Here is a 69,586-nt window from a genome sequence, read left to right on the forward strand (position 1 = left end):
CCTTACCAGCTCGTCGACTGCTCTCTTCTTCTCCAGGACCTGCACTTCAGTGGGGGGGTAAAAAAAGACCAGAAAAATCGAGAGTTAGTCCGTACGTCCGTCCGTCGACGGATTTCCATCGGAATCCGGCGAGAGACTGCTCGGGGGGAAAGAGGAGCTCGTGTGTGTGCGTGTATACTTGCCTCTTTGCGTTTCAGCTTCTTCTCTTTGCCGCGCGCGCCCTGCCCCTTGGACTCCATTAATGGAAAGCTGCCGAGCTCCTCCTCGTTTCCTTCGTCAGCGACCGTGCAAAGTTGAAGCTGCGTCTGTAGACAGAAAGGGATGGCGAAAGAGGGCTGAATCGGATTTTGCTCCCACCATGCTGCAGACTCTTGCTGGAATTGCAAATTAACCCCCCCAATTTTTGAATTTTTACACTTTGGCCCCTAATTCTCTTGAAATCGATTGTAATGCCCCTGCTCTCCGCGTCGTCGGCTCCGTCCATTTTTCAACTCGAGCTCCGGCCGTGTGCTTGTCACGTGAGTAGCTAGCTAGCTACTCTTGAAAAATCTGTGCGAGAATAAACACGGAATTGCATTTCGCCCCCAAATTTGGGACTTATTACAAGTTGCCCTCAGACTAATTTTGTAATTTGACCCCTCTTGAGTTATGAAATCGGTTGCGATGTCTCCGTTGTGGTGACTCTGGCCGATCTTCATGAAAGATGTACACTTTCAAGAATTTTTCAGGTCTAGCCTATGCTTTGAAAATAATCAATCAAATAACCAATTTTTTATATTTTGTTTCGATTATGGCCTCCGAACTACGTTCTTTTTGAAGTTATGATGTGACCGATCGTGTATTGTTTTAAAAAATACTGACCTCATAGGGTGCAATATGGGGTCAGACATAGAGCAAATTAAGAAATGGAGAGGAAAATTCTGTTGCGCTAATTCACCTCACGTAACTGATACGTACGTTGCACGAAGTGATAAGCAAAACAAGTGAAGCAAAATAAAGAGGAGATCACAAATTTACGTGGTTTGACAGATAAGTCTGTCTACATCCACGGGGCAAGCACACGGAACTCACTTGTATAACAGGAGAAATTACAACGCACACCCCTCAACCCGACAAATACCAAACAGTGGGTTGCACTCTCAACCGTGAATCTTTTCTCAGTACAACTCTCACAATCACAGAGATACTGCACACCCAAGATTCCCTTACAAGAGATAACCCAGACCCCCAAGTTCTATTTTACCCATAACGTAGAGAAAAAACAGAGGAATAACCCAAAGTACGTTAACTCTTAACTGTTCCCTCTCTGTCTCTCTCTCCTTCACACGTTCCCCAAGAAGTAGAGGGGTGGTTGTACGCACTAAAGTAATGAAGGAGTGGCATCGACAGTTACTCCCTATTTTTTAGGTGTCACATTCTCCCACTTGAAGACTATTCTCGAATAGGCTTCACAGCTCCGATTTGCCCAACCATCACCAATCAAGTGATAACTACAAGCCCAAGAGAAGTTCTGCACCATAAAAACTTCTCTCTCGCAATAGGCTTTGTCAGCACATCTGATACGTTGTCGTTGGTGTGAATTTTCTGCAAAGAGATAACTCTATCTTCCACTACATCACGAATAAAATGGTACCTGACATCAATGTGTTTCGTACGAGTGAAACATTGGATTAACGGCCAAATGTAATGCACTCTGACTATCACAATGAATAGTGATGACTTTCTGTTTGATTCTTAGCTCATCAAGCAATCTCTTCAACCAAATGCCTTCTTTACAAGCATCTGTTGCTGCGATGTATTCAGCCTCTGTAGTAGATAATGCCACCACAGATTGTAACTTAGACATCCAACTAATTGCTCCACTAGCTAAAGAGAAACAATACCCAGTGGTAGATCTTCGTCTATCACGATCTCCTGCAAAATCTGCATCCACAAATCCAACCAACTGTAAATTTTGACTACTATAATGAATAGCCATATCAGAGGTACCCTTCAAGTACTGAAGGATCCATTTCACCACAGTCCAATGATCTCGACCCGGGTTTGCCATGTACTTGCTGACTGCTCCCACTGCTTGCGCAATGTCTGGTCTGGTGCAGACCATGGCAAACATAAGACTCCCTACTGCCGACGCATACGGTACTCGAGCCATCTCTGTCTTCTCTCGCTTCGTGCTAGGACTCGTTCGGAAGACAGGTTTACAACCAATAAGAAGTGGGGTATTAACTGGTTTGGCGTTCTGCATATTGAAGCGCCGCAGAACCTTTTCCACATAGCTCTTTTGAGTTATCTAGATCTTCCTATTTTCACGATCTCTGAGTACGGTCATCCCAAGAATTCGGTTTACGGCTCCCAGATCTTTCATATCGAATTCCCTAGCCAAACGATCTTTGAGGTATGCAATACCTTCTTTCGAAGTACCCGCAACTATCATGTCGTCAACATACAACAACAAGATTATAAAGCCACTATTACCATGATTGCGAACATAGGCACAATGGTCTGCTTCACATCTTTTGAACCCCAAACTCATAATGAAAGAATCAAATCGCTTGTACCAGCATCTTGGCGCCTGCTTCAAGCCATAAAGCGATTTGTTCAGTCGACAAACCAAACTCTTCTTGTTCTCTTCAATAAAGCCTTCAGGTTGAGTCATAAAAATTTCTTCATCAAGATTTCCATGCAAAAAGGCTGTTTTTACATCCAACTCGCTCAAGCTCTAAGTCAAGCACACATGCCACACTCAACACAAGATCGAATAGTAGTTAGACGAACAACTCGGAGAAAAATTTCATTAAAATCGATACCTGATTTCTGAGCATAACCTTTCACCACTAAACGAGATTTATATCGTTCAATATTTCCGTTATTGTCTCTTTCAACTTGTAGACCCACTTGGAACCGATAGCCTTTCGTCCTTCAGGTAACTTGACAAGATCCCAGGTTTTGTTTTTGTGTAAAGCCTCCATTTCCTCCTCCATAGATGCTCTCCATTGAGGAGCATTACTGGACTCACAAGCTTCTTGATATGTACAAGGCTCTCCCTCTTCAGTTATGCAAGCGAAAGTTGTCACATAATCATTTAGCCAAACTGGAGGTCTAGTAGTCCTCCTATGAGGTCCTTGGTCACCCCGAGTTTCACCACCGGCCTGTCCGTATGCTCTCTATCGCCTTCATCTCCACTAGCTTCATCAAGTATCAGTCAAATGTTCTTCAAATTGATTTTGAACTTCTTTTGATGATTCAAGTTCAAATATTTGTGACAAGTCAGCATTTGGCGTTTCTTTGTCTTTTTGCAACGAATCTTCATTGAAGACGACATCTCGGCTAATAACGACTTTGTGGATAGTAGGATCCCACAATCTGTACCCCTTTACACCTTCTGCATAGCCAAGAAAAATACACTTTCTGGACCTCGCTTCAAGCTTTGTCCTTTGCTCTTTAGGAACCCACATATAAGTATCACAACCAAAAGTACGGAGGAAAGAATAGTCAACAGTTTTCCAGACCATACCTCTTCTGGAATCTGTCCATTAAGAGCAGTTGTTGGGGAACGATTCACTATGTAACATGCCGTACATACGGCTTCAGCCCAAAAACTCGCTTCATACCAAAGACTGCTCAACATACTTCGAGTACGATCCATTAGCGTACGATTCATACGCTCGGCCACTCCATTTTGTTGTGGAGTTAAGGGACCGTAAAATGTCTTTGAATGCCATGCTCGCTGCAAAAATCTAAGAACTCTTGCAGCATATATTCTCCTCCATTATCGGTTCTAAAACACCTTATTTTTGTTCCTTTCTGATTTTCTACCAACGCTTTAAATTTCTTGAAAGAAGCAAAAGCATCACTTTTCCTTTTAAGGATGTAAACCCAAACTTTTCTGGAAAAATCATCGATAAATGAAATAAAGTACTTGGCACCACCCAAAGACTCATCAGGAGACTCCCAAATGTCATAATGTATCAAGTCTAAAATATTCTGACTTCTTGTTGTGGAATGACGAAAGGGAGTTCTATGAAACTTTCCAAACTGGCAATCTTCACAAAATTCTAAATTAATAGTCTTTAAACCAGGAAGAAGACCGCGATCAAGAAGTACCTTCAGTCCTTGCATGCTCATGTGTCCCAAACGCCTGTGCCAGATAGTTGCCGACTCTGTCACAGCATTTGCAACTATGGCTTCACTGACTATGGTCTCTCCAATTAGCCTGTATAAACCGCCTATTAATTCTCCTTTCGCCACGATAAGTGCTCCTTTGACGATCTTAGCTCGTCCCTTTTCCAGAATAATTTTATAGCCATTTTCATCAAACTTTCCCAACGACAGTAGACTTTTCCGCATATCTGGTACATGCCGTACACCAGATATTGTACGCGTGATGCCATCAAGCATGGTAACACGAACATCTCCAATCCCCACGATTTGACATGAGTTATCATTGCCCATGTATACCGTACCTCCATCACATAACTGATACGTATGGAACCTGTCTCTATGTGGTGTCATATGGAAAGAAGCGCCCGAATCCAAAATCCATTGATGTTGCACGCTCTTTATTGGGCTATGAGTCATCACCTCGCCATCTTCGGGTAAGTCTCGCATTTTCAACGATGTTTCCTTGGGAATTTGCTGATGTTGATGCATTTTGAGAATCAGATTTGCGATTTTGTTGATTCTCCTTGGATTTACAATCTTTACGCATGTGACCCTTTTGTCCACATTTCCAACAAGGACCCAAAGTTCGCCTCTTTGACATGGACCTTGACTTCTTTCTCCCACTGAAACCTTTGTCCATGGATCTTCCTCTGGCCATCATAGCATTACCAGAAGTGCTCTCGAGAGTTTTTCTACGAGACTCTTCCGTCAGCAACGTAGCTATAGTTGAATCCATGTCAAGATCCGCTCCAGTACTGAGACTCATGATCAAGGAATCCCATGTATCAGGCATAGAACATAGAAGAAGTGTTACCTTCTCGTCGTCCTCGATTTTGACGCCGATGGAAATCAATTTGCTCAATAGGGTGTTGAACCTGTTCAGGTGCTCATGGAAAGAGGAGCCTTCCTTCATCTTTAAACTGTATAATTGCCGACGAAGAAAAATTTTGTTTGACATTGTTTTCCCTTCGTAGAGATTCTTCAATTTCTCCCATAAGCCTTTGGCGGTGGTTTCTTCAGAGACATTGAAGAGGACAGAATCATCTAACGCCAGAAGTAGATCCGCCATTGCCATTTGATCTTTCTGTGCAAAATCCTCATCTTTCATTTCTGTCGGCTTTTCGTCTTTACCGGCAAGAGCAACTGCACAACCATCTTTCACCAGCACCGCTTGCATTTTCAGCTTCCACAATGGATAGTTGGATCCGTTGAATTTTGGCACCTCGAACTTTGTAGAAGTTGATGCAGCCATCGCACAAAGCTGAAACACGTACGTTGACGTCGATCATGTGCAGCACAGGCTTCTCGAACCGTCGACTCTGATACCAATTGTTGCGCTAATTCACCTCACGTAACTGGTACGTACGTTGCACGAAGTGATAAGCAAAACAAGTGCAGCAAAATAAAGAGGAGATCACAAATTTACGTGGTTCGACAGATAAGTCTGTCTACATCCACGGGGCAAGCACACGGAACTCACTTGTATAACAGGAGAAATTACAACGCACACCCCTCAACCCGACAAACACCAAACAGTGGGTCGCACTCTCAACCGTGAATCTTTTCTCAGTACAACTCTCACAATCACAGAGATACTGCACACCCAAGATTCCCTTACAAGAGATAACCCAGACCCCCAAGTTCTATTTTACCCAGAACGTAGAGAAAAAATAGAGGAATAACTCTGCAAGTCAATTGCTTGGCTTGTTAAACAAAAGATACAATACTTTAATGCCGACCATTTTATAAGAAACATATAATACAAGTATCAAACACCGATGCGAAGGCAGGACGATTCTTGCTTCGGTAGCCCAAATCGATCTTCGGTGGAGATTAGATAAAAAAAGTTGGTCCAGATCTATGTCAATGTGACTTTGAAATTCTTTACAGTACTCTACGGACAAGATTGAAACAATTTAAAAGTTAAGAGTAAATTGTCCCGTATGCCAAAAACTAGGGTGGCGAAATGTAATTCGCCTTTTTGTTGGTAGACAAATTTACTCTGTATAGGAGAGCAAATTCGTCACGGGATAAACACATAACTGGGCTTCAATTAAAAAAATGATCTGAGCCAACAACAGGGGAGACATTGTAACCGATTTCAAGATTCTGGAGGGTGATTTCAACAATTGAAATGTAGGGATCATTTGCAGTGAATGCCAAAATCTGGGGAGGAAACTGTAGTTTGCCCAGGAAGAGAGTGACCAAGTGAGTGAGACCAAAGTGTAGCTCCATAAGAAGAAAATAGGAAAAAGGAAATGTCATTTAATTATGGGCCGCGCTTTTTCCACTCCTACCATGGCTAAAACACTCCCTATCACAATATTTTGACAATTTTAACCTTTATGGGTCCCATCTTTTTTAAACTTCCTTTTTTGCTTGGTTGTAGTGTCCCATTTGTTTTCTTCTTTATTTTTTCTTGTGGGCCCCATTTTCCTCATTCTTCGTTACTTCTCTCCATTCTTACTTAATTTTGATCATGGTTCAAGCCTTGGTAGTATCTGTCGAAAAAAGAACACTCTCTTTTGTGGTCAATCTGTGTCACTTGTCGTCCACGCCGCGTTGCACTCATCAATTTTTCAATCGTTAATCGGAGTTTGATCCCCACTAACACAATAGACCTAAAGGCTCCCGCATTGAACTCAACGCCTATCAAAACATAGGGATTTGAACAATTGACGGTGGTTCCGCATGAGGGCTCGAACTTGAGAGTTGAGTTCACAATCACCTCTTCAGTCCTCTTAATCACCGGCGACGACAGCTCGGTAATTGAGATGGGCGCGGAAGTTAGAGAGATCGCGAGGGCAAGGAGGGGCAAATCCTTGTCGATCGCATTTTCGGTTTGCGTAAACAACTTAGTGAGATGGGGGGAAATATTCGAGACATATATCTGGAGGTTGGTAGGTGATGGCGAATCGACAATGAAGGTGACAATTATGACCAAGAAGACAAAGACAAAGAAGTAGACATTTCTGTTGAGCTTGATGAGGTTTTGGATAGAGCTTCAACCCCTTGATTTGAATCTTTAATGGGGTTTTTTTTCTTATCTTCATGATCGATCAATCGAAGAGTTTGATGCGAAATGAGATAATGAATGACACAAAGCGAAAGGGATGGAATGGGAGTGTAGAGATGTGAGATGGATTTTTTTACTTACAGTTGAGCTTTGAGTTGAAGAAATGGAGATGGAAGAGGACTAGTAGGGTGAGGAGGAGGTTTTTGCAAATTTGAACTTCAACACAGATTATTGACATAAAAGGGATGTTTTAAAAAGAGAGAGTACAAAAAAAAATGAGAAAAAGGAAAGTGGATCTGCAAAATAAGAGAAAGAAGAAAAGCAAATGAAGAATACATAAAAATGTTGGGATCCATGAAGGCTAATATTGTCAAAATATTATAATAAGGAGTGTTTTAGCTATATTGGGAGTGGAAAAAGCGCTACCCTTAATTATGCTTTTGCATACTAAACTTAATCCAGAATAGCATTTTCTGAGCAAACTATATTTTGCTTGAGCTTACAAGGAACAACTTTTTGATAAAATCATGACTCTCAGTTGATCTCCAAACCAATAATGGAAATGCTAATCGAGTGCATATGTTTAATGGTCCATTTGTTTTAAGGAAAAACTGTTTTTAAAAAATTATTTTCCAACTTTATGGAATGTTAAACTAATTGATATATTGAAAATGTTTTCCGTGAACTAAAAAAAAGAAGTTTAGATTGGAAGAAAATGACTTCTCCTTTTAGCAAGAATGAAATCACTTTCCCCAAACTACAAAATAAATAAAAACTAATCATGATTTTTATAAAAAAATATTTTTTTATCATGAATTTTCAGCGAAAGAAACCACCTTAAAGCTCCGTTCGTTTGGCGGAAAATATTCTTCCGAAAAATATTTTCCGGGTTTTCCGGTGTTCGGGGGCGGAAAACGTTTTCCGTGGGAAAATATTTTCCTTCCCCCCTTACAAAATAGCCTAAGTCTATGGAAAATGACTTCCGCTTCTTCAAAAACGGAAATCATTTTCCGGAGCTTCTTCTTCTTCTTCTTCACTAAGGTCGTCGACCGCCGCCGCCCGCCGCCGCCCGCCGCCGCCGCCGGCCACCGCCGCCGGCGAAAAATATTTTCCGAAACTTTTTCATATTGGTCGCCGAACACCGGAAAATTATGTTCCGGGAAAACATTTTCCAGGAAAATGACTTCCGGGAAAATATTTTCCGCCAAACGAACGGAGCCTAAGATATAGAATCAAGTTATTTCAGCAGCCTGTTTGCTTCATGCACGCTGCCCAGCATCCGAATCAAGTTGAATTTGGGCCAGAGGAAAGAAGGGATCATTTGATTACAAGGAAACAATGTTTAGAAGACCGCAGAACCGATGGCCCGGCGATATATCTAACTCCATAGCAATCTGGTGCTGTGATGGGATCGCAAATTGGACTCTCACAAAGATGCTTGTCAATCAACAACATGTACCAGAACATTACCGGATTCAGTTGGGCGATCGAGGATAAAATACAGCATACCCTTGCAGAGAACTGATCGGAAGACTACATGTCAGAGTGCAAAGCAGCGTAGAACCAACGACCGAATAATTACGTTAAAATGAGCAAATGCATCGTCCATAGAAAGCACGATCGCAATGCAAAAAGCACATAATCTATGTGTTTAGCTAAGCACTATTTAAGACCATCAGTCTTGCTAGCGACCACATGCAATCAAAACAAATCAGAAAACCTCCATCAGAAGCTCTCTCCATATTGTAGAAACGGGGACAGCCTTAGGAGAATGTGTGCGAACCGACTATTGTACTTACTACCAAGGTTACTCTTCCCATGTCCTTCAAAAGAACACAAACCCAATCTAACCTTCAATGACAAGTATTGGTTTGCTATACATTCAGTAATTCAGTTGCAATTAAGAGTGACCGCAGCTTCAGCATCTATGGCACATGTTTCCTGCAAACCATGGATAGCACCCGGTCAGGAGAAGGCAGAACAATAATGAAAGCCAAATTGGGATTTAATTCTCTGGGTCCAGAAGCAGCAATATGCACTTATACATATGCACTTATATCTAACATGAGCAGAAGTAATCCGAACAATAAAGGCAAGATCATTTCGTAGTACTCGTAAATTCAGTCATGCATGAAAGTTTATGGTCAGTTTAGAGTGACAATTAGATTTTTTGCTTTTTCCAAATCTTGTAGGGCACACTTTTGCTTTTTTTCAATCTTAAAACACCTAAAACTTTCACAATTCATAACCGTTGAAACATAGATACACATAAATTTTCATAAATTCGGGAAAATAAAAAAGTTTCTTTTTACTTGTGAGAAATCCAAACAAACAAGCCCGTAACTAATAAACTTCTAGGGAAAGAATAGAGAGCTGAGATCCGCAAAAGGCAATTGACTAACATGATGTCTTTTTCAAAGGTTCCAGACACCGCATTTGGCAACACTAACTCATAAAACACAATGAACAAAGAAAAACTATCAACTTACAAGCAAACAAAGATGGCACCTCCACATGAATGTAATAAACTGGTGATATCAACTCGATATAGATTAAGAAACAAAAAAGACAGATAACTACAAAGTTAGACCACGAAAAAGCCAGAAGAACAGCAGCAAAAACTAGCTGCATTGTCAGTCAAGAAAGCTAGCCTGCTTATGTTACAAATAAAATGCTCTTTAGACAAGATCGGGTTAATGGTGCCACCTTCGCCAGTTTGTCTCACAGAAAAGGTAATTCTCATTATATTCTATCCATATTTCTGTAAAAGGAGAGCGCTGTCATAGTCGGTCATTGGTCATCATGAGTTCCACAATGCAGTCAGATTAACACCACAAGTTAAATCAGGCCATGCACTCCTAACAGCGAGAGATGGGCATCCAACAAATACTACATCCAAAAATAGCACATTGCAGGTGAGGCTGCCCTGCATCGTATAAAAGGAAGGATGGATCCGACTCATTCCTCAGTGCGTTACCTTCTAAGATTCAGATTTCTGCTACTTCAGAGCGGATCATTCACATTATTGACTGAAAAAAGTAAATTTCATCCTTCTCATTCACCATAGAAGACACTATTCTGACCAAGTCAACAACTACTATTTATCGTAGTAAAAACAATGTACTATCTATACACATATTCCATATTTGCACCAAAGTTATAGACATGGTTTTATGAGAGCCTGCGGACTATCAAAGTCTCCTATTGGGAAGAGCACCTTTTTTTTGGTCGTTTTAAGCATTTCTGCTTTTACCGGGGTTTGAACCCCGGTCTGCATCCCTGCCCCACCCCTCCCTTGCCACCAGGCAACGTCACCTATAATTCAATCTAAAGTTAAAAGGGTGACATCTACCATTAACTGCAGCCAAAGCACATCGGTTGAGGAAACAGTCGGTAGGATCCCCAAACAAGAGAGGCAGCAGAGAGCATTACAGACTATAAAGTAGAATTGGAAGTTTGCCAACAGAACACTCACACATGATAAATAGCTGCTTAACTTTACATATCAAGGCTCCCGTCTAAAACCAATCCTATTGCAAAATACTCGCTGTACAAAGAAAGACAAGGATAAACAAGGGATAAGAGATGCTACCAGGCGAAAAAGAAAACAGGCAACAACATGCTGACACTATGTGGACCGCTTAAATAATTCAGACAAACCCTCCCCCCCAAACAAAACACCACCCGAAGCAAGAGGCGCCCGCACATTGATCCAACTCTAAGAACTGTCAGCTCAGACAAAACTCGGGATCAAAAGCACTGGGCAACACCAACTTGATATTCATTTCAATGATATGCACAACTCAAGTCTTCCTCACTGCCCACAATACCGCAGAGTTATGTCACCACGCGCACGGTCATCTCTCCAAGTAAAAGTTACGGCAAGAAAAAGAGAATTCCTATTCTGATTCATCCCGAAAGCGCAAATTCAAAGAGTCGCAGTAGCTCCGGTAGCCAGCAGATAATTCAAGACACAATCCTGAGAATTTTTCTCCACGAAATTCATCCCATAAGAACGAAGCAAAGCAGCAACGTCAGATGTTAAATCACACACTCGTTACTTTCGTCTCTCCAAATTACACACCTGAAGCTGCTGCGAGAAGCGGACAAACAACAAAACAATGGCCGACAGTTCAAAATTCAACACCTATATACCCTTAAATCGCCTAAGAATTACTCAGCGATAGCATTAGCACGCAAAAAACCAGACCTGAATCTCGAAACTCACCCGACGGCGATTCATTTGCAGTACCGATCCGCCTTCTTCTTCACTCGGTCATCGAGCGCGTCCTCGACGGTCTTGGCCTTGAACTTGGGGTCGTAACGAAACTTCTTCGCCTCCACGGGGAACAGCTCCTCGTACTTCATCTTCTTCGCCGCGTCGATGGTGTAAATGTCCTGGCCTCCCCCCGCCGCCGCCGCCGCGGAGGCGGCGTCGCCGTCGCCTCCATCCTCCACCCGCGGCTGCTCGATCTCGCCGTCCTCGGCGGCGGCGGCGGCGGCGGCGTCGTCCTCCTTGAGCTTCTGCTTGCGCTTCTTCTTGTGCTTCTTGTCGATGGACTTGCTGCGGGTCGCTAGGGCTCCGCCCTTGAAGGTCAGCCTCCCACCTTTCGCTCGCTCGTAAGGGTCCGACATTGGACTTGGCGGCTTTCCCTCAAGCCTCTCGTTCTCTTCTTCCCCGCGGCCGAATTGGGAACCAGCGCTAGGGTGAGGCGCTCCTTTTGCCCCTCAGTTTCGCCGGCGTGCGAGCCACGCGCCACCGCCTCTAGGCTCCGTGAGCTAAGTTGGTAATTGGTGGTGGGCTATCAGCTATGGGCTTGAGGTAATTCTGGACCTTCAATATAGAAAAATGACACAAACGATTCATAAATTTTGGCCTAACGTGAAATGTGATCCTTGAACTTTTAATTTGTTCAATGTGGTCCTTAAACTTAACTCAATATAAAATGTGATTCCTAAACTTTTAATTTGTTCAATGTCGTCTCTGGACTTTTGATACATATTCAATTTAGTCCATAAAGTATATAAAAATATTCAATGTAGTCATTGAACTATGGACATTATCCACATATAAATTTACAATAAGCCACTAGCCATGTTCTCCACGGTCCACGTTATTTATTATACTGAGATGCAAATATTAGAATACTTGTGCACAAGTTATGATCAAATTCGTATGATGTGATTTTTTTTATAAATTTGTTGATATATATTTTTTACATTATTCTCAGCATGAAAATATAATAGTTACGATTATTGTTTCTTTTTTTTTCAATTTTTTAAATATAAAAATTAAGAAAATTAATTTGGTCATGCCGAAAAGCTTTCTAAATATATGTTTAACAAATAGTCTTACATTTCCCCAAAGCACTTTTCAGTTATAGTTTACAAAATAGTCTTGTATTTTCCCAAAGCCCTTAGGGTAAAGGCCTTTGCATTTGGCCAAAGATTTGTCCCAAATGCCGAACCAAACGGGTCAATACGAGTGTAGACTATATTTTTGGCTTTGTGCTTAAAAATGGAATAATTACACATGTTATAGGTCGCATACTTCAAAATAGTAAATTTTAGATTTCAAAAGTACATTTAATGAGACTTAAAGAGTAACCTAGCACTCTTTTTATATTTTCAGTTTTTTTTTTGGTCGAATTTTATATTTTCAGTTTGTTAATTAGGAGATGTATTATTTCCGACCAAAAAAAATTAAGAGATGTATTACGTAAAGTATTCAATTTATAGAGTCAAGTATTATATTTGTCCACCTACATTAATTATTAGTGCTTCATCGAAATTTGTCACGTCTACTAGTTAAGCAATTGTTTTTTTTTGGACGGACTAATTAAGCATTTGTTACACGGAATTATTATCTTCATTATGTTCTTTTTTTTAATTTTCTTTCTTCCATATCCTTTTTTAATTAATGGAAAACGCACTTTTGAATTTGTCAGTGTACAATTGGTGATCAATAATTGGAAGGCTTTAAATGATATCTGTTGGACAGAGCCTGCGGTGCACCCAAATACTCCTCCTTTCCAAAGATTTTTGTGGTGGGCCCACCAAATCTGATTTTTGGTGCTTCCACTAACTTCGATTATATTTAAAATTGATAGTTCATTTTTTAAACAATTTAGTTGGTAATAATATTTTTTGTCCACTGATTATATGCCACGTGACATTATTATGGGCATGTTTCGACTATCATATTATATGTTTGGTCAAGTAATTAAGAATAACATCAAAAGTCTTTTTATATATTCCATTCAATACAAAACTTAACATTCTTAATTTACTATTAAATTTTATCTAAAACATTAGTCGTGGGATTAATCTGGTGATTGATATTCCTCGTCATTTTTTTATGTTGTGTTAGTCAGTCTTGTGTGGCTTAGCCACCATTCTTTTTAAAGATGATATGTTATATGTATTATTTGTTTTTACTCAAATTTGATCGAATTTCAATCGATTATAACTTTTTCATCCGATTTTTGGTTAACTCAATTTTTATATCAACGGAAAGCTCGTGATCTGAGTTTTTAAAAATGTGATTCATTCTTCAAAATATATGTCAAGATTGAGAATTTCCGGAATTTGAGCCGAATGGACTGCTTTGATAGAAAATTATGATATGATTTTTTTTTCCATCAAATATCCAATCATTATGATTTTGGCGGAAAGTGATATTTGAAGTGAGATTAATAGATCGAAAAGTAATCTAAAGACCACTTTGTAAAGTGGAAAAAGTATAAATATTTTTGTATAAAGAAAAATAGACAATAATCAGAGGTACTCTTGATAATGGGGAGAATCTACATGATTTAGGTGTAGCTAATAATATTTCCTAAAATTGGGTCCGTGTATTAAAGTACTCTCTTCCTAAAATTTCTTATTACATGCACAAAAGAAAGAGTATTGTTATTATATTCTTCTTTTTTGAGACGGAGCAAGGCGGAGATGTCAATGGAAAAAATAGAAGCCATCAACAATATGTGGTCGCCGGCCACTCCATCCACTGCAACCCCAGCACCTCAGCATTTAGCGCTGGGAATAGCACTTTGATGATCCAAAAGCTCTGGCTGGTTGCGAAACACCAAGCCGCAGCTACCACACGTCAAGGTGAAGTGGCGATGAATGCACGTGTTGTGTGCGATAAGTCCCTACCACATGTCAAGGTGAAGTGGCGATGGACGCACATGTCGTGTGCGATGAGTCCCTCCCGCTGATTTGAGGATTTTGCCACACTCAGGTGGTGGCAAAGCTGCTGCGTGACTTTGGGAAGAGGAGATGGAGAGAGTTGAAATGGCCGAATGAGAGATGGTTAAGTGAACAATTTTTTTAATTTTAAAAAATAATTTTTTTATATTTTGTATATCTTTTTTTTTCTTTTTCTTTGTTATTTTTAAAATGAAAATTTTAATTATTTTTCTTTTTTCTTTTTCCTTCTTCTTCGGTCGGCTGCATGCAAGCTCAGCTAGATCGACGAGCTTCGAGCTTCGAGCTCGAGCTCATGATCTGCACAAGCCTTAAGCTTGCCGGACGAGCTTGAGCTCACGATCTAGACGAGCTTGAGCTTGCCTATGGCCTAAGAAGAAGGAAACAAAAAAAGAAAAAAATTAAAAATTCGATTTTAAAAAAATAAAAAATATTTTTTTAAATGACATGTTATGATAATATGATTCACTTTAGCAATTTACCCAACAAGCTTACAAGTTAATAACTTAAATGGTCGAATATGGGTAAAATATTAATTTAACTTCAACTCATATTCGATCCATATAAATTTGGGCTTTAATGTTGCAAACCCATTTTGACCTGTTTTCAAAATTTTCAATGATCCATATTCAATCTAGACCCACTAAAAATGAGTTAATAAATGGGTTTCTTACCCGTATTACCAATTCTAGCTAGAGAACACAGCCCGCCCCTCTTTCCATTAAAAAGAGAGCAAGCAAAACGGAGGGAGATGATACTTGGGCTGTCTGATTTTTTGTTTTTATGTGGTCAAATTTGTTTTGTTCCAATGTCCGAGAGCTGCTTTTTAGCTTGAAGCTCCTCTTACTTCTTCTGTTCAAGATTCAAGTCCAAGATTCAAGCTCCTCTTCCATTTTGAATTTATGGAAGATCCATGGCAAAACTCCTTCGCGGCCTCTCCCACTGCCGGCGAGGCCATGATGGCCTTGCCCGGACCTTCGCGGCAGAGGGCAAGGCGGCTGTCGCCCATCTAGGCGAGGGCTTCACGGCCGGCGAGGGTCGCCGGTATTAAACAAAAAAAAGCTAAAAAAAAGGAAAATAAAATTTCAAAAAAAAGAAATTAAAGAATTTCGAAAAAAATTAAAAATTCAAAAATATATTAAAAAATTATCTACATCAGCGCCAGCGAAGCTACGTTGGATTTTCCGACGAGGCAAATCGCCGATGGCACTTAAGTAATCTTTTTTTCAAATTTGTGGCACTCAAATGACCAAAAAAAAAGTTATGGTATTCAAGTAAGTGCCGTACGAAAGTTATGGCACTCCTAATATTCTTATCCCAGGGAAAAACACTAATAACAGAAAAAGGATAATAAACAATTTAACTTGCAGTATATAAATTTTATTTAGATCGAGGGCCCATCAAAGCCAAGACAAGCTTTAAGTTCTCGTCCACTTGAACAGACTGTTTTTCGTTAGTTTGGGCAGCTAATTTAACCAAACAACATTATGAAATGAATAGCCAATTTAAATGGCTTACATTTTTTTTTTTAAATCTCAAGGTTGCCAAGTGAAATACAGCACCAATTCTAGCTATGAAGGATAGCATAGATATGCATTGAAACCTCTACACAAGCTCGAATGAACTAAAATATAAGAATGAGATAAAGTAGGTGCGCACGTTTTCGAGCAATTGCCAAGTGGGTTCATCAAATCAATTGCATTGAGCATCATGACATAAACATATCCGAGGAAAGAGATTAGATGAATTATATGATGATTTCGTTGACTAAAGAGAAACAAGAGAACCCGTTTGCTTTGTAGGTTATATCTATTTGTGCCCACAAAAGAAGTGCATTTTCTTCTTTTCAAATCGAACCTTATGCACATCTGTTGAGGAATAATTTGGTAGCCTAAAATTTATTTCTTTCTGTATTCCTAAACTCGGTGGGAATGATAAGTGCTGTCTGGTGAGACCAAACTGCGCAGAGAAGCAAAACTAGAATGATCACCGACTTAGCAAAATTGGAAGTCTGTCACGACCTTTATATGTTTGACCAAGAAGTAAAAGATGGAGATGTGAGGCAGCAACAATGCGACGGTCCCATTCCTTGATGACACATATCATTTTTCAAGCAAACACACCATAAAGACAGGGAAAGTAATTTCTGAGTATACCGTTGTTATGTCTTCTTATATACATATATAAAAAAGGGATAAGCGCATTAGAAATTTTAAAACTTGTCACGAAAATACAATTGAGTCATAAAACTTTCAAAAAGTACAATCAAGTCTTAAAACTTTCAAAAAGTACAATCGAGTCCTAAAACTTGTTGCGAAAGTACAATTGAGTCCTAAAACTTTTAAAAAGTGCAATCAAAAGAAGAACTTAATTGGATTAACTTGATAAATTTTAGGACTTGATTGCACTTTTTGAAAGTTTTAGGACTCAATTACACTTTGTGACAAGTTTTAGGACTTTTTTGAACTTTTTGAAGGTTTTATGACTCAATTGCACTTTGATGATAAGTTTTATGACTTTCAATATACTTATCCCTATAAAAAAAAAAGAAGGTAGATAAAGTTTATTTGCGATACATAACCGTATCAAATGAAAATACCACACATTAAATTTGACCGTACTAAATTTTTAAGTGAAAATACCCAATTGATATTAAAATACAACCAGACTCGTGTTTGAAAACTCAAGTACATAGTTGGTATAGTCGAACGACCAACCAAGCTGCAACGCTTTGCAATGACATGAGCTGGCATTAATTTACATCCCGAATTCAATGCGTAACACAAATTGAAAGCCGCAGAAAAAAGAGAATAGTCGATAACGCAGGAGGAATGATTGTTGCAATGACAGCGGTGACATGGCATAACGACAAATAACGCCATGGTCCATCACAATCATTAGAAAAATAGGGCGCTCTTTAGTAAAACACTAGGATCCTATCGGCTCACCCTAAACTGAGTGAATGTACACCCGGATCACTTAACCGGGTGAATTCCGAATCGTCACTCGAGCCCAGGTCGACCTTGGCCCGGTTCAACCTAAACCGGCTAGATGGAACATAATATACTATTCCGTGGCCTTACCTCGGTTTCTCTGAATGGATGACATCTCATGGTGAAGCCCACACGTGTTGTCGGGGCGCTCGATTGAGATCGTCCTCGGCATCTTCCCGGAGATCGGGCTGATTCGGCTGAACAAGACCAGCTCTAGGATTCCGGAAATTTACTTCTTCTCCAAGCCCAATTGCCGAATTAGCCCTAGGTTGAAGTGGGCTTTTTTTCTCCATTTCAACTCCACAATGTAATTCCATTGCCTTGCGTACTTAACGTAGCAGCTAACGACAAAGAAACGAAACTTCTTCCTCAATTTATCTCCAAATAATTTATTTGGCCATTGGCCTACATCACTTATTTAAAGAGACGATATGAGATCTTGACTAAACAAGGAATCTACTGAATATATAAAAATAGTAATATCGAACCAAAAAAAGGAAGCAAATTATTCCTAATTATAAATATTTAGACTTAAAGATTCTCTATCCAAACAAGACAACCGTATATTTGGTAATTAATTCAATGATAGAATACTTCTATCTTTATTAATGAAGGCGCAATCTAGGACTTGCCCCATTTAGTATCCTTGCGATTGCCCTGCTTTGGCTATTAGAGTGTCGCACCCTTTTCTCTCCGAGAAAGCAAAAAGATCCTATTTGTTAACTACAGTTATTTCTCTCGTATAACTAAAAATTTCCTTAAAAAAACTAATTGTGTCTAAAACAGGCGAACTGGGCGATAAAATTTCCCTACATGAAAATCATTGGATCTCTTCTTCTTTTTTTATAAAATGCGTCAACCTATTCGATAAAATTGAATCGATTTTCTTATAAATCCAAAAGCATATTATTTCATGAAAAAAGTTAAACTCAAACGAACGTTTTCTTTTCCAACAATTTTCTCACTTTTACTCAAACCTTCAATATACATGTCCGTCTATTTTCCATTTATGATACTGGAAATCCGAGGATAATTACATTATCTGATTTTCTCTTGTGGCTCGACGATATGTATTCCTCACTTGTCTATTTTAGCAATGTATATCCGGAAAGATAGTTGCAATCTGATAAGCATAATTCAAATGAGCACTTTCTTTCCTTTTTTATTTTTTAACAGAGAATTTGGATTCCTATTTGGTACGAGTCTATCTTTTTATGAGTGGCAAATATATATAGGTATTCTACCTCTATTTGTGGAATTATCTATCATACAAACCTTTAACAATGGCAGAGAATTGGGCCGATCTCCCCCAAGAGCTGCTAGAAACGTGCTCAAGACAACTCCTTCTAGATGACTGGTTTGCGTTCCGATCCGTGTGCTCGACGTGGCGTGCCGCCGCATTCGAAGAGAGGGTCGACGTGCCGTGGTTGATGCTCGCGGATGACGAGAGGACCGAGACCGAGCACGCCGAGCTCTACAGCCTCTTCAGTTTGCGAACTCACAAAGTCGCATTGCCGGAAGTGAAGGGGACGAGGCGCTTCTCTTCGCGGGGTTGGATCTTGACCGTAGGCACGGACTTGGAAGTCCGCATGCTGAAACCCTTGTCGCGCAGCGGCGCCGTCGCCGCCGGTCGCGACATCGTCAAGCTCCCTAGGTTGGACGAACTCCCCGGCTGGGACCCCGAATCATATATACCAGGACGCGCGTATGCGGATTTCGTCGACAAATTTGTCTTGTCCGCAAGCCCCGCTTCGTCTCCAGACTATATGGTGATGGTCCTTTACTCGCCCTATGGAAAGTTAGGCATATGGAAACCAGGCAACGAGGAGTGGAAAAAGTTGACTCGCCCGGGCAATGCTGTTCTTGACGTCATACATTATAAAGGGCAATTCCTTGCGGTTAACACCCCAGGTGATATATTCGCGTGCGATGTGGATGGACCAGATCCGACAGCTCAATACATTCTGAAGAAGCCCCCGGAAATTCGCGAGGATGGGTTCATGCAGCTATATTTGGTGGAATCGGAGGGGCGTCTGTTGCTGGTCTCGCGTTTGGGACAACAAGGTGGCAGCGATGACGATGACGATGAAGAACTTAACGGTGAAGATTGTAAAACCAACGAATTCCAGGTTTTCGCCGTCGATTTAGAGGCTAGAAAGTGGACCAAGCTCGAGAGCTTGGGGAACGCGTCCCTCTTCGTCGGTTTTAACTCTTCCTTTTCGGTACAAGTCGATGAGAACCAACATGCCATCGAGCCAAACTGTATTTACTTCACCGATGATTGCCCTCTTATGTATATCTTTACTAAGGATGGCGGAGGTAAGGACATGGGAATATACCACATGGAAGATGGAAGAATTGGTTCTTTTTATGATGGAATATCTCGTCATCCTATTTCTCCGCCTATATGGATTGAACCGAGTTCTTGACGCTGCAATTTGTCTTCAAGTAGGATTACTAGACATTCAGATCTTTTGTGGTAAGATTTGCTTATTTTATGTCGCTATAGGTACTCGTCTTTTAAGTTGATCATGGGAATGTAAATATTTTTTTCAATGATGTGTGGAATGTGTTGCTTTTGGGGATTGCACATAGTCCGTAGAGATTGTTCTTCTTGACATGCTTTGTGCCTGTGTCGACTAGATTGTAAAAATGTTATACGAATTATAATTGAGTCATGTGATAAAGTTTATTACTCCGGTTTGGAGTACTCCACTCGAGTTTTGACTTCTCGAGCTCGAGTAGGTCAATTTCGAGCTCGATCGGCATGACTTTGTCAATATATATATTTTGACTTTGCCACGATATTTATCAAGTTAAATTAGATTAGACATGCAACAAACTAAGAACTAGTGCAAGTGGGAGACAATACAGTAATCGGGCCGGAATTCGATCAATTAAATTGTATCCGGAATTCGTCACAAACATTTGTTGTTCCTTAGCCAATATTCTCTTTTGTAACCTTCCACATGCTCAGATAATTGATATATAATAGTTTACAAGCTTAGACAATATATTACTCTATCTGCTTATGAAGCATAGGATTACTTGGATAAATGTTCGCAGCCTCCTCTTTTCGGTAGCATGCCATGATCAATACGGCCAATGTCTTGATGATACCGAAAGGCTAACACTCTCCTTTCTGCTACCGAAGCCAATGACAGAGTGCTGATTTGAAAGAAAATATGAAGATTGTTCATAACATACTGCATACTTATCGATGATAAGTTTATTTCGTTTTATGAATTTATGAAGTACCTCGTTAAGTTCAAAGACTTAATGAACAGCGAGACAAAGCTTAATGAGCGGGCTTATCTTTATGTGTTAATACGAACAAGTTCATTGATGGTCCCAATAGCAGAAAAAGAGAAAAAAAAAATAGTGGATATCGGAAAATGAAAAAAGAAATTACTAAACCTGTACCGATTTCCTCTGCAACCGAACCATTAAACTCCTCTATGCCTCTATGCCTCTTCCGTTGTTCCCTGTCCGTCCGACAATCATGGCGATCGTTTTGATCCGAAGCGACATCCAGCCACGGTAAAAGGACACGCAATCAATGAACCCTAAGCCCGATGCCTACCGAAAATTTTACGAGCAAGCTAGCTATGCAAAATTAGATTCAAAATCGCATCAAGCTACTCGCATATAGTTTGGATTCAACTCGATAACTGCTGGAAGTCAAGTTGCTCAATTTCAAGTCGAGAGGTCGAGCTATTCGAGTATATTGTCGAGTTGAGCTCGAGCTCATCAATACTTAGCTTGCACATCTAATCGAGCCTTCATCATATTCGTTGTGCAATACAGAAGAAAACACTTAAAATCACATGAGGTTTGAAATTATAAAATTCGAGCTCGAGTTTTACTCATGAATGATGTACAATAACACATACTCGTACAGTTACAAAGCTAAGTAGAAGAACATTTTGCGCTTTTTAGCTTTGAAGCTCAACAATACTTAGCTATTCCCATTTTGCGCTTTTTAGCTTGAAGCTACTCTTACTTCTTCTGTTCAAGATTCAAAAGTCCATGGCATTAGCATTGCAAGTATACTGCTCCAAACACATTTCACCGCTTAGAGATCTGACGACGGGTTTCACATGGACCGACTGGCCACATCCTCCCGTGGGGTTCTTCTATCACTCCGCTACTCTTCTTCGCGAGTCACGTCTCCCTAACAATAGACTTGATGAGATAAACGCTCATGTCTTATGCACTGCATTGACGGCAATCGGCTATATCAACATAATTTCGAGAAGAACAACAAATTCTTCCCACTGCGACACGAGTATTATGTACAATAACACATACTCATATAGTTACATAGCTAAGTAGATGACAACAGTATGCCTTCTGAATCTGCTGTCAGTTGAATCTATTCTTGATTCAACCTTCCTAACTGACAAAGATGACATTCAGAGACTTTCCCCTTACTATCGTGCTGTTAAATCGGCACTTTCATTAGTACCTCTATAGAATGAAAGAACATGTTGGCTACATCTTACTGTCCTACTTTACAGCGAACTTATATGGTCCTTGGATATCAAAAACAAGATGTAAAAGCAACATTTACTTTCTGCTGTCACTACAAAATGAATGTGAATGGTTACTACAAATATCAGAAATGAAATGTTTCAAGATAATGTCCTCCAGATAATGCAATAAAAGACAATGAAGCCGAGGTACCTCCAGTTCATCCTCTTCCTTGTTTGACCTCTCTATGATCTGACCTTTAATGTCCATCTCATAAATGGAATTCTATCTTGTTACAACATACAAAATTTATGGATATTCTTTTTTATGGAAAGAATTGTCTATCCGACAAAACAGTGGATAATTTACCAACCAAAGTCACCAGTAGCCTTTGCAGGAGCAAGACCCTTTCTTGAAATGATGGAAGCGACTTGAATCTCTCAATATGATCTCGTGCTCAATTATCATAGATATGTATGTCATGGCACTGTGGCAATCTCCGCAGACACGTAAATTCTTGGTTATCCGGATCGGCGCACCAGGAGCCGTTGTTAGGATGCCATAAGCAAGAGCAAGCTTCTCGCTGTGCTCAGAGAGCAAGTCACCTTTTTCCTCATCATCCACATCATGTAGTGCAAAGCTCGTCTGTGGAACATAACCAAGAGCTTTGATTCGTAAGATCAAGTCCATGAGAACTTCATAAATTTGTTGCGATTGTGGATGAGTCCTGTCTCCCACGTAGAATGTGGCAGTACCCTTCATTCCTTGTACCCAGCTACAACCAGGTCTCTTCCTGATTCCAGTAGATTTCATTAGAGACCTGACCCTAGCCACATCTTTCCAACGCCTAGCATTTGCATATATGTTAGAAAGCAATGTATAGGATCCGTCATTCTCTGACTCTAGCTCTAACAATTTATTAGCAGCATATTCCCCAAATTCAACATTTCCGTGTAACCTAGAAGCGCTGAGCAGTGCAACCCATACAATGGGGGTAGGTTGCATAGGCATTCTTTTGACGAGCTTCATGGCTTCACCCAATCGACCAGCCCGTCCTAAGAGGTCAACCATGCAAGCATAATGTTCTACTCCAGGGACAACACCATAATCTCTGCCCATGTTTTCAAAATATTCAATGCCTTGATCTATCAGTCCAGCATGGCTACAAGCATAAAGGACAACTATGAAGGTGACCGCATCAGGCACCAAGCCCGCTTTCTTCATCTCATTGAAAACCCAGAGAGCTTCATCACCACGTCCGTGCATTCCGTAACCAGTCATCAGAGATGTCCATGAAATGGTGTTCCTGTGCTGCATGTGGTCAAACACTACTCTACCCGCATCAATATCTCCAGATTTGGTGTACATATCTATTAGGCAATTCTCAACATGAACCATCACAGAATCGTATTGATTTCGCAATATGTAAGCATGTATTTGTGTACCAAACCTCAAGGCAGCCAAACGAGCACAGGCCATTAAGCCACATGATATGGTGAAAGCGTTTGGCTTTATGAGGCTTGCTTGATTCACCATCTCAGAGAACAACTTCAAAGCATCATTTGCTTCCCCCTGCTGAGCGTATCCGCCAATCATCACAGTCCACGTTACCACATTCCTATGTTCTGGTGCTATCAAGTCAAACATGGCGCGGGCAACTCCAGCAGATCCGCACTTGGCATACATGTCAATCAAAGCATTAATAACCATTAAATCATCCCCCGGATCATTGTCTAGCTTATTCAGAACGCACTTGATGGCATAACAATGAGTCTCCTTCCCTTGAAGCAGTGCTCCTGTAGAAGCACAACCTGAGAGAAGAGAAACGAGAGTAACAATGTTGGGCTCTGACCCACTAAGGCCCATCCTCCTGAAGACATCAAGAGCCTCATTACCATGCCCCCTCTGGGCATACCCTGCAATCACAGCACTCCATGTCACCACATTCAACTCTATCTTATCACCCTCCATCATCTCAAAAAGACTCAAAGCCTCATCAAATCTGCCAACCTGTGAGTATCCAGTGACCATGGCATTCCACGAGACCAGATCCTTAACCTCCATTTGCTTAAAGACCTTGCTCGCTTCATCCAACATCCCACACTTGGCATACATATCCAACACAGCATTACCCACATAAACATCCTCAGACAACCCTCTACGAAGCGCAAAAGCATGTACCTGCTTTCCTTGCACCAGCGCCCCAAGCGAAGCACAAGCAGGGAGGACATTCACAAGGCTAACCGCATCGGGGACCTGGCCACTATCCCAGGTCATCCGATCAAACAATTTGAGCGCATTCCTACAATCCCCCGCCTGAGCATAAGCAGCCATAATCGAATTCCAAGAGACAACATCACCAATCCCTCTATCGGACAATTCATCGAACACCTTCCGCGCATCGTCCAACGCGCCGCACCGCCCGTACATTGCCACCACCGCATTGCACACGAACACATTACCCTCGAACCCATCAGCACAGACGACCGCATGGACCGAAGCGCCTCGACGGAACGACGGGAGCTCGCCGCAGGCCTTGAGAACGAAGGGAAACGTGTAGTGATCGGGCCTCCAGCCGAGCCTCTGCATCCTCCGGAAATAACCAAGGACGTCGTCGAGAAAGCCCAGGCGGACGCTCCGCCGGATGAGCACGTTCCACCAGTAGACCGAGTACGAGCAAGGCACGGCCCGCTCGAGCAGGGAGAGGGCGTGAGCCGGGGCGTCGCAGGCGATGTAGGAGCCGACGACGCGGGCGGCGAGGTGGGTCAGGCCCTGGACGAGGGTCTGCTGGTGGAGGAGCTTGGCTCGGCGCAGAGAGGCGCATTGCTGCAACGACGCGGTCGTGACGGCAGGGGGAGCGGAGGAGGGCGGTGTGGAGGAGAACCAGAAGGCCGTGCGGGCGTGCGGAGAGGGACGTCGGAGGAGTCGCTTTCGGTCTTGGTGGAGGAGTATCGACCGGTGCAGCATCCGACTAGGCTGCGAAGTGTCGTTGGGCGTCCATGATCATCGATCCATTCCGGTACTACAAATAGCCAAGAGCCCCCACGAGGCTACTGTTAATCAAGGTTTTTACGACATACCACGATACTTTTTAAGGTTATATACCTGAAGTGTGAAACTCGTGGTTGGAGAAGAAATTATCTAGTTGTGTTGAAACCCAAAAAAACGAGTTCCTTTTTCTTATAATCGATGAGGAATGGAGCGATGAGCAAGATTTAAATTGGGAAAATGATATAAATAGACATTGAACTTTGACCCGAGGTGTAATGCGATCCCTTAATTAAAAATTTATTCACTATTATCCCTGAACTTTAACCTGATGTGCAATATCGTCCCTGAAATGTTCGATGGACTAAATTGAACATATACCAAAAGTTCAGGATCTACATTGAACAATTTAAAAGTTCATGGATAACGTTGCATAATAGTCTAAAGTTTAGGGACTATATTGACAATTTTTAAGTTTGGAGACCACATTGCACATTAGGCCAAAGTTTAGTGACTATTTGTATTATCATCCCTTTTTCTTATTATCGATGAGGAATGGAGCAATGGACAAGATTTAAATTGGGAAAATGACGTAAATGGTCTTTGAACTCTGGTTCAATGTGCAATGTGGTAACTGAACTTTGAATTTGTTCAATATGGTTCATGAATTTTAGCCCAATGTGCAATGACGTCCACGAACTTTTAAATTTTTCAATACGGTCCATGAATCTTCGGTACATGTTCAGTTTAGTCCATAGACAATATGAAAATATTCAATGTTGTTTCTGAACTTAAATTAATGGAAAGATAACATTGAACATTTTCATGCAGTTCATGGATAAAATTGAACATGTACCGAAAATTCAAGGATTACATTAAACAAATTAAAAGTTTAGGGCACATTGCACAATAGAATAAAGTTGAAGTACCACATTGAATAAATTCAAAGTTTAATAAATCACGCTACACATTAAGCTAAACTTTATGGATTATTTGTGTCACTATCTCATTTAAATTTGGTCGGAATGTAAGTCACCGATCGACGTGAAGGAAAATTAAAGCAGAGTGTGAAAGCTATCTGTGAGAACTTGATTGATAAAGCCATCGACAGTGAGCAATCTTGAATTTGGGCTAAGTTTTGAGATACTGCAATTAATGAAAAGAGGCTTACCGACATATCGATTGAGGACAATAATAATGAAATTGATGCGAGCGCACGCGGTTATGCCATTATTTTGGGATTTATAACTTAGTATACACAATCATCACTGGATAATAGGAGATATTGTTGACCCATCTATTTATGTATTTACCAATTTATCGTAGCACGTAGTTTTTTCTTCCCTTTTGAAATCCTCATACAATTATCTTCTAAAACAATATCCCTTATGCAAAACACTCGAGTAATTGTCCGTTCCTAACAAATGAGTAATTGTTTGTTAATCGAGTCTTAGTGTACATGTTATCGCCCTAATTAATTTACGATCTAGTTTTCCCTAAATGACCAATTAGACAAATTGGATCGACTCTCAACCGACGAGATCAAAACGTCACTTGGAGACTTGTTAGCGGAATTGATGACAACCATGGGGATAATTATGGGGTTTAATCCCATTCAATAGATTTTCCGACTGTTTCTCTTGTCTCTCTTATTTCTTTTTCGTCTTTTTTTTGGAAATAATGATATAAACAGTCTCTCAATTTTGGTACAATGTGCAATGTAACTTTTGAACTTTTAATTTATTCAATGTAGTCCCCAAACTTTAGCTTAATATTCAATATGATCCCTGAACTTTTGGTATATGTTCATTGTACTATATTGAACATTTTCATATAATTTATGGACTAAATCGAACATGTATAAAAAATTTAAGATAAAGTTCATGTAGTACATTGAACAAATTAAAAATTCAGGACCATATTGTGTATTAAGTCAAAGTTCAGAGGCTCTTCGTGACATTTTCCTAAAATTCTCATTCAGGTGGTTTTCGGTTTCGAGCTGTTGTCCGAATTTTCCATAAATAAATAAAATTTTAAAAAAACTTATCCAAAAACTATAAAGCATTAAAAAAAAAAGAAATGAGAAAAAACGAAACACTTCTTCTTTTCGGACAAGCTGCCGATTCAAGTCGTCTACTCCGGGAGAGAGAGAGAGCTCTCTCTCTCTCTCTCTCTCTCTCTCCTCGTATAAAAGGGCGACCCACCCACCTAATTCCAACCACTCTCTAAATTCCCTCCTCCTCCTTTCTCTCTCTCTCTCTCTCTCTCTCTCTCGCTTTCGCTTTCTGTCGCTGCTCGAGCTCGCGTAGCGCAGGTGCTCCTGTTGCCTGCCTCCCTACCTCCCTACCTACTGTGCTAGGGTTTAACCATCGCGGCCTCCTCCCATGGCGTTCCAGGGGAAGAAGCTCATCAACGATCCCAACAGTGAGCATCCCTCGTCTCTCTCTCTCCCCCCCCCCCCCTCCTCCATGCGATCGCACCGCGCTGCGTGCGGGCGCGATCATCTTGCGTGCTCTGTTCGTTTCCGTTTCCGTGGCCGCGATTTTCTGAGCTCCGTTCGCTTCTCTCTCTCGACGCTTGCAGACGTGGTGACCGAGTACATCGAAGGACTCGTCGAAACTTATCCTGGATTGCAGTATCTCGACGGGTTTCCCGAGGTGCTGCGTCGTTAACCCCTGTGCCTTTTGTTTTTTCTTTTTTTTTTGGGGTTTTGAATTGGACTTGTGATTTGATTCCGAGGCTGTCGGTCTCATCGGTTTCAGGTGAAGGTTGTGCTGCGAGCTGATGTGTCGAGCGAAACGCATGATAAAGTCGCTGTGATCTCTGGTCTGTTTCCAGTAACTTTCTTCATGCATTGTTGATTTTTCTCTGTAGTTGTGGACTGCGTTGCTTTTGCACGTAGGATTCTTATGGTTTTGGACTTGCCGGTTATGACTGTGAGCACTAAGCGATGGCGTCGGTTTGTATGGTTTGGATGGTTAGATCAGGTTATTGTGTTGAATTGTATAGACATAGGTATGTATATATATAGTTATATGCATTTTGTTCAGCCATTGGAAAGGAGAACCGTTGATGCCTTCAGTTTAGTTATAAATTGATGCGGTCTGGACATGCAGAGGTGCATTGTAATCTCTCTTGTAATAGCTCAACATTTTATTTGCTAAACTACCATTTCTACTCCTTCAAGCCTTGCACTGCCTTAGAGTGAAGAGTTTGGCTAGTTTTCATTATTGGGGCTGAGCTGATCAAGTCTAAATTTTCTATACAATTGAATCACTTTGTTTTTGACCGGTGTTATCTAGCTGTTGTAATGTGATACATTGTAATCTATAGGAGGTGGAAGCGGGCATGAACCTGCACAAGCTGGTTATGTTGGGGAAGGGATGCTTACAGCAGCCATATGCGGAGATGTTTTTGCATCTCCTCCTGCTGATTCAATTCTAGCTGTATGTTTTTCTCCTCCTTTTTCTTGGCTTTTTTTTTTGCTCCTGATTGTGCAATTCTACCATAGATAAATTGTGTACAGAGGAATTTTCACAGGGAGCTTCCTGTCATTAGGCAGGACTCCGAAGCAGTAAGTGAGGGGCATGTCAGAAGTGTATGGGTTGAAATTTATTTTGAATATTCTGTTGTTTATCCCCTGTTCTTTGCTTTATCTGCAAGGACCTTCAATGGAATACATATCTTCGATGAGTTAGCATATATTCCACTTTGTCCCTTATTACAGATATTTCTGCCTCAAGGGTTTTATACAGTTTAACATAATTCAATTACAGGGCATCCGAGCCGTAACTGGTCCCATGGGATGCCTTCTTATTGTCACGGTAATTTAATTAGCCAGTACTAAAATGAGAGTGACTATATAGTTCTTTTAACAGAGAAGAATCACACTTGTATATCTCATGGGACTGGACAGAATTACACTGGTGATCGTTTAAACTTCGGTTTGGCTGCTGAGCAAGCTAAAGCTGAAGGTTATAAAGTGGAGGTGTGATTTTAGTTACTCTAACTATTACTTTGAAATTTGATAGCTCAGAGGGTGTGCTGAACCTTTTAGACTGATCTTGTTATCTTGTAGACTGTGATTGTTGGAGATGATTGTGCTTTACCTCCTCGGCGAGGCATAATAGGACGGAGAGGTTTGGTTGGGACGATCCTTGTGAATAAGGTAGTGTCTGGCCTGTGGCCCTCTTCTTCTCTTTCTTTACTCACTTGTTTGCACACCATTGGGTGAAGAAGTGCAGGTTGTCGCATGAGAGAGTGAGCAGAGAGCATTTCTTTTGTTCATTCCTCTAGTCTAGAGTACAGGAGAGTTTTCTGTTTATTCCTCTTTTTTCCTGATTGCATTTTTGCGAGTAAAGTAAGTTGAACATTAGTAGGTCAAATATTTTCTTTAATGTCACAGCAATTTTCTGTTAAGAGGTTTTACCTTCTTGTAAGCTGTCGATATTTTGTAAGATAATTTTCTCCCTTTTTTGTGCAAGTCCACCGTCTCAATAAAATTGACTGGGAACTAATCAAAAATTTCTGCGGTCACTTTTTACTTGTTGGATGTAAAATTTGAGAGTACTTAATTTGTAAGATATGTTCTCTACATAGGTTGCTGGAGCAGCCGCCGCCGCTGGTCTGTCTCTTGCTGATGTTGCTGCAGAAGCTAAACGTGCATCTGAAGTGATTGGAACAATGGGCGTTGCATTATCAGTTTGCACACTTCCAGGTTTGGTTACATCAGATCGTTTGGGCCCAGAAAAGATCGAACTTGGTCTGGGGATTGTAAGTAATATAATGCCAATCTTAATGCATATGGCTTTGCCACCGCTCCTGCATTATATTAATGGTGTAATATTTCACTGCTTCTGATTCTTCAAATTAACAGACTTCCAAATGAATATTTTACAAGTGTATTGCTTATGGTGCTCTTTTGCCCGTTTGAGGCTTGTATAGTCACTAGTCTTCACTTTCATCAGAATTTTCATGAGATCCCCCTTTTTTTTTTTTGCAATTATTATTCCTAATTAGTAAACATATACTTGTTCCAGCATGGAGAACCGGGCGCTGCTGTGGCTGACCTTCAGCCAGTGGATGTTATAATTTCTCATGTCCTTCAGCAGATATTATCTACGGTATGTCCTGATCCTTGGCAGATCACGATTACTGTTGGTAGTTCTTTCTATTCTGAATTTCTTCACAGATTAAGTTGTTTCTCCACGTAATGCATTCATAAACACAATGTTTATTTGTTCTTTCCTACCTTGAATTCCTGGGAGAATTATTATATTAGAGATCTAGTGTTTGATGCTAAAAAGAAGATCTAGCTTTTCAACCTAGCATTCAGTAACTATTTTGACTCCGATGTATTAATGGACATATATTGCTCGTGTGCAGCATGTTGTGGTAGAAAGCTTATGGCTGCTTGACATATTTGCAGGAAACTGGCTATGTTCCTATCACACGAGGTAATAGAGTGGTACTCATGGTCAATGGGTAAGTCCAGGAATCTCTTTTCTTCTGTGACTTCTATTGAATCTATTGTGGATTGATACAAGATAGAAGACCAATTAGACAGGATGTCAACTTTAGATGGCAGCTTATGTGAAAAGTTGCGGATACGGATACTGATATGTGTTGATGATGAGAAATTGTTAAGGAGATAGGGCATTGTCTTCTGAGTTGTAGAGAATGATAAAACAAAATGTTGTTTCTGTTGCTTTGGACCAATTTCTGAGGATAATGAAACTTTTTTATGCTGTGAAGCTGGGATAAAAGGTGCTACTTCTAGTGAACCCAGTTACTTAAGAAAAATTCTGGGGAAAATCTTGAACCTGGCTAGGGGATATTTTTCCGTTCATCAAGGTAGGTTGATGTTAGACTAATGTGACTTCTACCTCTTGTTGATGCTTTAGGATGTAGTACAAGTAATGCGATGTTACCTGAAGGCAGAGTTTATATCCTCAAATGTGTATTTTATTGAAGAGTTTGGACTTGGCAGTTATATTGGAAATTTGGCACACATTAAGAACTAGAAAGAGCAGTACATTTGGTGCATTTTATCTGTGGTTATCTTTATGAAGTTTTATGAGAGAGAAAACTGGGACAGTATGCCATAAATTGTGTCTTAATCGGTGAACCTAACCGAACTAGATACTACCCTAGAGGTAAAGTACTTAGGGATCTCTGAATGTAAGTGCTTAGTGACAAATGAGGGATGGGGCAGGAATCGAGGGATGGAGATCGCGCCCTAAAGCAGTTTCTGTATGCTAGTAACTTTTGAAGTAAACCTGATTCATCTGCTCGATCTTCAACAATAGATGTGATTATAAGTCGCTCCGTATTGATCTTTAGCCCCAAGAGGTACTCCTTTTCCACGATGAAAGGTCCAACTTTACTTGTATCATAAACCATGCAGGTTAGGTGCTACCCCTGTGATGGAGTTAATGATTGCTGCGGGAAAAGCAGTTCCTAAGCTGCAGCTGGAACATGGATTGGCTGTTGATAGAGTTTATACGGGATCTTTTATGACTTCTCTTGATATGGCAGGTTAGTGTTTTGGTATTGTGACAAGAAGTTTCTTCTCAGCTATGCACGGTTTATTATCGTCTCCTTTTATCAGGTTTCTCCATCACAATCATGAAATCTGATGAATCAATTCTTCAACGTCTGGATGCTGCTACTAAGGCTCCCTATTGGCCTGTTGCTGTTGATGGTCAGTATTGATATCAGAACTATCTTGAATATTGTGTTACACAGTTTAAATTGTTTGGCTGATATATTTGGTTGATGGTTTATATGCTACAATGCCTGGATAAATCCATGTCCGTTATTGCATGTGTATTTTGGAGTTTCAAGTGAAGCATCTGAAATCATATCAACTACTTACTTTACTTCCAGGCAATCGCCCTCCTGCAAAAATTCCTATCCCGATGCCATTGTCTCGTTCGGCAAAGAGTGATGAGGTGTGTGCAAAGCATCATCTTCTGCATTCTTTTGTATAACATACACACAGAACTTTCTAAGTTAATTGTCTATTTAGTTAGGAAAATTTTCATGACTTGTGTCCATGCATGAAGTACTTTCATTACTGGGGTTACATATTGAAATTCTAGGAGAGCCTTTGGGGCCTTTCCGACTTTAGATCCTTAGTCAGCGTGCTCCACTTCTTGGAAACTTAAACTTGCCTTTAGATAAGGCTGGATAAATGTCTAGACCAGTTTCTCCTTGCTTTGAGTACAAGATTAACTGAGGTTAGGTGGCTTAAAGTTTTAATAAGATCCTGTTAATGAAGAAAATACAGAAGATGACTGCCACAATCACAGGCTTTTACAAGTTACAGTTCCTCATAGCTTTATTGGGATTGCGAAGAGATACATTGGTCTGTGGAATTAGTAGAATATAATTATTGTCTAACGGAAAGCTTAAACAAAAGCAAATAAAGAACCTTGGAATCAAAACTTGAGAGACTATAATGATAGATGGATGCAGTGGCCTACAAAGATTATCTAGCTGCTTGTCCTATTTGATTGGTTGTGCTTATTTTGTAAAGACATATGGGCAGAACAATCCCAAATCCATGACATTTAAGGCTATAGAACATAGTCATATGTTCTGTGTCTGCTATTAATTTACACTGATTTTTGTTGCATGTGACTTGGTTAGCATAAAATTTTAACCTGACTTTATGTGGTTGATTAATATTTGTAGTCATTGCGTCGGCCGCTAAAGTTAACTCAGCAAGGCTATCTTCTTGAAATGGCTGTGGAATCAGCATCAAATGCAATTATTGGGTTGACCGACGATTTGAATGATTGGGATGCCAAAGTAGGCGATGGTGACTGTGGATCAACTGTAAGTTCCTTTCCTACTCTCCATTTGTTGCTTTATTCTTCCTCACGTGGGTCACATATGTTATTCATCCTTTATAGATGTATAAAGGCGCAACAGCTATCCTGGATGATATGAAAAAGCAGTGAGTTTTCTCTATTAGTCTATGGCCTAGCTTACTGCATAATTTCGATGCTGTCATTTGAGGAGACTTTGTCAAGGAAATAAAAATTGACCTGTGTGTTATTGTTGCTGCCAAACCTAGCATCTTATGTGCTCAGATGATAAGATAACCTCATGATGGCCATCTTATGTTGGACAGGTTCTTGCTGTCAGCTATATCTTAATCTCATTTCTCCATCTCCTTTTATAAGCTTTTGCCATGCATTGCTAGGTTGGGGGATTTATGTGCATGTGACAGAGAGACTTACTATATAAATTTTTAGATGGCATACGTCTGCTTCACTAAACTCTTGCTGGTATGTTGAGACATATACATAAATGGCTCAGTTCCTGGGGGGGTTTCCAAACATACCCTTTTTTATTGCAGTTGTATGTCAACGTTGACTTAGGGGAAGTTTTCTAGTACATGTCATCTTTCTCCATTTGCTACCTTGATTCCTGGTGCTATATGAAGAATTCTTCTTTTTCCTGCAATGTAGCTTTTAATTTGGATTACATTTGTTCTGTGCGACACATCTCTGTTGTTCTGTTCCTTTTCTTTCTTCATTGATTTATGAAGACCCCATATACACCTCCTTTCTTTTGTCATCATCAATATTTCTGCAATGGTTAGATTATCTACCTGACCTTGTCATTTTTTGTTTATTAGAGAAAATTCTAGCTCAAAATTGTAATTTGATTGGTTTCTTCTGTGATTATGTGCAGCTGTTTGCACAGATCTGTGCATTGTTTTTTCTTGCTATTGTCTTTCTCAAAACCATGTATTGATTTTTTCCTGATTTGATACATATAATTCTGTTTGGCAGTTTTCCACTAAATGATGCTGCAGAAACTATAGGCGAAATCGGTTCATCGATCAGGAGAGTCATGGGGGGTACCAGTGGGATAATGTACTATTAAATAATTTTTCTTTGTCATCTTTGGTTTCTTCTTCTCAGTCACATATCTTTACCTTCTCTGTTTTTATTCTTTCAAATTGGGCAGATATGTCATAATGTGCAAGGCAGCATCTGCACGCTTGAAAGCATACAGCCTGGCAGATATTACAGCAAAACGATGTGAGATGACGCTATGATGCCATATTATTCGATTGTGATGGCATCACTGAGCAAGTCTTTTGGTGTATAGGGGCCGAAGCACTTGAAGCTGCCATCACTGCAGTCAGTAAATACGGCGGTGCTAGTGCTGGTTATCGCACGCTATTAGATGCCCTTATCCCGGCAGCTGAAGTTCTCAAAGAGGTACTTATCATCTTTTATAGTTGGAGGTGGTTGCGTGGCTTGAAATGTGATATTGACTTGTTTGTCTTATCAGAGGTTAGATGCTGGGGATGACCCGGTCACAGCTTTTGTGCTCTCATCAGAAGCAGCGGTGGCTGGAGCCGAGTCAACCAAGCACATGCAGGCTCAGGTGACCTTCTATGATGCTCGTAGAACCTCCTTATTTCATTTGAATTTGAAACAAAGAACGAACTCATAATGAGATATATGGAGTGAGGATTTTTCCAGTGCAAATGCTTTTCATGCAAAAGGTAAAAGAGACAGGATTGTGGAAATCTCGACAATGTGACAACTCTCCCAGTCTTGTTCATTTCCGGTTAATTGTTAAAAATCGACTTCTGAAACTTAGAAGTCGGAAAGGAACTCAACTTTCCCATCCATCAGAATCGAAGTTAACTGACGAGTAAATCTAGTTACCAAGATCGATCTAACAGGAAGCCTGTAACAGATTACTTCTCCTTGCTTGTGATACAATACACATACGGAACATCATGCGCACAAATTCTTTGCAGGCTGGTCGTTCAAGCTATGTCTCCGAAGATCTCCTTGCATCTGCCCCAGACCCCGGAGCTATGGCCGCAGCTTACTGGTATAGAGCAGCGGCCTTAGCCGTGAAGGACAACTATAAAGTCGTGTGAGGCCATGTCGGACAAAGCCGCTATACATTCATCCTTCCTTTTGCTGCAAGTTAGCCGAGTAAAACTTTTTGTCCCGTGACTTTTGACCATTTTGCTTTCCGCTTATGCATTCCATGCGTAAAGCCGAGAGAGTGAGTTTTTCCCCCATTCTTCAAACTCTCCACCTGATTGACTGTAAAGTTGAGATGCGGAGAAGAGATAAACATACTTCACAATCCGAGTCTATTGCCAGAAGTTTCGCGGGGTTGAATTTTTCCCCCCTTGTTTCTGTTTCTCTTGGACTTGTCCAATAGATGTGTCGCGGAATTGATGATTTCTATGACTTCACTAGTGACTACTCAGACCTCACGCTATGACCGAGCTCTCTTAGAAACCGATGTTACTGCAACGCGAAAGAAGTAACGGAAGCAGAATTGAAAGTAACGAAAGCAGAATTACAAGATGATGTCGGCTTGCCGTGCCGTGTGAAGTTCAGGGAGCGGCAAAACGAACTCCTTTTAAGAGACGCTGAACCTTATCAACTCAAGTCCGCCGAGTGTTCGTTTCTCGACATTATTTCAACCCTATCTTTACAAAGGGGGAAAATTGTATAAAAAGTCTTAAATTTAGTGTGATTTTGCCAATTAAGTCTTAAACCTTTCAATTTTGTTAATTAATTTCTAAATATTTTTATATTTTTGCCAATTGAGTCTATCTGGTTAATTTTGATTGGAAATTATTGACATGGACGCTGGCCAAGTAAGATGATCAACATTGACATAGATAATTTCTAATAATATTTTAAATTTATTTATTATTTTATTTTTCTTTTCTTTCCTCTTCCTCCTCTAGCCGGTTACCGGGCGTTAGCGATAGCTGATGACCGGCCAGAGGCAATGGCTGATCAAGTCGACCTCGGGCGAGTCTTGCCATGGCTGGGTGAGGTGCGAGGTGCGACCTCGCCAGGGGCAGGGCAAGGCTCACCCTCGCCGACGGTTCGTAGGGGTGCGCTTCGCCAGAGACTAGTGACCTCGCCTCTAGCCAGGCGACCAGCTAGTGGTGGAAAAAGGAAAGAAAAAAAAATGAAAAGAAAAGAATAAAAATTGGAAAAAGAAATAATATTATTAAAAATTATCCATATTAGCGATTTTTGTCAAAAATTGGCCGGATGTACTCAATTGGCAAATCACGAACAAAAATTTAAAACTCAATTGGCAAATTTGAATAGTTTAAGATTGAATTGACAAAAATACGAGGTGTTGATGACTTTTTGAACAATTTTCTTGAACAATTTTCCCTTTGACAAAGTTGCAAAAGGTGTGGAAGTGATCCCAATGTTTGCGATCACAGAATTTTGGAGTCCAAATGGCGTACCTCGATAGACTGTTAACGCGATTGCTACATAAATCATGTCGATTGGCATGCGGCAAGAGACGAAAATTAAGAAGGAGAAGAAGGAAAGATCGATCAATTGCCTCCCCTCCTTCTAAAGAACGAATCATGAGTTGACTTGATTCGGCGCGGCCATCGTTTCTCCCGGTGGAAAGTTCAGTTCCCCTCCCGACATTATTGTCTTCTTTGACGTGGCTTGCGGTTTGCCTTTTACCCATTCAAACGTGCAATTAATTAGAAATAGAAACAATCAAATCTTCGAGAACTCAGCTTACCAATCTTGACCAATGACCACCGCCGGACGACCCCCCTCGTCAGACGAAAACTTCTTGGTATCTTCCCGTAACTCTCGGTTTGTCCAAGGTTTCAAATCCAAGAAAACTCATCGTTCCGGGGTCAAACAGAGAGCGAGAGAGAGTCCGCATTTAGAAAGTTTAAAACCCTCCCCTTCCCCTTCCCCTCCCCTCCTTTTTATTCCATCCTTCGACAAAACCCACGAAGCGAAAGCCCAGAAACGCGCAAAATCTCAGATCGAAACACGAGCGACCACCGGACTCGAGATCGACGGCGATGGCGGAGCAGCTGACGGAGGAGCAGATCGCCGAGTTCAAGGAAGCCTTCAGCCTCTTCGACAAGGACGGCGATGGTACTCTTCCCCTTGCCCCCCCCTCCGTCTCTACCGCCGGCTTCGCACTTTCCTCTGCATTGCATTCGCACGCGATTCGGAACGAAATGCGCCCGTGCTCGTTTGATTCGAGTTTGGGAGGCGTTTCGATTTGCTGTTCCGATGATTTGCCTGCACAGCAAATCAGTTGAAGCCTCCTCCTTTTTTCGCTTTGCTCTTCGCTTTCGCACGGGTTTGAAGTGATTACGAGTAGCTTTACTTCCGTCGCGCTTTTATAGGCTAGCGATAGCAAGGATTGGCCTCAAGTTCTCTTCTTTTTTTCTTCTTTTTTTTTTTCCTGATTACGTAGATTACGTGTGACGTTCGGCTCGAACGTGGTACAGGACGATGTTATTTGCTTTTTTATGCCGCTGTCTTGTCGCGACGCGGTGAATGTGATGGGTGGAGCGAGCCTGGTAACTCGGAAATGAAGGCTGATGGATGATCTTGTTATTATGCTGGGGAAGTCCAAGTGTGCCTTTTTGTCATTCTTACTGCCTTTCTCCAAACTATAGAGCGTGTGAGGGAATGAGCCCCCCCGTAGAGGCCCCGGAGTTCCCCATCTCCGCTGAGCCTCGGATGTGGAAACGTTTGGAACTCGTGGCTGAAACCCTTAAAAATCCGATCCGCCCTTCAAATTCTACCTCTCGAGGTGGAACTGCCGGCTGCTCGAGTAAGAATAGCGGAAGTGTGGTGAATCGTCCGATGTTTTTTCCCGCATTGTTGTCATCCCTCGGAGCATTTCGGGGAATGCTTGAGCTTTCCCCTTGTCGACCATCCTCCTCTTTGGACATCTCGTTCTTTTCCAACATCCACTTGTCAAGGAAGTGATCACCCTCGTTTTAAATTGGTCGACGATGTAAACTGAGGTTATGATGCGAAATGCTTATACGACTTGATGATTAAAATTGATGTTTTGTTTTGTGATCTTTACTTCTTCTGCCATACCCTATATTTAATTGTGTCCCTGCGAGCATGTCACTTTGCTCAAAATTAGCTGAAATAAACAGTTTTCCGTTGTGAGTTACTGATTTTATTTCTTACCTAAAATTGATTGGCCCTTTGTAGTTGTTTTATGCAATATCATAGACACGTCGCATGTGCATTACTAAAGATTTGATATATCTTCCTCTCTCATCCTAACTTCATGTTTGTATAGGCTGCATCACTACCAAAGAGTTAGGGACAGTTATGAGATCTCTGGGCCAAAATCCTACAGAAGCTGAATTACGAGATATGATCAACGAAGTTGATGCTGATCAAAATGGCACTATTGATTTCCCTGAATTTCTGAATTTGATGGCCCGAAAGATGAAGGTCAGTTTAAGTGCCACATGTAGTGTTTTAGTTGTGGACTTTGGAGGCCTTCAGATGTTTGTATGTTTTTACAAAGATTACAAACCAGCATTGGAGCCTTAAGGCTTATTAATTGCTTCACATCTTAGTTTCCAATTATCTCAGCTCATTATCATCAGTGACCCAGATGTTTTCCTCCCTGTTTTTGTGCTAACAATGAATTTCAGCACCACCAGGCCTGGTGGTTGGTGGAATTTTTTTTTCTTTTTTAGTGGTTTGACCAGTGGGGGGGGGGGGGGGGGGGGTGGGGGGGGTGTTGGAACGCTTTTTTAAAGGTCAGGGGCACCCTCCACCAAAGCAAAAATTAACCAAAAAAAAAAGAATGGATCTCATCATAAGTTGTACTTGAGGTTCCGAGATGCCTTTGGGTATACAGGCACATGTAGTTTCATGTGTCCTCTCCCTGTTTTGTTGAAATTCCAATTGCAGATAGTATTACTTCCTACCTTAGTATTGAGGGAAATTCTGTTATAGAACTCTGTAGAGACATTCCTGGAATACTAGGATATTTTCCTTTCCTTTTAGACCTTTCAGTTTCTCATGAAAGATATGCATGTGTGATGTGTCATTAGTCAGTTAAAGCGGGCAGTCTGCAAAGCAAGACGAATCCATGTTCTTTTGTCGGTTGATGTTCAATTCTAACAAGGGGACTTCGCAATTGTTAGTCCATCATATCCTTTTACGTTGACTAAATTTCTGCTAGTGCCTCATTCAACGTTTAAATCTTGAAGGATACTGATTCTGAGGAGGAGCTCAAAGAAGCTTTCAAGGTCTTTGATAAAGATCAAAATGGTTTCATTTCTGCTGCGGAGGTAAAGTTCATGTATAAGTGCCAGCATCTCCTTCTTGGTTATTTTCAGAGCCCGCAGCCACAACCAGTTTCTAGAAGGGAAATGAGATTACCGCATTTATGACATGTTCTTTATTGTGCAGCTCCGACATGTCATGACTAATCTCGGAGAAAAGCTTACGGATGAGGAGGTGGAGGAGATGATTCGCGAAGCCGATGTCGATGGTGATGGCCAAGTGAACTATGAGGAATTTGTCAGGATGATGTTGGCGAAGTGATTGCGGGTGCTGCAATGCTAAAGGGAGACAAGAGTCACTTAAAAACAATTGGTAGTAAAGAGTCACTTAAAAACAATTGGTAGTTCTATGAACCTGGAGTTTTTCTCCCCTCTCGTCGCGTGATTTTTGGAAATCTTGAGCAGATACATCCGGCTTTGTTCACTGTTATGATTATGTACGATATCTTTGCAGCTCTGTTCTTATCTGATCATTGTACTCATATCTTATCTGGTTTTGAAACTGCTTTTTGTTTCTTAAAGTGGATAAAACGAGCTTGATGCATCAAATACATGATGGTATGTGAACACGGGTCTTGGGGCCGGGCGGGGCATGGGAGGAAATAATCAAAGATGGAAACAAATTGTTGTCATAGGTCAATTATGTTTATTTCGTGAGATTGTCTGCTCAACCGAGTGTAGCTCCGTCGTGGTGAGCTAACAGTTCAGTCAGTCTTCTGATGCTGTTCTCTTCCTTACCTCGTGAGGAAAGAACAGGTAAACGAGTAATGCTTCTTGAGCGAACCTTAATACTACTTCAAGAACCATGCCTAGGCGTCTATTTTGTGTAAATTTCCATGCGACCTGCTTTTTTCCACTCACAGGTTGTTTCATTGTCATAGATGTACTTGATTAGGAAATGTTTTTCGTTTGGGAGCTTTGACTACTTGATGTGGGTATTATACGCATGCATAGAGTACCAAACTTGTAACATCTTCAATTTCAGTCCCTGAAAAATGGCTATGATTTAAGTTTGATGGTTTTCTAATCGGAGCCAATTTTTACCCTTGTTCTGGAAAACCCATATTCGGATCCTCTGTACTCTTTTCGTTTTGTCATTTTTGTGGAAAACTTTGTGAACCGAATTTCCAGAAATTTCCTTCTTCAAAGTTGTTCCAAATATGTTCAAGTTTAACATATTTTAATTTCAGAATTTTTGGACTTGATATGAGTAGTACGATAGTCTAATTTCGGACCATGTAAAAACTGTCCAGAATGAGTATTTCGGTGATGTTCACACTTTATTGATTTTATACAAACTTTTCTGGGCAGAATTTGAACAAACTTCCTTCACAAAAGTTGTTGAGAACTTCTTTCTCTATAACATATATAAATTTGGGAATTTTTGGAGATGATTTGGATTCTGAAAAGAGCTTACTTTTAGAAGCAAGAATTCTGTTCCAGCGAATTATTTTTAGTCTGTCTTTGAGCTATTAAAAATTGTGTTTACAGAAAGATTCAGATTTTATGTTCTTCATGGAAAATGTTTATTAAGGTCTTTTGTATAACATATTCAAATTTGGGTATTTTCGGAGTTCATTTACTATGTTTTTAAGCCCGATTTCTAGAACAGTGCAAAAACTGCCGGTTTTGTCAGATTTCAAAGATTCATCATTTTCTATATGAGAACGTTTGAATCTCGACATGATATCTTCTGGTGATTTAATGTGCTCATTCTGAGCTTTCAAATGAGATATTCTAAGCTTTGATTGGAGGTCATACGAAGGGGGAAACCGAGAGGGAGCCGAGAGACAAGAAAGAGGGTTCTAGAAAGTCAAAACTTGGTGAGCAAGTTGGCAAAGCTTGGTGAGCAAGTGGTCAAGGCTTGGGGAGCAAGAACTTGGGGACCAAGTTGGCTTGGCTTGCCTATAAATAGGCTTAGTTTTCCCCTTTAGTTACCGCACAAACACTTCCTCTTCCTCTCTCATCTCTCATTCTCACGCCTCTCTCTCTCTCCCTCATCCTCACGCCAATCACCTCTCTTTCTCTCTCTTGCTATTTGTTGCCGCTGACCGCCGTAGACGTTTTATTGTGATTATAGGTGATTATAGGTGAGTGAATTCCCTAACACTTGGATAGGGCGGTGTGTTACGTGGTTGGAAAGCGGCATGTAAGTGGATTCCCTAATCTCGGGATAGGAAGTTATGATGCGTTGTTGGCTTGAGTTCTCACCCGAACCTTTGTTGAGACTTGTGTGTTGTTGTTTGTCTCGATGTTGCACGCATCGCTTGTTACCATGCTTGATGTTCTCATCCATGCTTGTTGATTTATAAGAGGGTAGAATGTGGAGTTGTGAGTTTGGCTCGAGTAGTGATCGTGTCTGTGATGCTTGTTATTTGCATGAGTGCTTGTTGTTTTGCTTCATGATCATAAGTCAAGGCACGTACGAGTCACGAAACGGGGTATCGTATGGTCTCGTACTTATGTTGTGGCGTCACGGGACGAGTTCGGCTTGGTGCGTGTTTACATTGGGATGTGTAGATCCAAGCCAAGTTCGGCTCCGAGCCGACGCTCGGCATGGCAGACCGAACCACGTGCCCTCGACCGCGACCTGCATGTTAGGCGAATGTTTTAGAGATCATGATTACACAAGCACGGCACGCCTTTGGGCTTAATTGCATGGACTAATGAAATCAAGATAATAAACCGGCTTGTGTGACCCATGATGTGTGATCACTAAATAAAAGAAGAAGACTGTTGCCACATAGCATTGGCGGCGATGCCACGGTAAACTAGCGTCGGGATGCCCTAGTTGAGCTAGGATGCCTGGGTTGAGCCCAGATGCCTCGGTAAACTAGTGCCGGGATGCCCTAGTTGAGCTAGGATGCCTTGGTTGAGCCCGGATGCCTCGGGTGAGCTAGCCCCGGGATGCCTCGATTGAGCCGGAATGCCTTGGTTGAGCCAGGATGCCTAGCATGAAGTTGGATGCCTCGGTTGAGCCGGGATGCCCTGGTTGAGCCAGGATGATGATACATGAATTTTATATGTGTGCCAGTATGTGATACATGAATTTTATATGTGTGCCGGTATGTGATAAATTGAGTTTATATGTGTACCGGTATGTGATAAATGAAGTCTATATGTGTGCTGGTATATGTGACCGGATAAAGGTGAGTTTCCATGTGAGCATAGCAAGAGCAAGGTCACAGTTTTTGCTATTGATCTGCCATCGACATAAGATGGGGGCGTTACAAAACCCAAGTGTGGCCTCACCCATAACTTCAATTAAAGGGCGCAAAATCCTGAGAAGTAATGGATGGATTGGATCTGGGCAAGGTGGTTCATACCAATTAATTTTTTAGATTCAAGGATCTACACTATTTCATCAAACTTTCGGTTTTGTGTGAGAATAACCCCAAAAGGTGTCAGCAATACCTTGGTGATTGATCGGGAAAAGTGTCATAGTTCTAAACCTTTTGCATTGGTGCCAATTGAATTATAAACTTTTTTTTAGTGTCAATTGAGTCTCAAACCTTTTGTTTTTGTGCCAATTTAGTCATTCCGGCTAATTTTGGTCAGATTTTGCTGACGTGGACGCCGGCCGGCCGCTGGCGCTGACGTGTATAATTTTTAATAATATTTTAATTTTTTTTTCTTTTTTTTTTCCTCTCCCTTCCCTCTTCCTCTAGCCGGTTGCCGGACCGGCGATCGGCCAGAGGCCGGCGAGCCGCACTGGATGGCCGCGAGGGCGACCTCGGGCTGGGCTGGCGAGGTTTGCTCTCGCCGGCCATGGGCGAGGCTCGACCTCGACAGATCCGAAGAGGTTGTGCCTCGTCCAGCCGCTGGCGACGCTCCAGCCCTCGCCATGGCTGGGTGAGGCTCGACATCGCCAGATCCGGCGAGGCTCCAGCTCTCACCAAAGGCCGCGAGGGCGAAGGGCGCAACCTCGTGGCCTTTGGCGAGGGTCGGGCGAGCCTTGCCCGTGGTCGGTGTGGCTTGCCGGCCTCTGGCTGGTCGCTGGTCCGGCGACCGGCTAGAGGAAGAGGGAGGGGAGGGAAACAAAAAAAGAAAAAGAAAAGAAAAAAAAGAAAAATCTAAGTAAAAATAAAAAAAATTATTAAAAGTTGTACACGTTAGCGCCGGCGTCCATGTCAGCAAAATCCGGCCAAAATTAGCCGGAAGGACTGAATTGGCACAAAAACAAAAAATTTAAGACTCAATTGGCACCAAAAAAATATTTATGATTCAATCGGCACCAATATAAAAGGTTTATGACGTTTTTGACAATTTTCCCGTGGTTGATCCAACACTATCCACAGTCATGTATGGTCATGGTGAGTGCAACTTGTCTAATGGGGTCATCCTTGCGATCATCGTAAGCGAGAAGTAAATGTCGAGACTTCTTTATGGTATCGGTTTTTCCTCACGCGCTTTTAGCGCTGTCGGGCAATTATTAGAAACCCTACGGGTCACACGAACTAGTTGTCTGATTTTCGGAAGTAGCCTGCTCGACATCTCATCTTTCTTCGGTATTTCTATGTATATCTAATATGCATGCACAGCATGTATCCTGATATGCTTGAATCTGATCTCTTTGAGCTTTATCCTTTCCCAATCTTCTTATAGGCTCTTTGGAAGAGAAAGAACGTCAATATGGATATGAGTGTATGATGAGAAAGAGGTGAAGAAGCTAGCAAGGGAAACTGTGATAAACTCTATCAAGTTAAATAGTTCTAAAAAGTAGAAATCTCTATCAACACTGTATATATTCATGTTGTCGGTGCCACAATCGGTCCTGTCTACATCGGTTAGAGAGTGGTAGTGTCTAGTAACTTTTCTTGGAGCCAGATTATTACAATAGCGACCGCATAAGTACAGACCAATAAATCTGATAATGATGGCACATGGAACTGTACTGATTTCACATTTTCCTTGCTGTCTTTTCCCCTTCGGTCACACTTTTTTCTGAGCACTGTAAGTTTTTGACCTAAACAAGCATTTCCTTCATTTATTCTGGAGCTAGCACTGCCAGAAATTTAATTTCTATACATTTTTAAGCCAGTAAATTCTTGGGAAATTCCAAAAAGAAGAAGAAGAAGAAGAAGAAAATAACTTCTGAGGTCGGGAATTGTGTCTTCAATGAATCAAACTCTCTCAGAAATCATAATGTGTGATGTCCCTCAGATTCGCATGCGAGTAGTTTGACCTAGGAGGTCAATCAATATTGCTTGCAAAACAATTTTTTTGGTCGAAATTGCTTGCGAAATTCATCAGTATGTAATAGGGTCGACAAGACATTTTCCCAATCACGAGCCCAACAGGAGGTGAAACACTTCAAATCTCCAAAGCAAGATGTGCATCTCTCTTTTCTAATTTGATTCTCTCTCGCTCTGTCTCTCTCATTCCTTCACATCATTGGCACAATTTGTCAGGCATGCTTATATATATGAACAGCACTTGCAGATGGGAAACTATAGCAGCAAACCAAAAATGAAAAAAAGTGGGATTCAAGACGATGTGAGATTTCCTTAATCCTTCTCCTCATGAGCAATATAGAGAAAACTAAATTCAGAACCAACAAAAGAAGAAAGAAAAATGAATCCCCAGAAGAAAAATGAAATGAAAGATAAGCTGACTAGTAGCTAATACTCGCTTCTCTCTCTCTCGCTCTCTCTCTCTCTCTCGTTTCTGTACTACTGAGTGGTGAGAGAGGAGGCATTGCCTGTGGAAGCAGAGGTGGAGGAAGAAGAGGAGTTCTTGTGGTTGTGCATCCACACCTTGAACACCTGCCTGCTCACCCCAACGCTCCTGCAAAACCTCTCGATCTCATCCTCCTCATCCTTCCTCTGCATCTTCCACCCCAGCTTCTCCGCGAACGCCAACATCTTCTCCTTCTGTTCCGCCGTGAACTTCGTCCTGAACCTCTTCTTCCCCGCTCCACCGCCGCTGCTCTCCGGCGAATCCGCCGCCATGTTCAGCTGCCTCCCCCGCCCGTACTCCACGAGCTCCCCACCGGCCATCTCGGCATTGTCCCGGCTGCCGCCCGACCGGCACACCATCAGCCCCCCGCCGCCGGCGTGGGCGGCGGCATAGGTCAACTTCCGGTGGAAGTTGCGGTGGCAGCCGCACGCCGCGCATTGGAGGCTGCCCGGGGAGGCGTCGTCCGATGTGAACTCGCCGCACCCATCGGTCGCATAGCTCCCCAAGCTGGCTGCATGGTTTCTCAAGCACTCTCTATATGCCTCATTCCTATTGTCTCCTTCCATTCTCTCTCTCTATCTCTCTCTTCTCTCTCTCTCTTGATGTGATGTTGTTGCTGTTGTTGTGGTTGGGCTGGATATGTATTTTCGGGAGGATGATGAGGGAGTGGAATTATATACGCTGCCCATGCTGGGTGTTGTATGTCATTTTCTAAATATGTTTTCTAGGGTTTCTTATCTTCTTCTTGTTCTCTCTTAGCTCATTCTGAAATTTAGCTGAGATGAATGTGAGTTGTGGAGCACTATGTATGTTATGTAGCTCTCTCTCTCTCTCTCTCTCTCTCTCTCTCTCTCTCTCTCTCTATGTTAGAGAGAGTGTGTATGTGTGGAAGGTCTTCTAATTAGCAATCATGGGTTCTTGCTATCTTTTAGCATGCTCCTTAACGATCCAAAAAAGAAATATGCACGTCGTTTCCCACCCCCGAAAAAGAGCAGAATATTAGATTTTGGATCCATGTGATGACGCCGACGACGAACTGTGTGGCTCCATGAAATTCAGTTTTCTGCTTTTTCATTTTTGACTTCCATTTCTTTTTATTTTTCTATGTCCGTATCACTATGGAATTTGGATCCTGGTCATCATCAACCTATCTAACTTTGAATAAGCAAAAACGAGCGCCGCAAAGATAATTCTGAAGCGTGCTCGATCTACCTAACCCTCTCCTATCAGTGAACAGCTAAATTCTAAAAATCGATCAGAATGAGAATTTCTTATAAAATAGCTAAGAAAATATAAATTATATAATGTAATTACAAGGCGCTTTCAGCAAGGTCGAATTAGGGTATATTGGCTGTGTGCGGTTTGGCTGGAGTGACGTGGTACACTTCAGTCCACTTGAAAAATATTCCAAAGTTTGAATTCATTTAATCATGTTATGTACCATAAATATGAAGGTACGGAAAATGAAGGAGGGTTTAGCAGTAGTTGTCCTTGTCGATGTTTACCAAAAAACAAGAGAATACACGAATGTCTTGGTTCACGGAACTCGACCATTATAATTGGAGATGAAGGGGACATCTGTAGACTTTTGGTTATTAGTACCATCCCCATAAAGATCAGGGCAACATAAGCTGCACCATCCCTTACCGACATGATGGATGGATACTCAATAGTCAATGCCCATCTCTCTCTCTCTCTCTCTCTCTCTCTCTCTCTCTCTCTCTCTCTCTCTCTCTCTCTCTAACCCATTTTGAATTGCATTATTAAGATGTCCAAGTCCACTATCAGCTGTAAAAGAATTTTACCCCTAGATGGGTGACGTGAATTAAGAGTTAGTTTTGTTACCGGAAATTTTTGACATATCGATCGTAAGGTGGTAAAAGTATAAACCATTTTTTGCGCACTAGCAATTGATCTAATAAATTTTGAATCAACGAATTTATCCCCAAATGAATGACAGTTACCGTATTCACTTGGTCCGTAATAATCATTGTTCTTTATTTCTGCTTGTTTTGTTTCTTTTTCCCCATTTCTAGTTCTACCACAAATTGTTCCAATATGTGCAAATCTCTACTGTATCCTAGGGGTGAGCATTGGTCCAGGGTAGACCCTGGGGCTAGATCAAACTGACACTATGTGGTCTGCTTCAGTCTAATTTCCGCAGGAAATGGTTCGGTCCTCGACCCTAAAAATTGGTAACCAATATTGCACGGTCCGGTTCTAGGGTTAGGGTGCTGAACTGGACCTATGGACCGACCCTAGACTGAACCCATTTTTAACCATGTTTGCTTTGGTTTCAGGTAAATGGAATTTGGAGCAATCTTTCATGAATGAATGAGGAATGAAGTTCTATAATTCATGTTTTATGTTACGTGCTTTAACTTTTTATTGTTTATTTTATTTAACGTGTTCATCTTTTATGGACCGTTGCATTGGCAAGTGGAGATTTCTCATGTTGCTTTAGCTTTCGTTTTGCTTGACCAAGTGATGAGTTGGATAATTCCTTGTAACTTTAGATGTTTTACTTCTCGTCGTTTTGTTGCTAAGTATCGTGGTTCTATATATTATATGTTGATGGATATGTACTTTGAAAGAGTAAGTTTATCCTTTGAAGAAATGAAAAAAAAAATGAAACAAAAAAGAAATTGTCCGGTTCCCTAGATCGATCCTAGAATTGGATCAGACCAGCAAGGTCAGTCCAGGATCGGTTCCAAGTTCCAAAATATGGGAATCGACCCTATGGGGATAGGTTCCAAGTTCTAGGGTTGGATCGGCCCAACTCGAAAACCGCTCACCCCTACTGTATCCTCCACTGCACTGCCGCCGTCGCCCTTCACCTTCGTCGTCAACCTTTAATTGCGGGTGTGGATAGTTCGTCTCTCCCCGTGGATATAAGTGACTTTGGCCGAAACAACATGGTCGCGTTGCATATATTTACCTGTTCCTTGCTTAATTTGTTCTTGATTGACTTATTGCCATTGATTACTCCACCATGCGTTGGTCAAATTCATAGTGACGCGCATGAATGGATTAACGAGATTCTCACTATCCCTGTCTACTATCTAGCGAAACCACAACCAAGAAAACGGGTTGGCAGAATCAGCGGGGAAAAAAGACCCTGTTGAGCTTGATTCTAGTCTGACTTTGTGAAATAATTTGAGAGATGTAGGATAAGTGGGAGCCGAAAACGGCGAAAGTGAAATACCACTACTTTTAATATTATTTTAACGCAAACAAACATAGGAAGACCCATGATCAAGATCAAGAGTTTCCCAATAGACAAGCCAATATGCATGGCTTCGCAAGACCCGGTGAATGCAAAGGCTATCTATGTGGGATTATTGTTCCCAACACGTCGGGACTTGTTATATACAGAAAATAAATTTGGGGGAATTTCATATTTTACTCTCTTCGCTTTATAAACGTCCTGGAAGTCCTCTTTCGTACTCTAGCCTTTAAATCTCGAAAGCGTTAACGAATCACAGCGCTCGCATATGCGACTCTGAGCATGACTGCATGCAACGAAGCATCTGCACGCAGCGACAACGCCAACCTTATGATCAGTCTGATGCATTCAACGAAACTTGTCAGTACTCATTCACGAGATAGTAAAATAAACTCAAGGTCACCGTTTTTTTTCTTCTCTGTCGTCGTCGTTATAGCTCTCCTAGATTTTCGAGAACGATGATGAAGATCGACTTTGACTTGCGGTTGAAAAAACTAGTGGATGTACGAGACCGAGCACGCCGGTGCTTCGTTCACATGATAATCGGTCTATATAGGTAAGAACGAGATGCACGGCTTATTTCAGCGTGCAACCGTTCAAAGTATATTGACAAATGGTGCGAAAAGTGCATGGTAATCAATGTCAAACGGTGGGCTGTGGGGATTATGCTGCACATGCAGCCATCTGATAGGAAAAGCCACCCGTATAATCATTTCAAGAAGTGTGGTTAGTTCATGCTCGATTCTTTTATTCTTCTTTATATATTTCTTTTTGGAAGTGTCGGAACCTTTCAATTCGACCAAATACCTCCACATATAATCGAGTAAGGATTCGTCGGTGGTAACAGCAATATAAGAAATGGTTATATCGATCCGATACCACAAGAGAAGAGGCTCGTGTAAGCACTCTTCTGTCAATTCTTTTGTAATTTTTTGATAGCTCACTTGATATGTCGGAGCATTGTCTCTCTTCAATGTCGAGTCACTGTAGACTGTGTCTGTGTCCACAGTACGTACAAAGACTTATCACTTCAAAGTGCACTGTAGGAGTAGGTTATGAATCAACGAAACCAACAAAAAAAAAAAACCCAGAAATAAAGCTGCAATTTCTGTCTGGCACATTTCAACAGTGGGGGGCCCAAAACATGATTTTCACTCTTATCCTCAGTTGGGATGCTTTGCTTGGTCCACCGAATGCTCCCCTAATCAATAGGCTATACTTCGACCAAAAAAAAAAAAAAAAGCTATACATATGTACCTCAAGAAATTAATTAGGAGGAGGATAAAATGCAAGTATGACGAAGTTGAAATTAATTAGCGTTTGCGCACATCGTCCGAATAATTCCAGCTATTTGTGATTAAATCCACCGATGATCGAAATTGTTGAGATACCAATGGAGACGCGAAGATAGAGAATACGCGTCCAATTATGGGTTCTTTTTCTGGTGGACTGAATTATTAGGTAAGTGTCGTGGTATATGGTGGCATATTGATAAGTGACTAATAGCTAGTTCATTTAATAAAAATTTGACTTGACTGGTAGAGTCACTTTAGATTGTCAAAGTACTTTCTTTTTCACATTTCGGCTCCGTTCGTTTGGCGGAAAATATTCTCCTTTTGAAAAATATTTTCCCGTAAGTCATTTTCCTGGAAAATATTTTCCCGGAACATAATTTTCCGGTGTTCGGCGATCAATATGAAAAAGTTTCGGAAAATATTTTTCGCCGGCGGTGGCGGCCGGCGGCGGCCGGCGACCGGCGGCGGCGGGACGACGACCGGCGGCGGCCGGGCGGCGGCGGACGACGACCGGCGGCGGCCGGCGACCGGGCGGCGGGGCGGACGACGACCGGCGGCGGCTGGCGGCGACCGGCGGCGCGGCGGAGATCGGCGGCGGCCGGGCGAACGGCGGCGGCCGGCGACCGGCGGCGGCGGCCGGGCGACCGGCGGCGGCCGGGCGACGACCGGGCGGCGGCGGCGGCTGGCGATCGGCGGCGGCGGCGGCGGGCGGCGGCGGAGGCGGCGCGGTGGCCGGCGGGCCTGGAGGCTGCGGCCGGCGATCGGCTGGCGGCGGCGGCGGCCGGTGACTGGAGGCGGTGGTGGCCGGCGACCTTAGTGAAGAAGAAGAAGAAGAAGCTCCGGAAAATGATTTCCGCTTTTGAAGAAGCGGAAGTCATTTTTCATAGACTTAGGCTATTTTGTGAAGGGGGGAAGGAAAATATTTTTCCACGGAAAACGTTTTCCGCCCCCCGAACAACGGAAAACCCGGAAAATATTTTCCGGAAGAATATTTTCCGCCAAACGAACAGAGCCTTCGTGAAAATCGATTTGTTTCTTTGGCACAAAAGAAAAGGATTGATTACGCAGGACATAAAATTTGGAAGAGTCATTTTTCTGTTATTTGTCTATGTTAATGAGAAATTGGATAGCACCTGTTGACATGGAAATTTTCAAAAGTAAAATCAAAATAAATTTCTGATTACCATTTGATTTAATCAAATCTATTTAATTGGTTCATCATGAAAATCAATTTGAAAAAAAATATTGACATGGTGATATTTTCTGAATATGTATGTGCAATTTCGAATATATTTTGGTACATTCAAAGATACACATTTTGGAAATACTTTGAAGAGGATATCGTGGAATATCTTCAATGATGTCATATGAATTTAATTTCATCATCTTTCCAAATACAATCTCTTTATTTAACGAGTCCCTTGCTCATTCATGGAAGAGAGTACAAACACAATCAAAGAAGCATAAAAAAGCTCTCAATATATACAATAACTTTTTGATTTTTGAAGTGAAGAATGAACTTCTTCAAATTTCAAGAACTTGAAGAATTTGGAAAAGGGAAAGCATGAGGAAGTCTCATCGGATCAAACTTCCAAACTAGTCATGGCCACGGTTCGGAACCGCCGTTCGTGGTCATGTCCGAACCGGAACCGGCCGGTTCCGGTTCGTAATTTAAAAATTTTAAAAATAAATTATGAAATAAAAAAATAATGAATTATAAAAATATGAAATAATGAATTATTCAATATAAATTATAATCAAAATGAAAATTATAGGGGCGATCGGTTCCCGGTCGGAACCGGGAACCGAACCGGTAAGACCGGTCCTTTAATTTTACAACTAGGAACCGGACCGGTAAATCATAGAACCGGGAACCGGACCATTGGTCCGGTCCGGTTCTAGATGGTCCAATGGAACCTTTTGCTCTTAATTAGCAAAGAATCGTAACCACAAAATGCATACAACTTCACATGCTCATGGCTTGGCTTGGGTTTTATAAACAACCCCTTTGATGGTCTCTTCATTCCCATTCGATGTGGGACTCTTGGCATTTGCATGAAGACAAGCCAAGAGTCTCACATTGAAGGTGTTCAAGGCAAGCCGAGAGTCCCACATCGATTGGGAATGAAGAGACCATCAAATGGGTTGTTTATAAAACCCAAGCCAAGCTTTGTAATTAGAGTTCAATACACTCAAGCCAAGTATTGTAATTGGAGATCAATGCACTTACAATGCATGGCAATTAGAGTTCAATTTGTTTTATTAAAAAAAATTAAATAATGAATTTTTTTTTTAAATATTCATTATTTTTTTTTAAAAAAAATAATTTGGAACTGGAACCGGGCCCGTAGGCCACGGATCGGTTCCGGTTCCGGTTCCGAACCGCGGGCCCGGTCAACGGGCCGGTTCCGAGCCAAAACCGGCCCGTGGCCATGACTATTCCAAACCTTGTAGTCTAACTCAATATACATCAAAGTTTCGTCGAATCAAGCATTCGGTTTCGAGCCACATCAAAACTGTTTGTCAAGATATTGAAATGGAAACTTATTAGGCTTAATGCACAATATTTGTGTGGTCATAGAGGTTGTTTATTCTGAGTACTCTTAGGATAACATTTTTGACCAATCATAAATATGAAAGTCATCAAAGCATGTAATATATAGTTCTTGATAATCCCTTTTTCTATTTATTTTCACGTTTTAGGAAGCAGAGAGGCAAAGGTGGTGAATGTCTGCCCGTGAGTAGCAGCTTTATTCCAACTTCAGAAAATTGCACATCAATCAATCAAACATTTTTCCTTCTCTTCTTGTCCTTTTCCAATTCAAGTGACCACCCGCCATGTCCCTCCATTCTCTCTTTCTCCTCCATGATAAGGCTCAAATTATTTTGGGCCGGGAATACTTTCTTATGTCAGATATGGATTCCATTGAATTTGTTGTTTTCTTACTTTTAATTTCATGTTGCATTGGATTCTCACACAAAATTTGGTTTTCAACCATCAACTGTTGGGAAATTTGATTGCCAACAAAGATAGAGCAATTCTTACCGTATTATTTGCCTCAACTATTATTATTATCGGGTTTAGAACAAATATATCTTCAAAATATACACAAAGGCGTAGGGAAATGAGATCACGATTACTCAATTTCTATTTTGAAATTTCACTTTGAATGTGTTATCAAAATTCTGTGTATGAAAAGAGAAAAAGAGAGAGTTTCGAAGAAGTTTTGAACAATTGTGATGAACAATTTATGATTTAGTGTTATCTATTGATAACCAATCAACACATCTCTGGGAATATATAATTTATCCCCACCATCACCCATTTTCATGATGAATTATCACCACTTTTCATGTCAATAATCAATTCTTTTCACATTCAAAAGTCGCTTTTTTTATTTTATAACTAAGAGTTACTTTTTTTCATAATAACTATTATAACATGAACAGGTTCTCAATGTTGACATATCACGCGTTTGCTGTAGCAATCGCCTTGCATCGTAGTCTTCATTCTATCTTTTTGAGCTACTGAATATGATTTATTATGTCAATTCCCAAAATAGACGGACGTTGTCGACTTCAATTCGGCAACCAAGTCAAATTTCCAATCTTCATGGCCTGTTTCATACTTTGTCTGGTTTTTGTATCCTTCTTCATCTTATTTTCGTATTGCCATTCTCTAAATTTCTGTGCATCGTTCTTGAGGTTTTATTTTCTTCACCATGATTGGTCCGCACACGAGTATCGTATTCAAGCGATTACAGAGCTTTCTAATGTAGACAAAGTCCATAGGAAAAAGATACAATGTCATAATTTTATTATCATGCTTATTTTTATAGTATAACTTTTCAATCGATCATTTAAGTATTGTAACTTTTAGAAAAAGTTCACTCGAGTGAAGTTGACAATTTCCCTAGCTTAAAATTTCGATGTGGCATTTATTTTTGGCCAATGTATCTCATTGGATAAAAAAGACATAAAAAGTAGAGATAATTGTCCAAAAAGTCTTAAAACTATTGTAACGCGGCCAATTTAATCCCAAAATTTTTTAATTGTGTTAATTTAATTCTAAACATTTTGCCAATTTAATGCTTTGGCCAATTTTGGCCGAAATTGCTGACATGGATGCTAGTCATCCTATGTGACGTATTTGGCATTGATGTTGAAATTTATTTATTTATTTTTCTTTTTGTCCATTTCCTTTCTTTTTCTTTTCTTTCTTTCTTTCTTTTTTTTTCATTTCTTTTCCTGTTTCCTTCCCTTGCCTGAGCGATCGTCGCCCACATTAGATCTGATGAGGGCGATGGTCGGTCAGGGCTACCCTTCTTGCCAAATCTAATAAGGGTGAGGGCTGGCGAGGGCGACTCTCACCTGCAGCCAATGAGTGCGGTTCTCGCTTGTGGCTGGTCGCCACCGGTCATAGAGAAAAAGGAAAATAAATGAAAAAAAAGGAAGGAAAATATAAAAAAGAAAAGAAAAGGAAAGAAATTTAAAAAATTCAATAAAATAAAAATTGCAAAAATTGTCAATATCATTGCAGGCCGAACCACATTGGACAGCCGGCATCTCCGTTAGCATATTTTAGCCAAAATTGGCCGAAAACACTATATTGGCTAATCATAAAAAGATTTAGGGTTAAATTGACACAATTAAAAGGTTTAAGATTGAAGTGGCCGCCGTATAATAGGTCTAGGGCATTTTGGACAATTTTCCGTCAAAAGTGTGTACAACGACGTTGTTTAGGCCTTTTCGTGCCTAAAATTAACGAGTTGGGGCTAAATTAGTTCCAATCAAAACTCGAGGCAAAGGCTTTATCTTGCTTTTCCTCTTGAATAGAAACCGGGCCTCATCAATACATTTTAGGTCACCACTCACCAGCCTTGCGCTTTGCTCTCACGCTATTCACAAACCGTTCTCGATTCTTCGAACCGAACTCTAGGATAGAACCCGAAAGGGCTTTGCAGATGCATAAAAGGAAGGAGAGGACTTACAGAGGGAAGGCGAGTATTATTTGTGCCATCAATTGCAAGCTTTTTCCCGACATGTAAGGATGCGTATTAAAATATTTAGTTGTTATACCAATCCTTTATTCAATAGCTTAACTTTTTAAAAAAAGTTGATAATGATTCCACAAAATCTCACATATTATGCTTTTAGAAAAGTTAGCAGTGGTCTCACATAATCCATATAGTATTAGAATACGAGGTCCTGAGTTCAAATCTTTTTGGCCTTATTTGCCTCCCCAATTACATATTTCCACGCTTTAAGCTTAGACCGAAATCCAGTCTACGCATGAAGGGGTGTTATAATATTTAAATTTTAAGCAACACCTTCATCTAACAGTTTAAATTTTGGGAATAGTTGGCAATTGTCCTACAAAATCTCACAATGCGAAAAGTGTCCATCTCGATGCATTGTCGTTTTAGGTAAGAAGAGAGAGAGAGAGAGAGTTATTCCCCTTGATCAATTCTTCTTTGACGAGTCGTTGTTTTAGAGCTGAAGCCACGTCGTTTGAGTGATTTTCTACTTTTGACTTGATGCTCCTTAAGAAAAGCCACATTGGATATGCTCTATTAGAATAAAGGCGTGTAAGATTCATCGTCAGAGATATATTGTCAGAGTTACTCAAATAAGGATTTTTCAAAAGTTACAACGCTTAAGTGTTCAATAAAAAATATTATGGCACCAAAATGAGTACCGTACAAAAATTATAATACCACTTGTGCTATTTTCCTCAAAATCTATTATATAAAGTAGTCATACAATAAATTCTTTTGACCTGTATGATCTTCCAATAGGTGGAATCCACTTTTAGCTCATATTTGGCAGGTGAAGATGCCTCGCACGCTTGCTTTAAAATCAAACATTATCTCCACTCCAGTTCATTTCCGACTAAAATCCTCTTGTTCCCTCAATGCGCTACACTATCTGAGTTTGCCACGCTCATGATCACAACATTTGTCTCCTAACTACTATTCATGCTTAGCATAAACATCCTTAGTCCAAGTCTCTATTATGATTTCATAGTGTAATTATTGCCATATGCTAATCTTGAACATGATTAGAAACATAGGATCTGCATCTCTCTCTGGCTCTCTCTCTCTCTCTCTGCATGCAATGAACCTAGACGATCATGTGTTAATTAAATAGATGATCAAGACCATTTACGAAGATTGGGTCGATAATAATCTACTCGATTAGCTCGACCATGGAGTCTTCCTATGGTAATAATGGCGCATAAAAAACTAAATCATCTGACTGTAGAGTTTACATTAGAATAAAGAAAGAAGGAGCACAGCACAGCCAAATCCAATGCATGTAGTGACCTGATTAATTAGATATAATCAATTAGCTAATTCAATAGTTTAGTGCGTCCACAAAGCTTGCAAAATCAAATAAATCCAACGTGATCCTTCCAAGATCTCCTTCAACATCGTCATCTGCCACTGCCACTTAAAACCCAGACAAAGCTTTCATTAAGCTTTGTGTTTTGGCATTAATCCACTTTTATTTTATTTCATTTTGCATGTGCTTCGCATTTGTTTCATGCATCTGCCCGGTCCATCGTTTTGGATTATTCATAAATAACCAATCTCAAAAAGGTCAATTTTGTTCTTGTACAACATGAACTTTGATTAAGTATAGAGAGAGAGAGAGAGAGAGAGAGAGAGAGAGAGAGGGGGGGTCAATGGTCACGACATGTTTTTTTCTAAGAAAACGTGCCTGGGGATGACTTCTTCAATGGTGTCGGGTAGAGAAGGATGCAATGAACTTGTTGGACATGGACATGTCCTGGCTGTGAAATCTCCGAGCTAATCTCCATTTTCTGTGACAAAATCAGACACTACAGCTATACACAGAAAAAAAAATTCGGCGAATTGCACGTTTTTTCTCCTTTTAATGATACCGGGTATACAAAGACCGGCTAGCAAAATTAATATGTTAAGTGATGCGTCGCTCTGATTGTACTTAAAATATGGGTTGTTCAAATACTCACTTATAATTTGACACATAACCTATCAAAATGGGTCATACCCATTTATTAACTCATACTTTTATGTAATAAATGGATCATAAATGGTTTAGACCTAACTTTATGGGTTATAAATGGGTTTAATATGTGTGTTAAATGGGTTTATAATTTACTTAGACCCAATCCACCTCTATGACTCTCCTCACTCTTTTTCGCTCTCACTTAATCTCACACTTGCTCACTCTGTATTTTCACCTTAGTTTGAGTATGAGTTTGGTCAGGTTTGGGTCACTACATTTGTATTGCATGAAAATAAGTCAAAATGGGTTAAATAGATCAATTTTGATCGGACCATTTTAGATCCGAACCGATCCACCTATTTGACAGGTTTACGCGTAACTTAAGATACTAATTATGTAATATAGGTCTTAGTAGGCCTAGCATTAGTCTTTGATTTTAAGGCGCATAGTTTCTTGACCACGCGCACCGTTCCCGAACCCATCCGAGGTGCACGTTGTTTGAGCACAAGAGACATCCAAAAGATTTTCCGATCCTGTGGAATTGCGGTTTGGGTTTATACCTGTTCGATGAGTCCATGCATAACTTAACATACCAATTATGTGGTACCGGTCTTAGTAGACCTAGCATTAGTCTTTGATATTAAGGCACATAGTTTCTCGACCACGCGCACCGTTCCTGAACCCATCCGAGGTGCACGTTGTTTGAGTACGAGAGACATCCCAAAAGATTTTTCGATCCTGCGGATCTGCTGTTCGGGTTTATTTCGACAAACGAAGTTTTCTAGTTCATATGGATTAAAGTTGTGGGCATATTGAGAACATGGTTCTCCCTGAAATGTGTGTTTATTTCCTCGCTTGGACTTGGTCAAAATCCGTCCAGCTGATCACATCTAAACGAATATGTCATCCTAGGCCGTGACAAACCATCATGTTCTTCAACCATGATACGCTTCGAACCACTTCCAATTCCGTCAATTGAACGGTTCGAGTAAGAACAGAGCACGTATTAGCGAATAACCGCGCTTCACACGATGCATCCAACAATCTGACCAATCATCAGAAATAGTATCTTGCGCTAGAAAGTAGTACTAAATACCCACTGCTACTTACTTCTGCTTCACATACCATCAACGATCAGTAAATATGCTTTTGCGTGATATACTCAAACCCAGAAATCTTGAAAACCCTTTGAATCTCATCAGTGTAACTCGGCATTCTTGCAGAGGCTAAACATGGCTGGCTATCAAGTAGAATTGCCTTAAAACCATATTCTCGTGTGAGTATGTAATAACTTTGCCGACTCACAATATCATAACGACGATTGCTGCAATACCCGTCACCAAATACCGATCTTCAGTACATGTATTCAATACCCTCCTTAATTCAATGGATAACAAAATCAATACAAAGGGCCAACTTTGTTATGGACTAGCAGGACAAGAGCACACAAAAGTCATTATTTGGCCGCTCGCTAAAGAGAACTGCCAAACAATCAGAACCTCTTGCTTCAAAAATTAGTTCTTACGATTTTGGATAACAAAATCAATACAAAGGACCAACTTGTTCCCAAGTACCAGAAAAGAACGTGCAAGGTGCAACCACAGATCTATACATCCTAAGAAAGATTCTCATGGAAATATAAACAGCACATCACGGGCGAATACACTCCCCCTTGCCTCGCGTAGAAGGCTCAATGGCTGTGTTGGTGATAGAATAGAAGCAGTTGCTCCCAAATAATATCCACTGTACCAATGCAGAAAAGATCTACTGGCAAAATTTATCATAGAGCAAAACATACACGCACATTATTAATTCACCTCATAAGGTCCGAATCATATATTCAGAAAGCATGGAAATTTACACTCTGTAGAAGAGAAACTTTCCTTGACATTCTCTATAGAGGAAAAATTCTAGTCAATAACATGTCCAGTCGTTACAGACTACTTCCAAAACTGCCAACAGACTCGATGTGCATGAAACAAGCACGTCAGCACCAATTTGAATTCGTTCTACCACATGAACCTGACATGAGAACACTCCATTGATTAACAGGAATTAACGAGGAACAAAAGAAATTGGACCAGTGGGATCTATGGGATCATGTCAATCCTATGCTTTTCTCGGCTTAGGATCGGGACCACGTAAAGATCCTACTTAAGATCAGGACCCTTTCTTAAGTTTCAAAATGTAGGAACATAAGAGTCTATGATCCAGATCAGGATCCTAACAACACTAATTGCCACAACCGACAGTAAGGAAGTATGATTTCGCACAGATTGACACAAGTTTGAAGGAATTGAAGTAAAACCAACTTAATCCCAAGACCCTGTCTTGAGTTTTTGTGGCATGCTATTCACAGGAGTAAAGGACAATCAGATATGAGAAGACCGTTAAGTGTCTTGCTCGAGAGCATCGATTCCTCTTGATGAGATAATTCTTATCACCTTTATATATAATGTTTCAAACTTAAAAAAGATATCCTCATACACCAAGATATTCCAAAAGCAAAATCCTTCTTTGCATCCCAAGCGTTATTTTAAAGAAACAATCTAGGCCACTTCCGAACAGCTGAACGCTATAATTAGATCAAAACAAACCAAGGATTAGTCAATTGTTCCTCGTTAGGTTGAAGTGTCTAGACAATTATGCCGTGCTAGAAACTCAAGGTATAGTCCTAAACACTATCAAATCAAAGGTAAAATCCCGGTAAATAAACAAAAAATAGAGAAGTATATATGGACGATGGCTGCAAAAGATAGTCCTCAAGCAGCTATCGAACCCTTTGAAGATCATCACAATTATGTGCTCCCTCCCCAGGGAAAACTGAAAACGTCAAACTCTCCATATGCAGTACTTCCTCTGGACTCAATTTTCCATGCAACTTTTAACAGACACCAAAAATGCGAATAGAGTGCTATCAGGTGCTGCAAAAGTCTTCTCAATTTAAGGACACGGAATTTGATTTGTTTGCACGTATTCAACTTCAACTGGATCCTAAAATTGGAAAAGTTCTCAATTTAATGTCCTTTTGTTTAATTTGTCAAACACTGAGAAATATTGTTTGTGTGAGAAACAGTATGATCCAGTGCTGACTAGAAACCATATTGACAAGCAAATCAAAATAAAGGCAGGCAGTCTAGTCATTTCGAAACAATTTCCAAACAGTTAACTCAGTTTTAACTTTAAACCATTTCCAAAAATTGAAGAAATTGCTAATGCAAAATTTGAACCTAGATCTGAAGTGTATGATAATGAGCCTAAAATCTAAACCATCAGAACAAAGAGACAAGGCTTGATAACCTAGGTGTTCTTATAGCATGAAGTATGTACAATAATTTACTCATTTCCCTGTTTCAGCTTCCCCGAAAAACATGGCTTCAGTCAGATCTAAATCTGCTACCAAGCATGACCACCCCCTAGGCCTTGAAACACTACAGTCACTGCACTCTCACAATTTTCTTTCAAGTCGCTTCCCATACAAGAGCAGTTGCTTCCCAAGACAAGTTGTCAACTGCTACAAAGAAAACTTGCCCTTCCACATCTAGTCTCATCATCTGATTTTCATATGATCACCTGCTTAAGCCGTTGTGCATCAACAGACAATGAACACCACAAGGTTCTGGAGTATCTTCAAACAAATAATTTTAAGTCGATATGTAAGGTTCGAGCAGTTAAGAGCGGCAAAACATGACTCTCGAAGCCAGGAAAAGCTAAAGATAAGTCACTTACCCAAGATAAACTTGAAACTCACAAGAAATGCTCAAAGCAGTCAAGAGAACATGAGAAAAATAAAGCAGCATGTTTTTCCAGCTAACCAAGAAAAACAATGACACGCGCACACTCGCAGATGCACATGGTTGAGCATACATGCGTGTAGACTTCAATCCTACATTAAGCAAGATAAATTTTGCAAGAAAAAAGCATTGCTGCGGTATGACTCACCAGACCCAATACTGTCGCATAGGTCGGTAATATCTAGAGCATAAAATCTATTAAAAGAGCATTAAACTGAGGAAAATCATCAGAAGTACTTCATTTTAGAAAGCCGTTATTGTACTGGTCTCTTCAGCAAAACATTACTAGCATGATAGCACACATCAGGCGACCAGAATACTGCAGCTAAGAAGACGTGAAAAGTTCAGGAGACATCTGGCTTTAAGATGCAGAGCCTCACAGAGATCATAGGAAAAAACAAACCAGCTATGCAATCTTTATATTCTCCAATCAACACATGCTTCTTAGGTCTTAACAGTTAGAAAACATGGAACTCCACATGACTAGGACACAATCTGGCAGGACAAGGATCAGCTATTCGTAAAATACTTGATCATATGTGACCGTAATTATCAGATGCCCCAGACCAGTCCCATCCAAGTAAACCCCGAACATACAGTAAAATGGGGCTTTCCTGCATAGCATAGCATTGTCTACTAGGGCTCTAAATCTGATAGACATTACTACGCATGAGATGCTAAACCACAGAAAACACCCGAGGAGACAAGGCCAGTATGGCTTATGTTCTCCCACAAACAAATCAATTGGTTACAATTTTATGATGTTCTGTGTCCATGTCCCAAGACAATTATAAAAAACCGAAGCACTAAAAGCCTGACAAAGAAATGAAAGAGGACTTTCATATCTTAGTCGAGATCTGTAACTAGGTGATGATGTAGACTATTATATACTATCTACAGGCAAGATAAAACAGTTTTCACAACGGGGAATAAATTTCAGATTGTAAGGCAAAAAAGGCCAAATAAGATACGAATAATCAATAGTGAAAAAAGGGAATCTATGTTAGAGTTTTTTTTTTAGGGGGGGGTCAGTAATGGCTATGCATGTTAAGTTATCCCATGAGGCAGAGTTGACAAGAATCACCCAGATATACTCGACAATCCAGAAAAAACGAACAGAGAACCATGAGAATTGTGGATATTAATCTAAGAGATACAGAAAAAGAGGGAAAGCTTTCCCTGAAATATGCTCAGTGAGGGAAGAAAACTCAACTATTCTAGTATCATGTTTAGTGAAACGAACAACATCCCTTAAAACAATAAAAAATATCTGAGTGCTGGAAAAGAAATACTCAAAAAGCACTTGAGATCACTGAAAATATGAACTACAATCCATCACTCAGCCTCTGCCTCAGGCCACTGGTAAATATATACATGAGAAACAAGCCAATTTTAGCTAGAGGCCAAATGTGGCATCCAAAAGGGACATCTCTACCTGATGGTGACAAACTTGTTAGTACCATGTTTCGCCCAGTGAGTCCTCAAGTCAATGGGGTTAGTGAAGTTATAACCCTCGGCCGCAAGTTTCTCCAACACCTTCTTAAATGCTCCTATACTCATCTTCCTGCCTGCTATCCTTGCTCCGCGCCTTTTGGTGCTCATGGGCAAGGGATATATCGACAAGCCGGTAGTGCAACAAGCAGATTGCCACCCACCAGAGCCCCAGCGGTAACACTGCTGAGGTGTCCCTGTACATGAGCAAACCGGAATAGGGATACATGAAATATCCATGTTGATCCCATTTATCATTAATTCTGTAGTTTTCTTGATGGTTCGTGCTCGCGGAACAGAAGGAGTAGTCTCAGCCTTGGGAACCCGAGGACCTCTCTTAGCTTTCTTGGGTTTCGGAGATTTCGGTCCCTTAGGACCCGGCCTTTTCTTGGAAGGACCATTTTCCATAAGCTCATTACCTATACCTACCTGTTCTACTTGAGTCGCCCTTTCTTCCTTCGATAAGTCAGGCGGTTGCACCATCTGCATATGATGAGCTGTGGACGTCTCTGGTATCATGGAATAGTTGTGGTTCCCCGATATGGCATTGTAGAACTTATCCCTGGGGTTAATCCCCCAAGCATCCCTCATGTAATCCATCGGGTACATTGTCTGTGACGCCCCAAGATCCCTATGATGATATGCACCTCCGTTGGAAGCTGCCATCACAGCGGCATTCCGACTGTCGAAGAGCGGCTTCTCCGGCACAGACGGCATGAGGTTAAGGCCGAGTCCTCTCATGGTCGCCGTGGGCTCATAATAACCCCAGTTCCTCATATTCAAGCTGTTATCTCCATCCATCAGCGCAGAATTTTCCGGACAAACTAAAGTAAAACTCAAACTTTCTTCACTTTGTTCCTCGGGATATTCAACCGAGGCATTTCAGGCCTCCTAAAAACCCCCTAAACAGAAAAAAAACAAGAAATACGCACGCCTAAATCAACCGATTGAAAGAGGAAAACCATCCACTCAAAACCAAGAAACACGCAGATGCAAGAGAAAGAATCGAAGGAACAAGCAACACAGCTGAAAAGGAAGGATTCTACAGAATACCCGGATGAGCACAGAGCCAGATGAAGGTCAGAGATCCTGAAGGACATCAAATTCGCCGATCTCCAGATCTCCGCACGACGGACAAAGGAACGATTTTGAGCCCAGATCTCCCAACAGGCGACGGCTTAAACGAAGTCTCCCATCAGGTATACTGAAAAAACAAAAAGGGCCCAAGATATAAAAGCAAGAAAATAAATAAACGAAACCAAGAATTCCACAATTTCAAATATTTTCAAATCGGAGACTCACCAAGCAGACGGAGGAAGAAGAATAAAGAACAAAAGTATTCCCCCCAATAGCCCCCTCTCTCTCTCTCTCTCTGCTTATTTAATTCCTTTCGCTTCGATCTAGGTTCTGTAATTCACGAAGAAGAGGAGAAGGGAGGAAAGACCAAATGGTACGAAAAGCGGCGATGAATGTTTCGCACGCCATCTTATCTTATGCCATATAGCCTTGCGACAGTAATATTCGGGAAAAAAATCGGGAAAAGATCTGCTGCTGCTGGGTGTCTCCTAAAACTCGTAAGAAAACATGGGACTTCGGCCTGTTTGTTTAATGAAATTTTGATCGATATTCTTGCCCGACACCCGAGATTGACATTAACACACAGCATATGCCGCTTTTCGCCCCTCCTGAGCACACCGCCTCGTTCTTTGCTTTCTGTTAAAAAGGAGCCACCTTTCGTGGGTGTTGCTGTGTAATATGACCCGAAGTCGAAAGAAGACAAGCTCGGTCAAACGCGCAATAATATCTGTTCATATTCATCCGTGAGGGCTAATTCCAAAAAAAAAAATTTTTGTAGAATTTAGGTCGAGTGACAATGCTGATCCTAATTTTTTTTTATCCCATAAAAAAATACTAATTTTTGATCGAGTGACAATTCTGACCCAAATTTTTTTTTGTCTCATAAAAAATCACCAACTTTCACCTTTATTCCAAATCTGGCCTCCCGTTGACTTTCTGTCTGACGTCACCCTTGTTTGAGAAAAAAAGGTTATGGTTGTGAGTTTGGACTGCCTTTTAGCCACCAAGCCCATGTTGTCTGTCAACGGGAGGTTGTCTACAATTTCAAATTATAATCTGACCAAATATATTCAATCTGTAGATCTTTTTGACTAGTCGGTGAAGTGAAGGAGATGTACAGTTTCATTGTTATTCTTAAAACTACGACTCAGAGAAGAAGACGATGAATAATATTTTAAATCCAGTCAGCAAGCTACATGGATTTATTATTAAGGTGAAATAGTCAAGTTGGATAATCAATAGTTCTAAATCAAGGGATGCTATATTTGAGATTTAAGTGAAAGTTAGTGATTTTTTATGAGACAAAAAAGAGTTAGGGCTATAATTGTCACTCGACGGATCTAGAATTGTCACCCGAAATAAAATTAGGATTTTTTTTTTTTGGAATTAGGCCTTATCCGCGAACGCTTCCTCCTCCTCGGTGGGGAAAAAGGGAAAAAAAAATGTGTTCTTTCTTTTTTTCCACCGTCCGAGGTGTGTGACAGACAGGGGATGTTGACTTAGGAGTCTTCCGTGAGATCTTGTAATCTCCTTGTTTTAGCAGCTCTCTTGGGGGGCAAAAGAGCTTCCGTTTGCATTGTAGCTTTCATCATTGATGTTCGTTTGAGGGGGGGAAGTGGCGGTTTTTTTTTTTGTGCTTTTCTGGATGTTTTATGGAGACAAGATGAGCGAAGCTTGCCGAACATAAGGAGCCACGACGGGCAGGCCCAATTTTAGCAGGCACTCAGGAGCATCTCCTCAATCATTTGTGGTAGTTTTGCACTATTTGGGGTACAAAGTATTGGGATCTACATGGATTGTTTCTAAATCCTTTTCTTCCTTCTTCTTCTTTATCTCTCGGCGATGTACTTTTTCCGGGCTCGCCTCGGTCTTCTGTCCCCGCTGTCGTCCGTTCTTATACCGAAGCATTTCGATAAGATCGGGAGCCGGAGAGGAAGAATCGATAAGCTTGAAAAGTCGAATGAGATGGAGATAGAACGAGCCGCGCATAAGTTTTTCTCCTTTTCGGATGCCCAAATGGAAAGAAAAAAAAGAAGGGGTTGATTTAAGATTGATCATAATCAAAGTTAGAATCGAATTGTCCAAAGCATAATTGGAGAAATATAGAGGGGCAGGAATAATCGCATCCAAGGAAATTGAAAAAGGGTGACAGGGCCGGCTGAGGATGAAGGGAGATTGTGGGGCTGGAGCTCAGCTAAAAGCCCACAGCTTTGTTGCTTAAGTGCAACCCTACAACTTCTCTCTCCGGGTCACTCGGCCTCACGTGACATAGCACGTGCCCTGGAGGTAACTGTCTAAAAGATACGAAATAAATATGTCGGCCCAAAAATCCTATAAAGGAATAAAAAGAGGGATAATGATACAATGGCGCTTGAACGTTGGCTCAATACGCAATGTGATTTATGAACTTTTTAATTTGTTCAATGTGATTCTTGAACTTTATTCCAATGTGCAGTGTGGTCTCGGAACTTTTAATTTATTCAAATGCGGTCCCTAAACATTTGGTATCTGTTCAATTTAGTCTCCGAACTATATGAAAATGTTCAATATTGTGATTTATGAACTTTTAATTTGTTCAATGTGATCCTTAAACTTTACTCCAATGTGCAGTGTGGTCTCGGAACTTTTAATTTATTCAAATGCGGTCCCTAAACATTTAATACTTATTCAATTTAGTCTCCGAACTATATGAAAATGTTCAATGTTGTCATTCCATTAATTCAACCTTAGGGAAAGCATTGTACATTTTCATGTAATCCAGAACATGTATCAATTAAGGGATCATATTGAACAATTTAAAAGTTCGGGGACTACATTACACATTGGGTCAAAGTTTATATGCGTTTTGTGTCACTTTCCCATAAAAAAGAAAATGAAAACTCTGTAAACCTCTTTCCTATGTTCTCCCCCACATCTCTTTGGTCAACGGAATTCGGCCGATGTTGACTCGAGGCTTTCGTTGTCTAAGACCCCGTCAAGCCCGAACGTTGCGAACCAGATGATAGGACAGATGGACAAACATCGGACGGCCCAGATCGTTTTCAATTCGCTGACCGGGCCTTCAGGAAAGAAACAGAGAAAGATCATAGTAGCTAAAAAGCCCACATGGGCCTCATAAAAATCACAGCTTTTTTCTTACCATTAAATGGGCCGAAAGTCATAGCCCAATATGGACTGTGTTTTTGCCTGTTTGGGTTCAAGGCCCTTAATCCAATCAAGACGTAAATTAATTTTTTTTTTTTTGGAATTTCCAGTCAAGGAAAAAAAAATACTATCTCATTTTCAGAAATTAATTGTGAAAAAAAAAGAGAATTTTAAGTGACTTTATGTGAAGCCGTCACTTGTTGCCTTACTCGGGAGCGGAAGATCGATAAACAATGGGCCTGCTTTGCGCATGTATATTAGAGGCGTTCATTGTCAAATTAGAGAGTGATCCTCAAAACTCTTTTAAGAGTTGACACAAACATGAATATACCACCACGTAGAAATTTGAACCTCCAAATAAGATCGAGTCTAATTTTACAGTTCTTTGCAATTAGTTGGAAAATATTCAACCATATGCCTCATTGCTAAAATGAAACACTATCAGTGAAAATGTACGTTCATATGTTGAAACATATTGGGATGAACGCAATGCGGAATTCGATGCTCTCTTTCTTTTACCGTGTGATCCTAAACTAGAGTGAAATCGAAATTCAAATAATTCTCCAATCCAAGTTGAACCCAGTGCTTCACGGAGCGTATTTGATCGGCCACTTCAGCGGATTGGAACCTACGAAAGCGCCTTGTCAAATGCCAAGTTGAAGAGCCAATATCGAGCTTTCGATCCCATTTCCATTCCTCTGAGATATGTAAATGTTAACCAGTGAAGTGAACAAGAGGTGATTTTATGGAATCTTGATACAAATGAATGTAGGTAGGGGTAAGCGGTTCTAAGGTCGGTTCATGTTCCACTTGGAACGTATACGTTGGAATCGGTTCCCAAATTTTTGGAACTCGAAACTTACCTTGTATATTATGAAACTTGGAACTTACCTTGTCACAGGTTCCAAGTTCTACTCGTATTTTTAATTGAACGATTGCAGTGAATCATCTCTTCTAATGATCACCATTTATTGCTATAATCCACTGACTAGAACTCATATTTAGATCAATGAAGAATATGAAATATTAACAAAACAAAAGTCTCAGTCATAGAAATCGCTGGAAATGAAAGCTAAAACTAGTAGTTCCAAATTACATACTCATCATCGGATGGCGTAATGGAATATTGCAGAATTGCACAAAAACATAGAACAAGAAAAACACAAAAACTCGTTCTTTGTTTCAAGTACCTGGAACCCGAAACCTGCTTGTCGGAATCGGTTTCCTAATTTTTGGAATCTAGAACATACTTTGCATACCTTGACCGGTTATATCATGGAATCATGCTCACTCCTAAATGTAGGTAGCTAGAGTTCACTCAATCTCTAATATGATTTTCGAAAAATACCAATTCAAATTGATCTCCTTCTTTATTTCTTTCATACTCCAAGGCATGTAGGTACCTAACATCCCATAGCCAAAAGGAAAAGGGGCAAAGCAATGACCAAGAGGGCACTTTTCATGAACAAGACACATGCCAAGTGGGTGATTGAGTAATTAGGAGTTCATGTCTCGGTGAGTCAAAGAGAAAGTGAAAAACAAACGGAAAAAAAGGCATTAAATGGGAGTGTGCGGAAATGGAAAAGATGCTGTTGCCACTTCTGAATCAGCTCCTGATTCTGATGCGAGAGAGCGAGAGAGAATGAGTGGATGTGATTGTGTGTTGATAGCGATGACCGGAGTTTGTGTCGTCGCGTGCTGGGTTTTCTTTTTGAGAGACGTTGAGTTGAGAGGGACGGGTCAGTCTGCCACACTTTGAATACTCTCTGCCATTTCACCAGTTGGGCACTGAAAACCATGCACTCTCTCTCTCTCTCGCCAGTTGCCGCCACAGCACAGCACTACCGAAAGCCGTGAAAATTTGCCTTCTTTCTCTCTACATTCGATACCCTTATTACTCAGCTCGCTCGAGACGGAGATCTAGCTCAATTCAAAACGATTCGCTCATGGAGGTCCTTCTTTTCTTCTATGAAGATACGGTATAGACTTGTTCTGTCAACGGGCGTCACGAGCAAGACCGATCCGAGTCGTGTAGAAACCGTGCGAGCCGTGCGTTTATTTCGCGTGGGTCCACATTAAATTTCATTGATTGGTCTGATCCGTTAGAACAGGCAATTTCTTTGTTTCTGTATGAATGTGACCATGAAAGTGTTTTGGACTGTGAAAATGTGGTACTGTGGGGTCATAATGGCGAAAGACGAGGGTGAGTCATGGTTCAGACATCTCTTCAACATAATCTAAACACTAGGATCCGAAAAACCACGGTCTCAGTCTTAAAGCAGAAGGTGTTGAGGGTTTCGTAACGAGTTCTCAAATCAAGCTCTGATTTCGAAGTTACCCTAATACTGTAATCTTCTTCTGGAATACTATCTAAATAAGAACGAACATACTCCAATATGGGTAGTTATTGTTCGTTTGCTATGCTAACGAATGCCTTAATGTGATCTTGAAAACATAAAAATTAATTTTTACGATCTTCTTGATGTGTGCACATAATTCGTCATCGTAATATTTGAAAATATAAACTTACTGTAAGTATTGACCGAATTGAATTTTGTCTGGATACTCGTTAAGACTAAAAGCAATGCTTGAAACCCATTACCACAACTTTTATTGGAAACTAAATAAAAAATTAATAGTACAAAAACACTCCCATGAAAAAAATCAAATCATAACTTATACCTCCTCAGACACCTCCTAATGCAATCAAACTAAAAGAACTTATATACTCAACCAGAAATTATGAAAGACCTATATAAACCAACCTTCTTTTCTTTTATCCACTAGCATACTCTATTGATATCATTATCCACTTCTCCCTCTGTGATTGCAGATGACATGTAACTCAACGCCAAAGAGCTCTCATGATCTGGAGCTAGCCTCAGCAACTCCCTTGCTTGGAGCTTTTGCTTGCAGACTTGGCATGTGATCTGCAGAATCGCAGAGCTCATCTTCTTCCTGGCATGTTCCTTCAGTGCATGGGCTTTCTCTAGCTCGGCCTGCGCTTGCTGCCTCATCCGCTTCGCGTTGGCGAACTCCCTCTCAGCCAGCTCGATCTGCCGCCTCGCCGCCTGCCTCGCCTCATCCGCATATGCCTTCTCGGCCACAGCCATCCTCAACTGATGGGTTGATTGATTGCGACTGCCATCGCCGTTTCTTTCACAAGCACAATCAGTGCATGAGGAACTCATTGAGAGCTGCAGATGGGGCGGGTATTTCTCATCTCTCTTCGAAGGATTGGCGGAAATTGTTTCGGCGGGGTTCGATGAAGTCGAGAGCTGAAGCTCAAGATTGTGCAAGTCATCAGGATGATCTTTCTTGGAGGATGGTTTATTAACGATAGGGTTCGAGAAGATGGTTGCGTCTTTGGTTGGCTTGGGCATTGTTAAAGCCCTTGTTGTTGCCCAAGAAGTTGTGTTGAGATTGGTGTCACTTGAAGGGCTTGGGCTTGAGGCTGTCCTAGACAGGCATGGAGGCTGCAGGTTATTATTGTGTGAGTCTGATCTTAGACGACCCATGTTGCAAGAGTCCTGATGCTCGATGAAGCTCTCAACCCTGTTTGATCACAAAGAATGAATCAAAGATCATGCCAAAGGTGTTATGAGTCAAAGTATTGTTTGAACAACAGTTCTGTGTTGTGCATGGCCAAAAGGAGCGAAAAAGAAAGGGAAAACCTAGATTATTCAATGCTAAGCTTTTGGACGAACATTAAGTGGAGCCAAGAACATTCAACAGAGTTTTTTTCCTTTTGTGAGTTCTTTATTAATTTGGGTGTCTTTGTCAATGACATACAGATGTAGGGTATAAGAAACAAGCCCCAGAAGATGAAGGAGAGATCATCATGCATCTTATATAGTCAAGAGAGTGACAAACGAATTTTTAATAAACAAATAGATACCATACTTAAGGAATCAATATACTTTCAAAGATT

General features: G+C 40.9%; 9 protein-coding genes across 21 annotated transcripts in view; 3 read left to right on the forward strand and 6 right to left on the reverse strand.

Moving 5' to 3' along the window:
- The window catches only part of LOC115690649 (uncharacterized), a 4,517-nt gene extending 4,176 nt beyond the window's left edge, over positions 1-341 (reverse strand). For all 10 annotated transcript variants that reach the window (XR_008814465.1, XR_008814464.1, XR_008814466.1 and 7 more), the window contains exons 1-2: positions 183-341; positions 1-39 (exon numbers count right to left, since the gene is read on the reverse strand). The exon at positions 1-39 is cut by the window's left edge and continues 64 nt beyond it. Coding sequence is in view for 6 of the 10 variants with exons in the window: in XM_056303020.1 (XP_056158995.1) it covers positions 1-39; positions 183-239 (96 nt within the window). In the remaining 4 variants the exon portion in view is untranslated. The remainder of the gene's footprint in view (positions 40-182) is intronic.
- An 8,396-nt stretch (positions 342-8,737) lies between these two features.
- LOC115690650 (uncharacterized) lies at positions 8,738-11,912 on the reverse strand. 3 transcript variants are annotated; one of them, XM_030617074.2, is made up of 2 exons: positions 11,388-11,912; positions 8,738-9,118 (listed from the first exon to the last, which is right to left on the reverse strand). In XM_030617074.2, exon 1 carries the CDS (start codon positions 11,810-11,812, stop codon positions 11,417-11,419), a length of 396 nt encoding a protein of 131 aa, XP_030472934.1. In that variant the 5' UTR covers positions 11,813-11,912; the 3' UTR covers positions 8,738-9,118; positions 11,388-11,416. The 3 variants fall into 3 exon arrangements, with proteins under 3 accessions (XP_030472934.1, XP_030472936.1, XP_056177430.1); XM_030617076.2 differs by having other exon boundaries at positions 11,406-11,911; XM_056321455.1 differs by lacking the exon at positions 8,738-9,118 and adding an exon at positions 10,942-11,168 and having other exon boundaries at positions 11,406-11,912.
- Positions 11,913-18,662: 6,750 nt separating this feature from the next.
- On the forward strand, positions 18,663-19,808 carry LOC115690642 (putative F-box protein At5g55150). Its single transcript, XM_030617061.1, has one exon. It carries the CDS (start codon positions 18,663-18,665, stop codon positions 19,806-19,808), a length of 1,146 nt encoding a protein of 381 aa, XP_030472921.1.
- Positions 19,809-21,972: 2,164 nt separating this feature from the next.
- LOC115690643 (pentatricopeptide repeat-containing protein At5g16860) lies at positions 21,973-24,921 on the reverse strand. The gene has a single exon (XM_030617062.2). The coding sequence runs from the start codon at positions 24,817-24,819 to the stop codon at positions 22,231-22,233; it is 2,589 nt and encodes an 862-aa protein (XP_030472922.1). The 5' UTR covers positions 24,820-24,921; the 3' UTR covers positions 21,973-22,230.
- Positions 24,922-27,056: 2,135 nt separating this feature from the next.
- LOC115690644 (putative 3,4-dihydroxy-2-butanone kinase) lies at positions 27,057-35,031 on the forward strand. The gene is made up of 20 exons (XM_030617063.2): positions 27,057-27,264; positions 27,424-27,497; positions 27,603-27,666; positions 28,174-28,286; positions 28,617-28,664; positions 28,757-28,828; positions 28,919-29,008; positions 29,440-29,613; positions 29,880-29,963; positions 30,269-30,324; positions 31,247-31,377; positions 31,451-31,543; positions 31,729-31,793; positions 32,539-32,682; positions 32,760-32,803; positions 33,648-33,731; positions 33,826-33,899; positions 33,970-34,082; positions 34,156-34,251; positions 34,634-35,031. The coding sequence occupies exons 1-20, from the start codon at positions 27,225-27,227 to the stop codon at positions 34,757-34,759; spliced, it is 1,785 nt and encodes a 594-aa protein (XP_030472923.1). The 5' UTR covers positions 27,057-27,224; the 3' UTR covers positions 34,760-35,031.
- A 1,542-nt stretch (positions 35,032-36,573) lies between these two features.
- Positions 36,574-39,458, forward strand: LOC115664882 (calmodulin). 2 transcript variants are annotated; one of them, XM_056312821.1, is made up of 5 exons: positions 36,574-36,776; positions 37,954-38,111; positions 38,882-38,962; positions 39,084-39,247; positions 39,278-39,458. In XM_056312821.1, exons 1-4 carry the CDS (start codon positions 36,701-36,703, stop codon positions 39,216-39,218), a joined length of 450 nt encoding a protein of 149 aa, XP_056168796.1. In that variant the 5' UTR covers positions 36,574-36,700; the 3' UTR covers positions 39,219-39,247; positions 39,278-39,458. The 2 variants fall into 2 exon arrangements, with proteins under 2 accessions (XP_056168796.1, XP_056168792.1); XM_056312817.1 differs by having other exon boundaries at positions 39,084-39,458.
- A 5,000-nt stretch (positions 39,459-44,458) lies between these two features.
- On the reverse strand, positions 44,459-45,526 carry LOC115664881 (zinc-finger homeodomain protein 11-like). Its single transcript, XM_030586763.2, has one exon. The coding sequence runs from the start codon at positions 45,199-45,201 to the stop codon at positions 44,629-44,631; it is 573 nt and encodes a 190-aa protein (XP_030442623.1). The 5' UTR covers positions 45,202-45,526; the 3' UTR covers positions 44,459-44,628.
- Positions 45,527-61,137: 15,611 nt separating this feature from the next.
- LOC115663045 (protein BASIC PENTACYSTEINE2-like) lies at positions 61,138-63,001 on the reverse strand. Its single transcript, XM_030585096.2, has 3 exons — positions 62,737-63,001; positions 62,488-62,638; positions 61,138-62,336 (listed from the first exon to the last, which is right to left on the reverse strand). Exon 3 carries the CDS (start codon positions 62,233-62,235, stop codon positions 61,375-61,377), a length of 861 nt encoding a protein of 286 aa, XP_030440956.1. The 5' UTR covers positions 62,236-62,336; positions 62,488-62,638; positions 62,737-63,001; the 3' UTR covers positions 61,138-61,374.
- A 5,239-nt stretch (positions 63,002-68,240) lies between these two features.
- LOC115663046 (zinc finger protein SHOOT GRAVITROPISM 5-like) overlaps positions 68,241-69,586 on the reverse strand; it is a 3,318-nt gene continuing 1,972 nt past the window's right edge. The window contains exon 3 of the mRNA XM_030585097.2: positions 68,241-69,210. Within this exon, the coding sequence (XP_030440957.1) occupies positions 68,439-69,210 (772 nt within the window). The 3' untranslated portion in view covers positions 68,241-68,438. The remainder of the gene's footprint in view (positions 69,211-69,586) is intronic.

Source organism: Syzygium oleosum, unplaced genomic scaffold, assembly GCF_021117445.2.
Source record: "Syzygium oleosum isolate NSW1041296 unplaced genomic scaffold, Sole_v2.1 Sole_v2.01, whole genome shotgun sequence".
NCBI classification, from domain to species: Eukaryota; Viridiplantae; Streptophyta; class Magnoliopsida; order Myrtales; family Myrtaceae; genus Syzygium; species Syzygium oleosum.

What these genes read in the sequence shown, in the direction of transcription:
- LOC115690643 (XM_030617062.2), bottom strand. Translation starts at nt 24,819, where the DNA reads ATGCTGCACCGGTCGATACTCCTCCACCAAGACCGAAAGCGACTCCTC.
- LOC115664881 (XM_030586763.2), bottom strand. Translation starts at nt 45,201, where the DNA reads ATGGAAGGAGACAATAGGAATGAGGCATATAGAGAGTGCTTGAGAAAC.
- LOC115690642 (XM_030617061.1), top strand. Translation starts at nt 18,663, where the DNA reads ATGGCAGAGAATTGGGCCGATCTCCCCCAAGAGCTGCTAGAAACGTGC.
- LOC115690644 (XM_030617063.2), top strand. Translation starts at nt 27,225, where the DNA reads ATGGCGTTCCAGGGGAAGAAGCTCATCAACGATCCCAACA. An exon ending in CTGCTGATTCAATTCTAGCT is followed by an intron (nt 28,287 to 28,616) that starts GTATGTTTTTCT and finishes ATTCAATTACAG; the next exon opens with GGCATCCGAGCCGTAACTGG. An exon ending in ATGGTGACTGTGGATCAACT is followed by an intron (nt 32,683 to 32,759) that starts GTAAGTTCCTTT and finishes CATCCTTTATAG; the next exon opens with ATGTATAAAGGCGCAACAGC.
- LOC115690650 (XM_030617074.2), bottom strand. Translation starts at nt 11,812, where the DNA reads ATGTCGGACCCTTACGAGCGAGCGAAAGGTGGGAGGCTGACCTTCAAG.
- LOC115663045 (XM_030585096.2), bottom strand. Translation starts at nt 62,235, where the DNA reads ATGGATGGAGATAACAGCTTGAATATGAGGAACTGGGGTTATTATGAG.
- LOC115664882 (XM_056312817.1), top strand. Translation starts at nt 36,701, where the DNA reads ATGGCGGAGCAGCTGACGGAGGAGCAGATCGCCGAGTTCAAGGAAGCC. An exon ending in CTTCGACAAGGACGGCGATG is followed by an intron (nt 36,777 to 37,953) that starts GTACTCTTCCCC and finishes ATGTTTGTATAG; the next exon opens with GCTGCATCACTACCAAAGAG. An exon ending in TGATGGCCCGAAAGATGAAG is followed by an intron (nt 38,112 to 38,881) that starts GTCAGTTTAAGT and finishes TAAATCTTGAAG; the next exon opens with GATACTGATTCTGAGGAGGA.